The 72,089-nt window shown below is 37.0% G+C and overlaps 1 protein-coding gene across 3 annotated transcripts; it reads left to right on the forward strand.

Annotated features, from left to right (window-relative positions):
- Positions 1 to 18,896: 18,896 nt before the first annotated feature.
- Positions 18,897 to 38,442, forward strand: LOC113701332 (ferrochelatase-2, chloroplastic). 3 transcript variants are annotated; one of them, XM_027221936.2, is made up of 10 exons: positions 18,897 to 19,143; positions 20,052 to 20,379; positions 20,520 to 20,663; positions 22,122 to 22,223; positions 25,938 to 26,041; positions 26,130 to 26,256; positions 30,113 to 30,265; positions 33,890 to 33,990; positions 34,133 to 34,334; positions 37,463 to 38,442. In XM_027221936.2, exons 1-10 carry the CDS (start codon positions 19,097 to 19,099, stop codon positions 37,685 to 37,687), a joined length of 1,533 nt encoding a protein of 510 aa, XP_027077737.1. In that variant the 5' UTR covers positions 18,897 to 19,096; the 3' UTR covers positions 37,688 to 38,442. The 3 variants fall into 3 exon arrangements, with proteins under 3 accessions (XP_027077737.1, XP_071909838.1, XP_071909841.1); XM_072053740.1 differs by having other exon boundaries at positions 18,899 to 19,143; positions 20,153 to 20,379; XM_072053737.1 differs by lacking the exon at positions 20,520 to 20,663 and having other exon boundaries at positions 18,898 to 19,143.
- Positions 38,443 to 72,089: the final 33,647 nt, after the last annotated feature.

Consider the following 72,089-nt stretch of genomic DNA (forward strand, 5'->3'; position numbering starts at 1 on the left):
GTTTTGTATATCAGGATTAATTTACTAGGTGCTAAGAGATAATTAGAGGTTACCTAGATGGATTAGTGTTTGAGAGACAAAAGGATAGCTTTGAACCAAAAAGGTGACAAGTGTCACCTTGTGATTAAAGGTTGGACTTTGACCACTTGACCAACTTTACTAAATAATCAAAAATTGGCCCAAAATTCATCATCATGCATCTCTCTCTTGGCCGACTCTCTCAAGAAGCAAAAGAAAGGAAAACCTCCAACTTTCTTCTTCTCAATCTTGCTCAATCTCACAACTTAACCGTTACAACTTGAAATTACTCCATAAAAATTCCTAGCTAAGTAGTATTAAGGTAGTTAGTGGAGTTGTTTTGGAAGAAAGAGACCTAAGCTACTACCTTTTGGGAGGTATCAAGGTATGGTGTGTAAAGATTCATTGTTTGTTTCCAATAATGGTGAATTCATGACTTGTGGGGGCTAGTTATGTGATTTTGTGGAATATTTCATGACTTTTCATAGAGATTGTGGAATTTTTATTTTTACGCATAATTTTTCTATTTTTATATGTTTAATGTTGGTTGGCCATGGATGATGGCATGGTATGGTTTAAAATGAACTTATGGAGTGTTAATTGTAGCTATTTGCGAAAAATTTCCGCTTTGTACAGAAAATTTCAGATTTAGGGTTTTGAATTGGGGCTTTTCTAGGGTTGCTATAGAACTCTTGAATTGGCTTTGTTTAAAGGGTATTGTGACCCTAATAAGTTGTATTGAGTAGCCTATGACTTACAATGGTAATTGTGGTTGTGTTTGAGAAATATAAGTGACTGATGGTAGGATGAAAATCTGAAATTTTAAGGGGAAATGCTGTCCAAATTGTGGGTTCTTATGTTTTATTGGATTTGGGTTGTTTTAGGGGTAATTAGAGACCTTAGGGTGGTCTAAACCCTTAGCACCGAGTGTTCTTTATTTTGTTTGCAAGTTCTTGTGGTTTTACATTAGTGACTTGTGGCTTGGATTTACGACACGTAATCGAGTCTCATTGCGTTTTATTGAATGTTTTAGGGCGTGCCAGTGACGCTAGGCGCTCGTTGGACCGAAATCTGTGAAATCTTCCTTTGCTTGATTGGTGAGTGTACTACTCACATGATTGTTACTTTATGGCTTTATTATACTTGAAATCTATGATTTGAATGTTTGGGTGTACTGTTGAGATTGATTGAGTCGAGGGTGTACTTTATCACTCTCGCACTCTATGGCTTATGTGACTCTTTACTGTATCGATTGAATGTCTCTTGAATATACTTGAACTGGTGTTGTTTGGACGTGTATCCAACGACTCTTACTGTTGACTCTGAGCTCTACCCCATTGGCGGTCGATTGACTCGAGCCAACAAGGGCTTGGTCGGGGAGATTGACAAGCCATGGGGACTGTTTCTATGGAATCATTGGGTATGGGACTCTTGATTCCGGTATACTCGAGTATTATCATTTTGGACTGGTTGGAGTTCGGGCCCGGTAGGAGTATGTGAGGTGGAAGGAAATTGGGGAAAGTGGAGTCTACGGTATTGGTTCCTCCTTAAGCGTTGACGAAGGGTCAACAGGGCAAGATCAAGTACGGCAAGCGAGGAAAAGGGCTCTTGAGAGCCGACCATATCCTTTTACATATCTGTATTGAAATGGGGTGCTCGTTGACTCACTTATTGAATGTATTTGGATTGAGTACCTTTGTGCTTATATGAACTTTGTTACTTGAGTGATGGTACCTCATTGGGCGAAAGCTCACTCCATTGCCTTTGTTTTCCTTACAGGGATATGAATACCTTTTGGGAAACTGTGATTTTGAAGCCGAATTGAGCTAGTTTAATATTCTTTTGTCTAGCTCCTCGATGGTTGAAAAACCTTAAGTGTATTTTGACTTAATCTTTCCTTCTGGGTTGTAAATTTGAAACCATATGTGTATGAACGTGGTTGGCAATGTTCATGTGTTATTTTGGTTTGTAAATGTCAAATTCCAAGGTTTATATGATTTGATGGTGATTGATTGGGTTTCGGGCACTGTTCCTGTGCGGCTTCGTTTTCCATTTTTTGTTTCGCAAATTTTGAATTGTTTGAGCGCGTTATTACCTTTCGGAACGTTTTAGATTGTTTATAACCGTCATAGTAGTTTTGGCGAGAGTTGGGCAGGCAGTCCGCTAACCCCTTTGATATGCCTTAGGGGAAGGTGTGACTGTCACAAGTGGTATCAGAGCCTAGGTTAGAAATGACCTAGGCAAGTTTGAAATTTTGTTCCTTAGGGCCTGTGAGGGAAGTGTTAAGTTACCGTTAAGTGTGACTATGCTTACATTGTCTAAGTTATGAACCCTTTTGCTATTCTTGTAGGCTATGGCTGGAGCAAGCGGAGAGGGCGGAGGTGAGCCACCTCAGAGGCGGCCACGAGTCATTGATTATCGGGAGAGGCCGGGAGGTCCGATCCGGCTTTTGGTATACTGTGAGCCGGACCCGTCGCTGTAGGCGTTGCCAGCATTACTCTTATGCTAACCATGTGGTCGTGGCGGTACTAGATGAGAGGAGGAGACTTAGGAGTGCCGCCGCCAGGGATCACACTGAGGCGCTTAGATTGAGGGGCGTTATAAGGATGCAGGCTGACCGGATTGGAGAGCTCCAAGGAGACATAGCTATGGGACAAGAGCGAACGAATGTTCTGAGGGAGTAGTTGCATGTGGTGAACACTCGTCTTACTAATGTCGTCCGGGAAGTTAGAGACCATTTCGGCTGCATTATTAATGAGTGCGAGGCGCTAATCCAAGGTGTGATTGGCGCTAACGCGCAAGTGGAGGCCCCGAGTGACGACACACCTAGTGAAGGGAGTACCCCTAGTTCTAGCCAAGGGGGAGAGTCTGTGGCCTCCGTAGGGAACTAGGCTAGAACTCTTTTGGACCACTTTTGATTCCATGAAGGGAATAGTTGGGAAAGGCTTTTACTTAGCTGTTTTGGCCTAACTCTGTATATTGACGTTTGGAGGACCCCTTTTGTTTCCTGGGATGACTTTTGTATGTATTTGACTACCTGTTTTTGTATAACTGCTTGATCCTGTTATGTGTTCTATGTATATGTGTTATGTGTTTAAATGCCCTATGAGGTAGTTGTTTTGGCTAACTGTTCATGTTTATTGTTATGAAAAAGGGGTTATGTGCCTTTAACATTGTACTTATCATTTGACCTTAGATCGACTTAAATCGATGGAGGGCACTCGTAGTGGTCGAGACCGTGGACGCGGGAGTAGGCAACCCACGTCTGAAAGGGGCACTGGGGAAACCTCGTCTGGACCAAACCCTGAACCTAGGGTTGATCCCGCTGTCCAAATAGCTGCTGCCATGCAGCAAATGACTGACTTGCTAGCCCAAGTAGTGCACCAACAGGGTCAAAACCCTAACCCCAACCCTGGGAACCCCGGTAATCATGTGGAGAGCGAGGACTGGGCCCTTGAGAGGTTCCAGAAGTTTGCCCCACCAAAGTTTATTGGACGACCCGATCCAGATGTAGCCGAAAGGTGGCTAGTGAGTTCACATAAGGGTTGTAAAGGCAAGTGAATTTTCGGGGTCTCACATGGTATGTATCTTTAAGTTTGAATTGCATTGTCTTGAATCCTGGCGAGAGCTGGGCAGGCGCCCCGCGGATACCCTTGGGTTCGCCCTTGGGAGAAGTGGGGGCGTCACACTTTTAACTGTTAAAATTCCTAGATTTCAACTCCAAACCAACATATAATCATAGTTTAACATAATACCAAGTCAGTTGAATGAGATTTAGTCAGAAAGAACACAAAAATGTCGAAAATGAAGGTTGAAAATTAACCCTCTTTATTCGACTAGCTCATCCGAAAATTCCTCAAGAATTTCGCCAACAAAACAACCATTGAGCCAACAAAAACTCACTCAAATCCCTAAGGGTTTCATCAATCATTAGCCGTTGGTTATCAATAGAAAATTTCCAAGTGAATCCAACCAACAATTTAAGAGCTATGCTAGTATTTTAACCAATAGAACATCTAGTGGTATAATTTCAAGAAATTTACTAGATCTACCATAGATCTTACTTAAATCAAGAGAATCTAACATTTTCATGGTTAGAAATTAAAGATTAAGGGTGATTTTCGGTTCTTACCTCAAGATCTAACTAGATCTAGTGTGATTCAATCTCAAAACTTCCTTCCAAGTTTCACCCCTTCAAGTTTCCTCAAGAAAGGTCAAAGATTTTCTAGGTTGCTTGGTGATTTCTTCCACAACTCTTCAAGAATCAAGATGGATGGTGTCCCTTCTCTCTTGGTCTCTCTCTCTCTCTCTCTCTCTCTCTCTCTCTCTCTCTTTCGAACTCTCTCTCTCTCTCTCAACAAGAAGAGAAGAAGAAGAAGAAGAAAAATATGGTGGTTGATGGTTTTCCAAGTGATCTTCAAGAGTAAGATGAAGGAGGAAATGGAGAGCTCTCAAGTCTTTCTCTCTCTCTCTCTCAAATTTCGGATGGCTCAAGGGAGGAAGAAAGAGAATCAACTCTCAAGTCTAGTCTAGTTTCTTTCTTTAAAGTATGGTAGGTGGACCACCTCACCTACTCACTTATGTGTCGCATCCTTGTGCGACATCTTATCCTCAACTAGATTTCCCTCAACCAACCTTATCCTATAGTTTTTCTATTTTTTTAAAGTCTCTACATGCTCTAGATTTCATCTTAAGACTAAATTCCACGTCACCATTTCAAAATTTCACACTTAATACTAGCCAAACGATAACCGGGCAATTATTAATAAAAATTTCAACTAAGTTGTAAAATGACATTTTAATAGTGAGAATACCAAAAAATTTGGCAAAATCACATAATATAAATATTTTCATCATTATTATTTATCTTTCAAAAATAGTAAAAATTTTAGAGCTCTCACATCAAATGGGAAAAAATGGAAGGCAACTTGGTAAACTTCATAGAACTCCAACCTCTCATAGACAATTGGGCTGCCATTGTTCAAGTAGTTGAAAAGCAAAAGGTTTAGGTTTCAAGAAATGGAAACGCTACCAAAAGTTGGTTTTTGTTGATAGTCAGATAATATAGCTTATCATTGCATGCTTTTACACTATACAAAACTAATTAATTACCATAGCACTTACTCTATTCAAAATTGTCAGGACAAACTACTCAAGCTCTAACTTATGTTGGAGATATAATGTTCTTCAGGAAGTACTTTGAACCCTATAGAAGATATTATGTATCCAATGCTAGGATTCAAAATATGCTGCCAAGGTATAGTACCTACCCAAATGAGTGCTCATGGACCATTGACAACTCCATGCTTGTCCAAAAAATCGATGAAGTGGACCCTCCTCAGATACCTAGTGCGTTCAACTTTGCTAACTACAATTTAGTTTATGAGCACATTGATACAATTGATGAAATAGGTATTATTCCCAATTTACCTTAACATACAACTTACACAGTAATAGTTACATTTTTCTAATATCAAACTCTCGTTATTAGATCTTATTGGAATAGCAATTCACGTGCATTCGAAAGCAATCAGAGCAGGAACACCAACTAGGGACATCATCCTTACTGATCATACCTCACACCCAATGGTACTAACCCTTTGTAGACACCAAATTTTTGGTTTCGAATTTTATTTTTTAATTAGTTTAATTTTAGATTTATTTGTTTCAATTTTAGGTTTATTTTGGTTGTTTCCTGTTTCGTGCCTCTTATTGTATTTTAATTAGTTTACGAGAATTTATTTTATTTACTAATTTGATTAAAAGAAAAGAGGAAAAAGAAAAGAAAAAAGATGAAAGTGAAAAGTGAAGGAAAAAAGATTGAAAAATGGCAACTTTGTTGTTTTTAGTTTGTATATTTTGATGTGATGTTACTTAAATTGTTGTTTTTTATTACTTAGCTTTATTATTAATTTTGTTAAATTATTATTCCAAAAAAAAAAATAGATTTTTACATGCAAGCTGCGGAAACGCAGCTTGCAAGGACAGTCGCACATGCCCATCGGAGGGCTCTAAGATGCCCAGTAAAAACCCCCACTCTCATCCTCACCTTTCAGGTGAGGGTTTGAGAGCAGGTTTCTGGTATAAATAGAACAAGAAACGCAGAGAGAGGGGTAGAGGAGTGACGGCTGCAAATCTAGGAAAGGGGTAAGGGCTTCGGGCAGGAGAAAAGAAACAAGAGAGCAGACGGCAAGGGGGGCTGAGGGGAATGAAGTGGCGACTAGGTTCTGGGGGGAGCTAAGAGAGAGGTGGTCGGCTGTGAAAAGGAACCAGAAACCATAGGAAAAGGGCAGCTGAAAGAATCTGGGGAGGGAGTGAAACAACGGCAGAGAAAAAGGGAGCTTTGAGGCAGGAGGAACGGCGGTAGAAAGAAACAGAAAGCTGAGGGTTTTGACGGCTAAGAGAGTGAAAGGGAGAGCTTTGAGAGTTTGGGAGAGAGCGGCCAGAAGAGGAAGCCGCAACCAGGAGGGAGACCGAGAGAAACCCAGGCAGCTACTTCATCAGAATCTGCAGATGATCTCTTCATCGCACCCAAGCTGAAGCTTCAAACCAAAAGGTGGTGAACAGGTAGCCTTCAACCCTTTCTCTTGTCTATTTTCATTTCATATGAAATCTGGGCTGCGTAACCAGAGATTCTGGGCTCTTGTGTTGTGGATTTGATTGCTAGACATATGTTGTTTCATGCGTTCTCTTTCATTATACAGCCCAAAGCTGCTGCCTTTTTGTTGTTTTTTTTGTATCCTGGGCTTCTTGCTTACTTAAATGTTGTGGAATCTGGTTTAGCAGGCTGCATGTTCTTGGTTGTCGAATGAGTATGCTTATGTTTCAATCTAGAAATGCACAGTCCGAAGTTTTTTCTGCAAAAAAAAAAAATAAAATCTTGCTTAGATCGATTCATTAAAAACATGTTTGCAAGTTTTCTCCAAGATTTGCTTATTTCCATGCTATGTTCTTTACTGGTTTAGATGTCAAAGTCATGTGTTATGTTACCTCTTTTAAATTTTGGATGTTGGATTGGGAAATGTTGGGACCAAACTTCGTGTATTGGAGTCTGAAATTTGAGTTTGGAAGTAAAAGGCAGCAGGCCTGCACTTTCGGCTGCTAAAGTTTTTCGTGTTGTTTGAAATGTTTGATTTGTCCGTCGTTTGGCTGAGATGTCGTGAGAATGTTTGGGAGCTTAGCAGTAGAGGCCAGCAGTTTGCTTGGTCTGCGGTTGCCAAAAGAAAAATCTTGCTGCAGTTTCCTTTCTTTCTTTTGTTGTCGGTTAAACCAGATTTGCCACCTTAATCCTGCAAACAAAATTTCACATTTTGATTTAGTCAATAATTTCTGGTTTGATAAACTTGTTTGTATGATTAAACGGATGGAGTCGCTGCTGGAAATTGCCGCAGGTTTGGAAACAAAAGGCAGCAGCCTTCATTTTTCAGTTGCAGAAGCTTAAGCTTCTACGTAGCATGCATGTAAATGCTTTTAAAAATTGCACTTTAACCCCCCAAGTCTCCCCTCGTTCTACTATGACCCAACCAATTGAATGATCTCCTCAATTTGGTCCTTGGTAGTTTTAATTTTACAACTTCATTGCTTGTTTGCTTCAATCAATTACTATGCTTTGTTGCAATTGCACTTAAGTCATGACTTTAGGGGCTTTATGATCAAGTGAGCTTTGTTTTGCACATTTCTTTTAATGTTCTTAATTAAATTGGTACCCTGACCATTTTATGGTTTTGAAGGGTAAATTAGTAATTTCACTTCGTTAGGGCATCAACTCAAGGGAGGTATAACTTCTTTTATCCTTTTTTTGTCTCTCTCCTATGTGATCCAACGTGCTAAGTGAGAATTGCATGTCTACTTTGCTTTCCTTGCCTTTCTTTAATTCCTCTCACTTATTTCATTTACTTTTGCTTTTGTTAAGTTATTCTTTTATGGGGTATGTGTACACCTCTTGGCTTGTAATAGATAGGGCTTGGAGAGCAATTTTGTCCATTTTCCCCTTCCCCTTTTGTTTTAGTTAGCAAATGTAATAGGTTCATTAACTTGATTGTTTGCTTTTGTTGCTACGTGTTAATTTGCTTTATTAGGCTCTTGCATCTAGTCGAGCATGCTAAGTGTTATGTGCTATGTGTTTATAGGTGATTGGCATGTCTACTTGCTTTCTATAATCATAGATGAATATGATGGATGAATGTACGTCACCACACTAGTCCAACGCTAGTTGTGGCTCATTGTCCCGTTTTCCACTAGTCCAACTGTGACAGCCCCACCTTACCCTAAGGCGAACCAAAGGGTTCGGCGGACCACCTGCCTAGCTCTCGCTAGGACTACGGAGTCGAAACACACAAATCCGATATTACACGAGACAGGACCCAAAAGAATTGAATGATTGAAAACCGCCAAGCTTAACAGTAACTTACCAAAATCACATGGAAAAAAAACATTTTCATATATACATGTCGCTTGGTTTACAATTGAGATGGAACCAGTGAAACGAAGTACATTTAGAGTTTGTTTCCCCTCGAGGAGCTATACAAAAGAACAATAGATTATCTAACTAGCTCAACTCGCTTTTCAAAATCATGATTTCCAAAAGAGGTTCCTGTAAGGAAAACAAAAGGAACAGAAAGGGGTGAGCTTGCGCTCAATGAGGTACCAAACATATAGCAGAAAATCATGGCATTTCACATTTAACAAATCAGATACACATGCCAGATGTAAAGCAAAGGAACCAATGATTCAAATCAGAAAGATACGGGTGGCTCTCAGGAGCCAAATTTCCAGCGCAGTACTTGATCCAAACCGGTTGACTCTCCGTCAACGTATATAGAACCAAAACGTCCGTAGACCCCTCTTTACACCGAATTCCGTCCACCAAACACCCCTTTACCGGGCCCGCTCACCGTAACCGAACAGAAATGGTAATACTCGAGTATACCGGAATCAAGGGTCTCAATACCCAAAAATCCCCGAACAGACTACCGTGGTTCGTTATCTAATCGTCCAGGCCCTTGCCGGCCCGACTCGAATAACTTAGCCACAGGATTGAGCTCATAGGTCATAGAAATCCGAACAGATGCAGACACAGATAACAGATTCAGATACAGAGACAGAATAGCAGATTCAGATAGCAGATTCAGACGGCAGATTCAGATAGGCACTCAAAATTGGCATATGAACAGATAGAAGAACGAGTGTGATAAAGTACACCCTCGCCTCCATTTTATCAAAACAGTATTTGGCTTCAATAGTCATAAATCAAGTATTCAGATATTCAGATATTTCACATAATGGGTAGCAGGTAGTGGAACACTCACCGGCTCAACTTCAAAAAGTTTTCACTTCAGATTGGCCTTAATCGCCAAGAAATCCTAAAATAATCAAAATAAACCAATTGAAGGTTTTACTTCCAGAATCGAGTAAACAGAATGCACATGTGAGGCTCGACTACTAGTCGTATGCCTCGCCAAATAGTTACTAATGCAAGGGTGCAGAACATGATTTTCTTAGAAACGAAAAGGTAACATGAAGACTTAGGCGCAAACAACCCAAAAGCCTTTCATTTCCACAAAAAGGCAAATCCAACTTAAAGGAACCAAACGGCCTATAAAATCGGGCAGCACCTCCCCTAAATTTCTTACTTTTCCAGCCATTAAGGCTTCATTATATCCTCAAATCAGTCCCAACATTTCACACAAAAGTCATCTCATTTACCAAAAGCCGTTCACTAGGCTCAAAGCAGTACAAGTACAAAAGTTAGCTAGGAAATGACCGGAATAAGAGTAAGTCTTAAAACATGTAAGCAAGTACAATGAGACTCGATAACGAGTCAAAAAGCCATGCCAATCATAACCCCCAATAGGGTTTATATGCATGAATAAGCATCATAGGTAACCAGAAATTAAGAAATGGCTTTACTTAGGCCTTAACAAAAAAAAACGTATTTGACCTCATAATGCGGTAATGACACCACTTTCACTACGGTTATCGGATGGGGGTGCAAGACCCACCGTTTCGAAGCTATGAAACAGGGCTACAACAATGTAGAAGGCCACTCAGTCCAAATCCTAGTACAACTAGGTCGAAAATGCAGAATACCACAACCTGAACCGTAATTGCAGGTTTACAAATCACACAAAACTGTAATCAGTACAACTCGGTCTATACAGGTCCAAATGCATTGATTCCAAAGGCATATGGTAGCTAAGACATTCAGCTACATTTCATCAGAAGACACCAACATCCAAAATCCAAAGCAATTCCAGTCAAAATGGCCAATTACAAGTGCAGTTCGCACATTCTGATCACCCAGAACAGCAACAGTAAAAACGACATAACTCACTCTAAACTACTCCAAATGACCTGAAATTTTGTAGGCACCTTTAAAATGTCATTCCCTACAACTTTAATGTTTTGAGCTAAGGCCAATTCGGCCTCCATCTATGACCTAAAATTTCGGACAGAATGTAGCTTCAAGAACCCTAATTTTCCAGAATTTCTTCCAAACCCAAAATTGGTTGCAATTGTCCACTTTTTCCACCTTCTAGCTTCATTACATAACATTTCCAATCATCATACAAGGCCACAACATCATGATCACATTAAACCAGAAAATTCACCAATAAATTGTAAACTTCACCATAACTCTTCAAATCAAGAAATAATGCACATAATCCATCACTTTAGCTCATATTAGGCACAAATGAACCATCATTAAGTGTAGGAGGGAGTTCATATACCACTTACCAAGTAAACAAGAGAGAGGGAGATGTTGGACACCTTAGCTCTTCAAACAAACTTCACTAAACTACTTACTAGCACCCAAGGGAGGAATTTTATGGAGTGGAATCTAATTTAGGTGGTTGGTTTTGGAAGATTGAGTGAAATGGAAGCTAGAAAGTTGAAGAATTTCTTTCTTCTTTGCTCAAGGAAGAACCGGCCATGGAGGAGAAGAAAATGGTGATTTTTGAGCAATTTTTCAAGATATTTACTCAATTTGGTCAAAAGTCAAAAGTGTGAATAGTTGCCAACAAAGTCCAACCAATGGTTGTGTGACACTTGTCACTCCATTAATGCAATCTTATCACTTCTTTTCTCTCTCACATCAATCATCTCACACTCCTCTACTTATCTCTTAACACCCGATAAATTTTTTCCGAACTTTTTGCACTAGTGGGTCCCACGTCCGATATACGTTCTTAATTTCTCAAAATCTATTCGATACTAGAAAATCATCTAAAAACTATATTTACTCGTAAAATAATCTAGAAAATTTTCCGGATACAGAAAGTGTAGAAAACAAGCCATTGAAAATAAGAAAGCCTAGAAAGATTATAAAACCTAACAAATGGAAAAGTTACGGGTTCTCACACCAACGCTAGTAGGAATTCATAGATATGGGCTAGTCCAATGCTAGACCCTTAGGGATTTCCCTCGCTAGTACATACTTGCATGTCTCACTACATTTCATGCATTTTTCTTAGTTTTCTGGCATTTGGCATGCCCCTCCAATCCTTTCCCTTTCATTTTAGGTTTTTGCATCTCCATGCTAGTTATATGGTACATTTGCTTGAGAGTTACCCCTTAAATATGGGATATAGACGAGTGTGGCTTTTATAAGCCTTAGCACGCTTGTATTCCCTCTATCAAAGGGAAAATTAAAATCACAAAGTTAGGAGTCATTCCCGCACCCGACTTGATGCACTCCTCTAGGTTCACGCACCTCCATTTTACCATATCACTTTTTCATTTTTATCTACATTTTCTCACTACTTATATTTTTCTCACTCTACATGCCATGTTCACACACATCTCTTCTTTCCCTATCACTTATTTATTTTCTACCTCACAAATTGCACCCAATTGTACTTAGATGCATTTACTACCATTATACCATATTTTGATCCACTTGCACACATACACCTTCATTTTCTCAATTGGCACACATGCACTTTTCTTACATTTGCACACATGAACTTTTCTTACATTTGCACACATGCACTTTTATTACATTTGCACACTTGCACTTACATTTGTATTTTTGTTTTATTTTATTTTATTTTTGCATTCCTCTTACATTTTCACACTTGCACTCATATTTGGGTCTTCATTTGCATTACCCGTGACCTCTAGAGAGTTTTCCTTATTGGCCATCACAACTCGTGTGATTGGGACCAAAAAGCCTCATAAGAGACATTTTAGATTTAGGATTGCATTTTTTTTATATTCATTAGTCACATCCAACATGCAACACATATTTTGGGTAGAAGAATTAAGAAAAGAATGGCTAAGTCACGCAACTAGCTTTGGCTAGGGTAAGGGAGTGCCTTAGGCTTTGCCTTTGCCTTCTCCCTTATCAAATGTGACCCCCGATCCCTTTCTTTGGTTACGTAGACCTAAGAGTTCTTTAAAAAGGGTTTATTTACTTTTCTTTCCAAAAAATCACTTTTTGGGTGACTTGGTACACCCTAACTCTATATCAAGTGGCGACTCCATTTTCCATTCAAAAACCCTTTTTGAACTTTGTTTGGCCAAACCGTCGCATTTTACAATCCCACGGCCTTTTATTTTCATTTTCACACACGTTCACATACATATCCCACACACTACTTTCACATACTCAAAAAGTGGGGCGCGACACCCTTTGGAGAGAAAATGAATCTCAAGAGGGACAAGACATTGCTGATATGATCCACACCAAACTGCGGTCATAGTGCTTTGAGTCCGAGTGACATTTTATCATAGTAAGCACTCTTTAAAAAATCATTTACAAAAGTGCAAATTTGATGAAACCAAAAAAGGAAAAAACTAATGTTACTATTGCCAACTTTCTAGCTAAGCATCTGTCCACCAATTCTCAAGCAGCATTCTAATCAACCCTCCAATTTAGCAAGCCAATGACCTGCGTAACTGGTAGCTTTACTTTAAAATAGTTAGATTATCAACTATTAAAAATTGATTACAAAAAATCTTACTATCCTTTACATTGCAACAAATAAAATATTAGGTGTAGCCAAAATCAAGAGCAAATCATGCACTTCATTGCTGAGCGAACTTATGTTGATCGACGCAAACTCCTACCTATACCAGATGATGATAGACTTATAACTATTAGGGGCCTCATAGCTGTGATTGAGGTACATATATTACTCACTCACAATCCTTTATTTTTTTGTGCATGCCAACAGTCAAAAAGCTTGTAGTATTTTCAACTTGTGTTTCTCACATATTAGTATCTTCTAAATCCATTTTTACTTGACACTTGTTTATCTTCAAATCTGATAACAACTAAATGAAGTCATGATATTATGTTCAACATGTGGCTTTTTTACCATTACTTAATATATGGTTTTCTCAATTGTTATTAGATTTGAATTAAATTACTTAGTGCCGTCAATTTGTCTAAAATAATCAGCAAAATCACTGTAACTTTTTCATGTTTCTTTTCTTTTCCATTTAAACAAATGCTGTCATTTGTTGTGTATCTTTAGCACTCATTACTTCAACTTCCACTACATGTAACATTACTATTAACACAATTGGTATGCTTTTTCTAGCCTTTGTACTAATAGAATGCTCATTAATTGCAGACAAGGCCCTATTGGATTAGAGGCATACCAAAACTTATGGATAGAAGTCAAAAGCTATGGTACCATGCATGCCCACACTGCTACAAATACATCAGGACAAGGCCAGATTTTGAGATCACCTGTGCTTCATGCCACTAGTGCATACGTCACACTCCATGGTAAAAATATACCTTTATCTAATATTAACAACCACTACTGGCAGAAGCCTTCGATTAACACAAACCCAAATACAGTTGTAGACTAAACAGTGCAAATTAGTGAGATGAGTGGTGCTATAACTCTTGACTTGAGTGGTACTAATGCTGAACAACTCCTACCATTCCACATAAGTGACATCCAAGAGCAAGAGAAGCAAGTACATTGGAACTAAAAACTAATTTGTAACATTCTACGTAATCCAAATAAATACTTATAGGCTCTGTTATTCATATCGGGAAACGTCCAGTACGACACTATAGCAAATTTCATCAACCAAAAAACTTAGTTTGCTTGGTCAAGAAATCAAATGCAGGCCACAGTTCTAGGAGCTCAGAAAAGTACATTGCCATAGTTGCCCATATCAACAACTCTACTACAGAAGAAAACTATGTCATCAGCAAGTATATCACCAACTACAAAGCTATAGCATCCACTTGGGGAGCAGAACAAGAAGAACATTCTAAAAAGAATGTTAGCGACATGGCTAAAGATATGGCAAAAGAAAAAGTTGACAGCATAATGGAAGGGATAGGTGTCGCACAAAGCAAAGGAGTGGATCAACCAGGCTCTTCTAACACAAAAGATAAAAAGAATAAGGCAGTAGTTGCAGTAGCCCTAATGAAACTCAAAGTCAACCACCCCCCCCCCCCAAAAAAAAACACCGCACCTAAATTGCCAAAGACCATTCTTGAATTTATATCCATTGAGAATAGATCTTCACTATTCTTAAGTACTACTACTTCAAGAGACAATTTTGGCTGAACTTTTCCTATATCTATTCTATGTAAATAGAAGTATCTAAAATAAGACTATTTCAGACTAGTTTACATGCAAGGTGGTCTATTATACCTTTTTATAAAAGGAGCCATTGAGCATTTAATCTAAATCTGAAACTATCACTGGGCCTATATTGCTTTAAGTATGGTCATGAACTCAGACATTCTGGTCTAAGCTATGATTGTTGTAAGGACCTGAAAATTATTTTAAATTTTCCCTGTTTTTGAAAACTAATTTATATTTCCTTTTAATTTTACTTTACTTGCTTATTTGCTAGCCTTAATTTGACAATGATTTTTAAAGGTTAGGTTAAGATTTTTATCATTTCCCTTTTTATATTTTGGTACGTATTAAGTTTCGTAGAGTATTATGGTATTTTGATCGATTTGTGAGATGCGCGTATTATATTTGATGGACGAGAATAGGTGTGGTACTAGAGGATTATGTGATTAGAAGTGTTAAGAGTGTATTAGAGGAGCACAAGATAGATTGGTTATTAGAAAGACACAAGAGAGACAAAGGGATAGACACGAAACCAAGCCTTGACAAATGTCACTCATCTAAGCAAGATTTGACCAAGGCTTTTCTTTCCTTTTATCTTACAATTGACCAAAAATATCCTCCATTTGTTCTTCCTCTTGGCCAAAATTAGGGAGCAAGAAAATAGAGAAAACTTCCAACTTTCATCTTGATTTGTGAAGAAACCAAGGACCAACCTTAATCCACTCCATAAAACCTTGAGTTACGCTTGGAAGGAAGCTTTTGGTGGAGTTACTTGAGAAAGAAATCCCTTGTTTTTGTATTTTTCCTTGGAGGTTTGAAGGTATGAAGCTAAGGAACTTGCTTCTCTTTCAATTCTTGCAATTTATTGGACATATGACTTGAATATGGAAGTTTTGTGGCTAGTTTCATGGATTTGTGATGTTGTTGGAATTTTCAATTTTTATTTATATTTTCCAGCCATGAATTGGGAGTTTCTAGCTTTGATTTGGATATGAAAGTTTGGATATGAAGATTTCTAGCTTTGTTATGAAATTTTAGCATCAAAATAGGATTTTCCAGCTTTAGTTGTGAATTTTCAGTCTAGGGTTTAACTTTTCCAACTTGAGTATGTTATGGTTATATGCTATGTATATGCTTGATGAGTTAGTTGGTGGCCTGGTATGTATATGCTTGATTGGAGGTTATCTTGTGGTGAGAATGAAGCCTTGAAAATGGCTAGAAATTAGGGAAAAATAAGAGGAAATGCTGCTGAAATTTTGTTTCTCTTTTCTTGTGATATGAGTGATGGTTGAGATGTGAATTTAGAGCAATTTTTTTTTCCTCTTGTATATGATTTTACTCAAAACACTTGTTACAATCTATTTCTTTGCATGTGTGTTAGTTTTGAGCCAAAACAAAGAGGTTTAAGAAGGAAGAAAAACCTAGTTTTCCAAAGTCATTGCTTGCTGGAAAATTTTCGCAGGAAACCCTGCGCAGTTTTGGAAACTTTGCTATAGCTTTGTGTAGAAAAGTCAGAATTGAGTTCCGTTTGTTGCGTTTGAAACTAGACTCATAGTTTTTTTAACCATGTAAATGTCATTGTTTGGTTCACTTTCTGTAAATACCAGCAAAATTTCAAAGTGGGCAGAAAATCCAAGACTGTCCTGTTTTTGCACTTAGTTGAGCAGTGAATTGAGATTGAGATTTGACTAATTTATGGGATGAATTTTATGAAGGTGTCTTCTAGAGAGTTCCAGACTTTTGAGTCTATTTTCTAACGGTATAAGATTTATGATTTTTTTATTTACAGAACTCAAGTTATACTTTTTCAAAGAATGTCACCAAAGTTGGAAATTTTATCAAACGGATTGAGTGGGACTTGGAAAATTTTGGAAAACATTTTCTAGGTTTTAAACCTTATTTTGGTGAGATTTTGGATGCTTAAATTGCTCTCCTCACTTTTAGAATGCATTTAGATTTTTTCTTGATTTGCACCTTTAAATTTGCCCTTGAATCCTACGTGTGAGAAGCCATCTTGTATAGGCTTGTGGCTCATAGTTGAGCCTAATATGCGAGCTTTGTTCACTTAAGTTTTCGATGGTTGGACCATAATATCTTTATCTTGGTTGTTCTTAGGGTTTGTTGGTGAGCACGAGCATAACCCGGGGACGAACTTTTGACATTTACTCTACTGATATTGGTGAGTGTTCCTTGCATGTGTGTGCTTTAAATGACTATGTGAAATGTTGTGAATGTTGCCAGAATGTTAAATGCTTTCCAATGATTGCTAAATGGATTTTCGATGGGTGAGTGTGTACTTTATTGCACTCGACCCAAGCAAAAGTGAATTTTCAATGATTGAATACTAGTTGCGCATGAATGTAAACCTTTTAGCTGAATTAGACCCTTGCCCTTCGCTGCCAGTTGACTCGAGCCAGAAGCGGACTCGGTCGGGCAGCTGGTGACCCTGGAACAATATTTGGTATATTCGAGTATTACTATGAAATTTGGTGAAGAATTGACAAGTGAATTCAATGCAATGAAATCAATGAATGAATGACAAGAACACTGAAGGAGTTTTCACTTACAAACGTTTTCTAATGTCGGAGGGATAAGGAAAATGGTTGGCTAATGAATGAATGACTTGAATGAATGGCTCCAAGTGAGCACGTATCCTTTCAATGAATGAATGATTGATTCTTGAATGACTGCTTATTACTGTGCTAAGTGTGCAAAGTACTAAATATAAATGTTTTCGTGTTTTGCCTACTTATGCTTGTTTGGGAACCTCATTGGACTTTTAGCTCATTCCATTAGTTTGTTTTTCTTACAAGAGTGGAGGCTGGAGCAAGTAAGCGTGAACTAGTGTGTACAAGTTTCTTGTACTTGTACTTTTATGGATTGAATGTATTTGAGATATTTGGCAATGTAAAGCTACGTTTCATTTTTGGCTTGTAAATGAAGTTGAATTATGGTTGATTTGAGGACCTTCTATGTTAATCTAGAGACGTGAAAGACTATTTTTAGAATGTAAGTGAGTGAGTCCTGACGAGAGTTGGCAGGCGGTCCGCCGAACCCTTGGGGAATGTGGGGTCGTCACAGTTGTTTATAATACTATGATGTGCTTATCTACTATATTCGTGTTGTTTCTCAGTTACTACCTCTGTCTTTTCTCTCTTGACTGTTCTTCATTGCACACTGCTAATTTTTGGTCTGCGCTACTGTATTTATATCTCTACTTTGTGGATGTTGAGCCTTGTGGTTTCTGTTATGGAAGATAATTTGTCTAGACTAAAGGCAATAGACAAAGCTAGTGAGTTCATGAAAGGTCAAAGATTGCAAGGTTGTGCTCTAATGACACTTACAATGTTTGCGAGTGTTGCAATCTATCTGACCTTCTTTATCTTACCTGCTAACCAAGTGAAATTCGTTGGATTGACAATGAAACTTGCAAAGATTTACACATTTTGCTTGATGAAGTTGTCTTCGTTTGTGGTGTCACCCTATTCTACCATAAATACAAAAGGAGCCAGCTAGAAAATTAAATCTTAAAGAGTGCACCTATAGGCATTCACTCTCGCGCATTGCGCCGAGCTCTTCCTCTAGTCTAACATTAAAAGCTCTACTTCTAATTTTATGGGATGATTTTTACCAAATATTTTAAAAGTACTATTAACACCTAAAAACACTTTTTTACCAAAAGCATTACAATCCAAAACGGGGCCAAAATGTCTTTGCAGACTTTTTTATAGGGATTTTCAGAATGGATACCTTACACATTTAATTTAATCCATTTTTATTTCATTTGAAAAATTTAAATATGATTATTTGAAACATAAGAGATTATATTGATAAAAACTTCATAATTCTTTAAAGTCTAATTTTGAGTTTTTGCTAAAAGTGTATTTGAAAAGATTTCCTCATGAAATCAAGAAATGGTGCAGTTGAGCAGTCACCATGGACGTACGTTCTTAGTTGTTCTCAGTATGCCTAAAATAAATACTTTGATTATATTTATTTTGGTCGAAACATTTGGGATAATTTGGGATAGCAGATTTATTTGGAAAAAATATTATAGTATTTTTTGATATGATGCATGTGAGTTAAAAATATAGTTAAAAAATATATTGATGATGCAAGCAAATGAATGTGTGTAAATAAGGTGCAAACCAAACAAACTCGTTACATTAGGATTAATTTAGCACAAAAGTCAAACATTAACGAAACTAACATCATTTCTCCTGGGAACCAGGAAAGCGGATTTGTAGCTCTGTAGGAATAGGATAAGTCAAAGAAAACGTGGCTCATTTCTTAGACCCACAAATATGCAGCGGGAGATGTAACAGTCAACATCCACGCTAACGATGCTTGTCTGGATATATTAATAAACTAATAAACTAATTTGTAAAAACAAAGAAAAATCGAAAAGAGAAAATCCTGCTGCCGGAAACTTCATATAACAATTATCGCAAACCCAACAAATTCCCACCGCGCTAAGCTCGCTCCGGCACACGGAGTCTAAACGGAAGCGATTTGCAGTGATGAACCAAACTATGCATATTCGAGTTCAACCTCCCTCTCCTTCTCTGTAAGTTCTGGAAATTTACCTTTACATTTTTTTTCTTCCTTTTTTTTTTAAACTTTCCTTCAATTATCTCTGCTTTTGCTTGTTTCTTTATATATATATATATATAGCAATAGTTATAGCAATTATTATTTCCGTATCATGAAATTTTTTTCTGATGCTTGAAGAAGTAGTTGATATTAATTAAGGGTTAAAATGTGCGGATCCCAGTGGAACTTTCAAGTAATACAGTATCCAAGCTTGGTTTATTTTTTATTATATTTCAATTTTAAAATTGAGTTTGAGGTTAGTTTGATTTTTTTTTTTTTTTTTCATAATTTGAGCTCGAATGAGTTTTACTGAGTCGAGTTCAAGCAGCTTGACATATTTATGCGGAAATGTTTGGTTTTATGCTGCTCTAGTCATACATTAGTAAAATTTTGGAAGGTTAATGAATAGTAAATGTTGTTCGTGCTTAGTTTGATTAGTTGATGAAATAATCTCGAATGATTAGTTGATGAAATAATCTCGAATGAGATCTTATGCAGCTGAGCTGGTTTCGGAGCAACATATTGTCCTAGCTTGATTTTAAAAAAGCAAGCTTTATGTTCTATTGGAAGTTCTGCTTGATTATTGTGTGAGCTGAGTTTGATTGAGCTTGCAACGAGTTCTCTAGTTGAAATTGAGTACCTTAATTTACTTATATGTAATATACAAGTTTATTGAGCTGGAGCTGAATTTGGAAAATTGATAAATGTTAGGTTTTTGTCCAGGATTGGTTTGATTAGTTGACAAATAGAATTCATGCTCTTACTAACCTGAGCTTGATAAAGTACTAATAGCTTGGTGCTCTTACTTTGAACTAGGAAAAAACCAACGAATTTTCAAGTATTTTTAAGCTTACCCATCAACTCTTTTTATGGTAATTACAGGCTATTGCCACGGGCTAGCTTCTGTGCTCAAAGGATATGTCCTTGTTACAGAGTTCAAATGGAATCGACTTGTAATTCTAATCAGTTAAAAACATCTCCAGTGACAAGATTATCATCAGGATGGTCCAAGACACATTCCATATGTCCTGAGCTGCAACCCCGTAAATGTTCATCACAGATGGGAGCATTAGTTACTTCAAGAGCTGAAGAAGTACCTACTCTGCCAGTTATTGGTGATGAGAGAATAGGTGTATTGCTACTCAATCTTGGAGGGCCAGAGACTCTTGAAGATGTGCAACCATTTCTCTTTAACCTCTTCGCTGATCCAGTAAGTTAGTGACGTTTTAAACTATATAACTTGAGCAGAAGAAATCTTCGGAAAAGTATTTGCACTTACTAAAACCAAGATTACTTTACCTTTCTTGGAGGTATGAAATGATTTCTTGGGATTGTCTTGCCATTGGCTAGGACATTATCCGGCTGCCAAGATTGTTTCGCTTTCTTCAGAAGCCTTTAGCACAGTTCATATCTGTTGTCAGAGCACCGAAGAGTAAAGAAGGCTACGCTTCAATTGGTGGTGGATCTCCTCTTCGACAGATAACGGATGCTCAGGCATGATGAATAGAAAGCACTTTCACATAAAAAGAGGAGTTCTGCAAATTGATTGATAGAACTATATATTTGAGAATACATGTGGTTTTAGGTTATTGAGTTAGTTTGCTTTAGTTTAGTATTCCTTGAAACTGAAATGTCAACGGCAAAACCATTAGAAGCACATTACCATTGGCATGCATAATCTGTATGGATATGTGCATGTGATTTTCCGTGCTGTCAGACATTACCAGTCTTGCATGATTGTACTGTTAATTGTCAGAAAAGAAGCTTGCCTAATTGCTTTAAAGTCGTGTCCTGTGTGGTAAACAATACCTGCAGTTAAAGGGGGAGATGGAGCTTTAACATGTCCAGTCAGTAAATTTTTCTTGTTTGAAGCTATTGAAGGAGCACACCTTATGCTTGTTACTTGTGATACTAGTCCAGACATGGAATAAGCAAAGTACAGATAGAAACCTTGAAACATCCTTTCAAATTCACGTAAAAGAGAAACCGAACAAGCAAGGCTTAATCATTTGCTTACTTTTTTTGTTTTTTAAATTCCAGTTAGCTTTGAATCTTTGGTAAAGTTTTAGGTGTAAACTAGTGAATGCACCAAGAAGTCTAATCTTGATATTAATGTCAAGTGTGAAAGCAATGGGCGAAAAAGTTCATTTTATGTTGACATTTTTTTTGCTTCAAATAGGGGGGCACAGGGGGGAGAGCAGGGGGTGGGGTGTCTTCTGTGAAGCCACATGTGTGCTGCTTTTCACCTATTCTGTAAGTGATAGAAAGCTTATGTCTAGTTGCATTGGCTTGCACTCAAGGTCTGTCTCTTTCTGTCAAAAGGTGGTTCTGTGTGCCTTGGTTTTTAGAAATTCTCCCCTTGAGCCAAAATTGTGTCTATTTTGCTCTCAAATTGATGTTACTTGTTTACAATGTTATAAGCATCAATTAGCCTTTTATTCCCAAAGGATGCAATTAAAATGGAAAATTTGTTTGTTGTTCAACCTATAGGTGGGTGACAATATCAATCGCTTAAAACAGGATTGTTGGGTGCCCTGGTTAAGCTTCTTCCTACAGTTCTAGGTTTCAGTTGAATGGCCAGGTGGCTGGTAATTGGTGGGAAGAATGTTATAATTTTTTTTTTCCCGATGCTTCACATGCTGATACTGCGACTTGGTAGTCATCAATTGACTAGTGTCAACATCTGCCTTGTGTTTTAGTATAAAGACGGAGTCCCAATGTCAGAGTTGCATTTGTGTTGTTCATCATCATAAGATTTACTCGTCAGCTGCCCATGAAGATCTTTAGTTCCAGCTGCCTATTTAAATCTTTGTTCATCGAAATTTGGTTCTAGATCATTGTGCATCTGGATTTTGGTTCATTTGTTAATATATTTACATGAGCACATATATGCTCTACATTTTTGAGGTGATAAACTTACGTTTTTAATTGGAAATTGCTTTGGATTTATAGGCTGAAGAACTAAGAAAAGCACTTTGGGCTAAAAATGTCCCTGCAAAAGTGTATGTTGGTATGCGGTATTGGCATCCATTTACCGAAGAAGCTATTTTGCAGGTACCTGTAATTTTTTTTTCAGTCTCAAACTTTTGTGCCTTGAATACAGGTCGTGCAATATCTTTCAATGATGGTTGTACCCCGTGTTTTTACCTTTTTGGAACTATTATTACAAACTGCCGGCCTTTTAGCATATGGGATCAAATCTAGAGTATGTTGTTCATGACAGAGATGCAGTTCACTTTGTCTATGAAATGTAGCATTTTTGGGTACTTGTTAAGAAAAGAATGAACATTTATTAGGAGGAGACAATTTGGACAGAAACTTTAATGTATGGTTTAGGAATTTTAGAAGGCAAATTGCTGTAAGGTGGATTATTGAGTAGAGTTATTGCACATGCCTTACAGGTTGCCAAAATTATCATGGAAACTCTTCGTGAGAGCGGAGAATCTAGTGGTCAAACTCAAAGACTTTTATTGATGCGTATCTGAGTGATGCAATCCGTTCACAACCAAATTCACTTTCTATATGCATATTTGGGAGCTTAACAACCATAGATAGAGAGAGATGAGTGGAGGGTATTTATTCACAGCTATATTGTGTTAATGTCAATCTTCAACTGCTAAATTGGTTATCAATTATTTTTGAAAAGGTATGAGGTTCCTCTCCTTCGAGAGAACCACAAAGTGCAAATGCCAGTGGCAAGATTTTACAAAGAAATCAGAAAGTTCTATTCTTTTTTTTTTTTCCCCTCCAGGACTGGCTGAAATCAAGCATGATAGATGTGCTTCAGAGACTATTAATGTGGTCATTTGTTCTAAGAGTGAGTGGTAAACAGGACACGTGTGTGTGTGTGTGTGTAGATATGTTAGATAGATGCATATATGTAGAGAGAGAGAGAGAGATAGACTGTAAAGCATGTCCCATGTTATCAGGAGAGATTAATGACTGAAATCATTTGATGTCTGCCGGTTTGGACTTATCTGGTTTTGTTGAATGACTTGGTTTGCTTGCACCAAACTGCTGATTGTCTTTCCTATTTGGTATATCTATATACATGTATTGATACCTATATAGATGTCCATGGTTGCATATACATATATTTGTCTGGGTGCTTGTGTCTGTATATAGAAAACCAAATCTCATTTAGAAAAAAAGTTCAATCTTAAAAGTGCCTTTTTGGTAGAATAGCAAGATGTTTCGAGTTAGTGAAGTGCTGTAGTAGCACCAAAGCCCTCTATGCTGCTATAATACTGAGCCAAGGGCACTCCGCCTTATCTATAGAAAGCGCGAGAAAACTCACAAGTTTTTGTAGACTCTGGCCAGCTATCAAGGAAACTATGTGAATTAAAAGAAGAAAAGGTCACTGGTTGCTACTAATAACCTAACAGAACTTTACAAAATGTGGCTTAAAGGTACTTTTGAACGATTAATTTATTGGTGGAGTCCGTACCATCTCTAAAGACGAATGAAAGGTATGAAGATTAACCGTTGAATGAAGCGTGGGATACAAGGGTAGGGCAGTGCCCAAGCATCAGGAGATGTGAAAGGCCTCCCAAGTTAAGTACTGGATCTCCTCATATCTTTCGAATTAAAATAAATACTGATGTTTGATGATCCAATATTGTGTTTTATTCTGGCAAAAATTTTTATCTTGACAAGAAATGACATTTGTAGACAATAACCACCAAGTACCAGTACCAAATGCGTGTCCTCCTTACTAGATTGAACAGCAGCCAGGAATACCGCAGAGCGCTGCACCCAAAATCAGCCAGCTATGAATACAGCCCAAACATAACAATTTGCTGTGTGAAACCAAACTAAAATATGAGAAACAACTATGGAAAGTCCTATCTCAGATGGAATTGGACTCTGAAGAAGGTGACTCAAACCAATTTGGCTAGGAATGTAAGATTTAAACTTATTTTTAAATGATTTTCATATACCTAATCATTGACATACCTTACTCAAATTATTTTAAAAAGGACAAGGGAGGTATATTCCATTAATGGTGTGGTGGAGGTGTGGAGCTATCAATAATAGTTTTCTATTCCCTCTTGTTGCAATGACAATAGCTACCTTAAAGTTGTAATAGTATAGTAAAATTGGTAAAGATTCTGTTGAAGTTTTGATTTCATGTTGTTAAGTTTGTAAGGATTTATTCTATCCTGTGAACACTGGAGAGTTCCTATAAAACTAAAGGAGTCTAAGAATGGGGGGCATCCTTGGAAATCCTATCTCATTGGTATAAACTCTTTATTGCATTGTCTGCTTCAGTGCTTTCAATGAATTGTGTTTCAACAACCATCTTTAGCAATCATTCTCTTATTTATGCAACATATTAACTTAATCTTGTAGCTTGGTTACTTGTATTGTTTTATTTACATTAACTATATTGTATTTCTTTCGAACTATATGGACCTCTAGTTCATTAATTGGTTTCCAAACAGACAAAGTTGCATCTTGACTAGATATTGGATCAGAATCATATCTCAATAAATCAACTTAACCAACTGATCGTGATATTATTTTATAGTGCACTATCCATTCTCATTAAGTCATAGCATCACCTCTGGGTCTACCACAACTTAAACACCTACCGAATTACAAAATTTTAGTTTTGCTCTGAATATACCTATAATAAAGAGTGAAGATTAAAAAAAGGAAGGACTTTGAGAATGAGAGGCAATGAGAGGCATCCTTGGGTACCTCTCCCAATTATAACTCATATATTAGCACATGTAATTTGAATATACAATATAGACAAAGGAATTGTTGTTAAAGATAGTTGTTGAAGCACTCACAATTGAAAGCACTAAAGCAGAAAATATTACGCAGAAGAGTTGACTTTGAGGAGATATTATTTCCAAGACATCCACTAATCCTCAGAGTCCTTTACTAGGATGTCTGCATTTTTTGTACTTGGAAACTGAAGCATTACAAACTTGACTGTACATTTCACCTTTAAGCAAAGTAGATTACAGTATTGCAGAAAAGGTCGTCTTGATAGATGATGAGGACAGCACCATTGCTAGCTCCACAAGAAGCACTACCTCGGATAGAATTCTACTTGGAAGAAATTCAAATTCAACACTGAAGTTTTGATGTCCTTGCGCCTCCTTTATAAAGCTACAAAAAAATTGATAATTTATGTCCACATTGCAATCATGAAAATCAAATTCTTTGTGTCATTTCTGAGTTTAACAATTCAACTAAAAGTGCATCTTCATATCTTATCAATCTCCATATAATATAGTTTATGCAGATGATGTACTTTTTTTTTTTGAATTTATAATCAACATTTCAGATGTCGTCACATTTTCTTGGATATTAAGAAAAATTGTTATTACTATCTGTATAAAATATGAAACTATTTCAAAATAAGATTAGCCTTAGGACATGATTTGCATTGTATTATCCGGATGTAAAACATATTGACGTTCCTTGATGACATTTCAATCAATTCAAAGATAAACCCCATTTACAGTTGTTTTTAGGACATAAATGTATACTAATTTTTTTTTTGGGGGGGGGGGGGGGAGTGTGTCTGTGTTCATGGTGCGCATCTGTGTGTTCGTGTTGGCAAGCATATGTATGTTTGTCTGTTAGGCTAACTATAAGTTTTGAATTGGGGTTAAATAGGTGACCTTTTTCTCCTTTTTTTGTTGCAATTCTTGTGAATAAATGATGTCTCTGTCACATAACTAGTCTTATAATTGACTAATACTATTAAATGTACGACTTAGATTGATATCTTGTGCTTTTTCTTGCTAGATTAAAAGAGACAAAATAACGAAGCTCGTTGTGCTTCCTCTCTATCCTCAATTTTCAATATCAACAAGTGGTTCAAGTCTTCGACTATTAGAGAGTTTATTCAGGTTATGATGTACTTGGTTATGTTTTAGACTATTTTCTACTGATTGTCATTAAGAAATCACTGCCTATGACATGTCCGTTCTCTTCTAGGGAGGATGAATATCTGATGAATATGCAACACACTGTGATTCCTTCCTGGTACCAGCGTGGAGGATATATAAAAGCCATGGCAGATTTGATTGAAAAAGAGTTACAAAAATTTGACTGCCCTGAGGAGGTAATATTTGTTTTGCAGATGTACAGTTTGATTTGAATAAAACTAGATATCCCTTTGTTGTGCAGTAGCTTTTCTGTGCATCTTTTTTCTAATTGATTATGATGCAATGAGATTAATTAGCAAATATGGAAATTAATACATGATGTTTCACATTCCAGATTTAATTCTTCTTTTTAGTTTTTTCCTTATTCCTTTACTTTACTTCTGCCTTACTGCATGGTTATAAAATCTCCCAAGTTCATCCTTCAGTCATTATACTAACGGTGAGGCAGGAGGGCGCTTCCTTGGTTGCAGTGCCACTATTAAAGCTATTTAATGTACTTTTACCATATTGGTACTCTGAGCTTATAGAAATATGGAGGGGGGCTTAAGAAGTGAATTGCCATCAAGCTCAAAGAGGATATAGGTAATAGTGCTGCCTGGGTGGGATAGTTTCTTCTAGACTATGTAGAACTTTTTTTTTTTTGGGTCAAAATAGGCTATGTAGAACTCACCTAGTACCCACGGAAGCTAAGAGGTCATTTACCTGAAAATTAGAAGATGCATGCTTTGATGTTTAATGACATACTGTTTTTAGCTTTATAGACGTTTTTCAATGCTCAATCTTTGTGAGACCTTTCATGGCTAGAATTTGCCACATCAATGAATTGCTCACCTGCCTTATTGGTCAACAGTTGCACATGAACTCAAGGATGAATAGGCATATTCATGTAATCTGCTTCTGCATTGAGATTACAAGATATTACGTGAAGAAAGCTCATGTTGCAGCTGAATGTTTGCTCCTCATATGGTACTTCATCGTAGGAAATGACAACTGATGTGCTACCTTCTTCCTTTGAGCAATTTGGTCCTCATTCCTAATTTCAGGCTTTTGTAGGAAAAAATTGTTTTGGGCATGGAATTTGTCTTTGGGTGATTATCTTGAATTTCTGGAGAGTAGAGTTTGGGAAGTCTTCAGGTGGTTCTGGGATATGTTGGCTTTCCTTGGCCTTCTCTGGTTTCTTTTTGCTCTGTGGATGAATGGAGATATCCTGCATATCTGTTGCATCTTCTGCCAAATTCCATTTTTGTACTCAGTGATCATGGGGATGAGTTGAGGCATCTCCTTCCAGTCGATTATCTTTTGATAATGCTTATGTCGTTTAACAGCTGAGTTGTGTGAATTATGTTGATTATGGTCTTCAACTGTTATAATGAGTTCCTATCCACTTTATGCAACTTGATTGAATGAAATATGGATTGTGACGGGTTGAAAGGATTCTACATATCGAGTCCCTTATCATGTTCGTAAATGAATACAGAGAGGAGAGAGAGAGAGAGGAGATACAATGGAGTGAGACAGAACTTGATGAACTTAATGAGTACTATCATTACCCATCCAGTCATGACTTGGTGCCTAGAACTATTAAGTCGGTTGTAATTAACGATTTTGTGCTTCTGAGCCCACATTCAAGCTCTACTAAGATGGACAATTGTCTCATTAACTCATACAATCCAATGCATGGATAATAAAAGTATAGTAGCATGAGGTCGAGTATGATGCTTAATTCCCATTGATTAGTTACCTGATACCTGGAAGGAATAAGTTGCTCAATATGAACTTTTCTGTGCCTCTGCACTCGCATTTGAACTCTACTAATTATAGATGCTTAGCTATGAACTCATACAACTTAAAAAATTCCTCCAGATAATACACTTAGTTCAAAAATAACTAGCATACATTTATAAAAGCCACATGAAATTGGAAAAACACTTGTGTCGACATTTTGTACTTCAAATTGTCCTCTAAAATATCACCATGGTCTTTAGATAAGAAGCAAGGTTAAAGTTACAACCTAGATAGGATGCATGCTTCTAAACTTTGATTCAGGAAAGCTATTGTTGGAAGCAGCATAACAGAAGAATCTGAAGTTTAGCTTAGAAGAACATTATGACAAGTAGCTAATCTGAATTATAGTTAGGTACAATTTTTTTAAAAAAAATTTTAAGTAGTTTGTAGCCTAGAAGCGATTTTTGTAATTTAGCCTACGCTGAAAGTGGTTGCAGCTATGGGATAGCAGTTGTTTTGGCTGGGTAGGGTAAAGCGTTCAAGTCAAACTGGACAGTTGTCTATACAAAACTAGCCAAATCCAACTTGACTTCCTACATGATTTTAGGCTTTGAACTTTTGTGTATTTAAGCTTATGAGCTTGGCTTAATCCCCCAGAATTCTTAGCTTCCAAGTCTTGTTTAACAAAATATATCACATGTAATAGCTTTAGGACTGATTGCAAATGCAAGAAGAAATTTTCAGAAATGGCTCCCTTGGACTATCCATCTTTGATGAGCAGTGTAAACTGCAGTAGTTGGTGGTGTACATAAACTTCAGAGAATTGTTGCTGCTGGTAAAGTGTCTTTGTTGACTGGAATGTGCTTATTTTGTTTGCAGAACTTGGTGCTTTAGTGCAATACTTTAGGTATCTCTAGATCGCTAAGTTTGTTTGTAGGGCTCAGATTTTAAGAATAAAATGACTACTACTAGACTTACAGGAGCAATTGGTGAGACAGTCGTTTAAGAAAATTTCTTCATGTCATTCCCATCTTCCTAAAGCTATTACAACTGATAATTATACTTTTACAGGAAAGAAGACTTTAACATTTGGACTTTGACTCCCAAAAAAAAATGTTTTAACTTCTGATGTTATGTAGCTGGAAAATAGAACTTTAGTTATTATATAGGCTGGGCCAGTTTCATCATGTGCTGGTATTACACATTTTCCCTAGCCTTCTACTGACTTAGAAGCACAAAATAGATGTAAATACAAAATCTTGATCAGCTCCAAATTGGATTCTTCCCAAATGACCACATTTCCCTTAGAAGTCAGCTATCCTTTCTTTGTGATTTTTGACATATATTCTCAAATCCATATTTGCACAGCCCTGTCTCTTGCCATGATGCCTGAGTTCTCTGTTTCTTCCTTTTCCCTTCTTCCTTCGTTTCTACTATTTTTCTAATTCTGAAGCCACACTTACTCAGCAACCTAGAGCTATGTAAAGCCCCCTTAACCACCTGGCAGAGCAATGTCTGTACATTTGTGTACTTACCAACGGGAACTCCTTGTTTGTTGTTCTGGTTACAGATCCTCCAGCAAGACTCCAAGTAGTTGACCAGCACATTTTCAGCCTTGGGAGACATCCTTTGTTTTGGTTAATCAAGATTGTGAATTTTGACTGAGTAATAAAAAGTTGTGAACTTGTTTCTTTTGATGAAAATGCAATTTCACTTCTGTTGCCTAAACTTTCTGGTTCTTGCTTGTATATGTTATTTTTACTTGTTTTCTGTGTCAATAGTAAACCATACTTAGAGTCAAGTTCAATGGGCATCTTCTCTACTCTGTTCTGGCCTAGAGCACAAGTGCTATCCTATATGTAGCCTACTAGGGGAAGCTGAAAAGGAAAGAAGACTAATATCCTTCTTAGTGAAGTTAAACACAAAGTCCTATTTGGCCAATGGCTCATTACTATACGTTTAGCCTTTTCCTCCTGAAATTCCATAAAGTAGTTGTTTCCAGCTGAGGAATATTGTCTAAGATGTTTAAATAATGTTGTGTACACATGACCATTTATAAACTTTTCTTATTCATAAAATGTTTAAATGGCCTAATTTTCTGACCCTATATTGCTGAAGTTTCCAACTTCGTGAATGGAATCAGTAGAACAGTTCTATCCATCTGCAAACTGGTTGTAATATCTGCCGTTCATGTCTGTCCTGTACCTTTCTGGTTTTCATCGTTGTATTATTATTGGCCTAATTTTATATGCTGTGGATGTTGTGTTACGATGTCATAATAGGATTAAGGCCTATCTTGATTTTCAGGTCATGATTTTCTTCAGTGCTCATGGTGTACCACTTGCATATGTTGAGGAAGCTGGTGATCCATACAAGGCTGAGATGGAGGAATGCATTGACCTAATTATGGAAGAACTTGAGAATAGACGGATAACTAATGCATATACACTTGCCTATCAGGTACTTGGGCTTGTGAACTCTATTTAATGCTTTGACACACTGTTTTTGTTATATGCTTTTCCCTCAAATTGCAGTTTTGTGTTAGAATGGGGTCAAAGCTTCAGTCACATGAATTTAAGAAAGAACAGCTTTTGAATTGTCATTGACTTTGTAGAGTTAATTTTACTTGTTGAGATAATTGGATTCATGAAAAAAAATCTCTTTCTACATATTGATCAATATTGGAAGAGCTGGGAGTCAGGTTTTATATTCAATAATTTCAGTCCACATGTTGAGAACTTGGAGTCACTAAATTTTGAAAACCAGTAATGATTAATAAACTTAACTGTTGATGTAACAAAACTGTTAAATAATATGAGGTGAGCAATTAGTAGATTGACTTCCTGAAATCTTTATAGTGGCAGCAGAAATTGATGCATTACTTTACTTACTGTACGAAGTGTACGGTTTTTTATGGTCTGCTACCTTGATTCATTATGTTTTTTTGATTTATGTTATCCAATAAAATGTCAGTTAAAAAGATAATAGCATATCTGGTGGTTATCAATGTTCTAACATCATTGAATGCGTTAGTTATGATAAAGAATATGTGGTATTTGTGATGCATATACGATTACTCTGTTCATGACCCAGTATCATGTCTTGCCATTTTCCAGTTCGTCATGTAAGTCAGTGGGTTCAACTTTTTCCTTTCCAAAGATGTGCCTTAGGTTTTGCATCTACATCTTACCACTGGGTTTGTCTTGGAATGATTAATGGCACTTAAGTTTTGATTTTGTCACATATACTGTGGCATCACATTTGAATATTACAACCTACCCAGAACCACCAACACTAGAGCCCATCATTACCATAATCTTTTGATACCTCCATCTCCATTTCAAAGAATGTCATGGCTATCAATACTGATTGCATCACAGCCATTGTCCACTACCTGAGGGTGTTGCTCGAATTCAGAGGCAGAGCTACATGATCCTGGGGGTGGGCAAATGCCCCCCTCAAATTTGTGAAACCTATTTTTATACTTTATAACTATTGCTAATTGTATTTTATATTCTAATAGGTTGCATGGCCTCAAACAATAAAAATTGGATATCGCACCCCCTGAAAGAAAAAAATTAGGGTTACTTACTAAAAATTAAATCAATCAGCAGCTATATAATGAGAAACAAGATGAAGAAAAACCAACAAATTAGTATATGAACAATTGATGCATAAAAAGTAAAAAAAATTACTGTTTTAGATTGAGAATAATATGGAAGGTGTAACCAAATACAAAATTACTGTTTTAGATTGGGAATAATATGGAAGGCGTAACCAAATACAATTAATCTATTTAAGGAAGAAAGCAACTAATTATGGGGAAAGAAGAAATGTATAAATAGAAGAGTGCAAAAATGAAAGAGATAAATCTGATGGTGTATTACAAAATATGTTTGGAATATTTCTTTCTTTGTTGAATTTGAATTCCCTTTTATTGTTAGTCCTTTATTTGGTTGATAATCAAATCACTTGACACTTGGATAATTTATATTTGTGTAACTCATTTTAGTATTCAATTCTCTGCAATTTAATACTTGACTAAATTAAACATATCATTTTGTCAAATACTAGTATTAATTATTCAACTAATTAGTAAAATGAGTGAAAATGCTAAATTCTAATTTCTTTTTTCATGGAAACAGATATATGGAAATTTCACTAAATTGTTTTGGGTGCTTGAAAAATTATTGATTACACCAGAAGGATTGGGATTAGCCGGTCAATCAAACTACCTGTTAATAATGTAGTATATATTATGTAAGCTACTAGGTGTTTTTGCATTTGTAGTTGCCCCATACTACCAAGGTAGTTGTTTTGAACCCTCATCCAACTGCACCTATCACTAAAGTAGTTGTTTGTAAGTCCTACCCTTAAATTACTCAATAATCGACAGTTGCACCCCCTGATCCTAGGTCTTGGCTCAGTCACTGCTCAAATTGTCATGAGAGAATAAGCATGGCAATTAAATAAGAATATGATGAACTGCTTTGTTCTATTATTGTTGGTGTAAAACTGATTGGTGACTCATGTTCTCGTTTCCTTCGGCATGGATCATGAAAGTCCTAAAAATTTTGGGAGGGGGGTGGGTGTGCGTGCATTATATATATATATATATATATATATATATATATTTTGGGTTCTCTCTGGCACTTTGACAATCAGAATTGATGATCCCATGCTAATATAACATGAAAACAGTTTCTTCTAAGAGCCTAATATAAATTGAAGAGATAGTAACTTGTAAATTCTCTTCTCCCTTAGTTTTCTTTTTGTGCATGGTTATGGGGATTAAATCGAATGTTGTCCAACAAATTAGAGAGGAGTTTTAGGAGTGCATACAGATTAGAAAATATGGTGATACAAACTGATGTGCTGGCAGTGAATATAGGTAAATGGTTCTTTGGTTTGGTTGGTATTCATATAGCCATGATAGTTGGAGTATATGGTGGTGGCAAATTCTTTTCTTTTTTTGGTGGTCCTTGGTGTACTTTGGGGGGTGGGGTTGGGAGAAAGAGGGAGAGAGGGAGATGATCATACAAACGGAGTGAAGAATGGTGCAGCTTCATAGTTAACTTTCTTCAGTAAAGATTGTAGTGATGTAGATGTTATTCACATGAACAAAATTTTTTATCAAGAGCAATGGGATTGGGTCACTGAAAGTAAGAAGCTTAGAGTTTTAAATGCCTCAGTGGAGCATCACATGCAATCAATGCAGTGGTCTACCCTCTGGAGAGGATTCTAGGGAGCAGGTTATGCACCAAACTGGGTTCAATGGTGGCTGTCACTGTGGATTGCGAGACTCCAGCCCTTCATCTCACTGGACAATGATCCAACTTTTAGCTCGCAACAACCATATTGTACTGTTTTTTCAAACTCAATGTTGACTGGAAACAGACAACATGGTGGGACCTTGTCCCTTTTCCAAGTCTGCCTATCTAACTCCTTCAGCACTCACCTTGTTACTTGTTTTCGAGAATAAAGCAAGCATCTTTTTACATAGATAAAAAATATGCTATTAACATATATCCACTAATAGGTTGTTCATTTGTTCCTGCAGTTGGCTGGAAGTCACATTCCACTTGTATTAATAGTCCAAATAAGTTTAGGTGCTGCTTAAAAGGACTTCCAACAATTTACTCCTAATTTGTCTGTCAACGACTAAAGGTCTTTTTGTTCAATTATAGCAAGCTAATTTTAGATTCTGATTTTGAAAAATCAGTTTCTTTGATGTACTTCTTTGCTAGCTTTTGCTGATTCTGATTAATCTACTTTTTAAAATTCTACTGCAATCTAGAACAGCCCCTAAGATCTGTGCTCAATTCTGTCCTGAATATAGTCACAAGTATTTGTACATATATGCAGTTTTGAATTTTGTTTTTAACAAATATATATATGTTTTTGTGTGTGTGTGGAGACATATCTAATTATATCCACTGGTTAAACATCTATATTTTTACTTATGTGGTGTAAATAATTTTATAGCGGTGTCTTTATTCTGGGTTATAAATTTGCTGTGTACTTTTATATGATTGTTGTGTTACTTTTTTAGCAACTTATTATGTGGGCCTTTTTTTTTCACAGAGTAGGGTTGGTCCTGTTGAGTGGTTAAAACCCTATACAGACGAGACTATCATTGAGCTCGGTCAGAAAGGTTTTAAGAGTCTTTTAGCTGTTCCCATAAGGTATAACATTTTTCAACTCAATGTTTAAATAACTCTTCATGTTACACCTGTTTTATTGTGAAAATGCCCTGCAATTTTTTTAATATTTAATGCTTTTGAGATAAACTTTGTGTGTAACTCCTGCTTTGGTAATTCATCGCAGTTTTGTCAGTGAACATATTGAAACTTTGGAGGAAATTGATGTAGAGTATAAGGAGTTGGCTCTAAAATCTGGCATACAGAAATGGGGACGTGTTCCTGCACTTGGTTGTGAACCAACATTCATTGCAGATTTAGCAGATGCTGTGATTGAAAGCCTTCCTTATGTTGGAGCAATGGCAGTCTCAAATCTTGAAGCTCGACAGGTATATTTTCCCCATGAAACTTTTGAAGTAGAATTGGTTGATGTTGCATGACAATTGCTAAAGTGAACTGCAAAGCACAAAAGAGCTTTGTGAATATCCATTGTTCGGAGAACACAAAAGAGCGATGTCTGCACATAATGCAGATATTTTCAGATATCCATTTTGCAAAAGTATAAGACATAGTGAATATTGATATTGAAGCTAACCAGAAAAATGTAAACGCATTTCATATATTTTATGACAGTCAATACCTATAAGTGACTAATTAATTTGTTCAGTAGAAGAATAAATCCTATATATAAAGCAAAAGCACTCTTTGGTGTGTGGTGTTTCTCCCTTTAACTCTCTTTTCTAGAATAACAGCCACAGCCTTACCTGCAACTACCTGGATATGGTGTCACAAAAACTACCCATGTATAATAACTGAATCAGTTCCACTTCAATGACAAAGCGCATCAAGTAAAACTTGCTTCTTTCATGATGCAAACTTAATTCTTTATGAATTTAGTGTATACAGAAGTTGCATTTAAAAGGAGTAGTTTATTGAAAAATTAACAATTTATTAATTACCCACATCAGGTAGCTCTTATTACTTGTGTCGTGCTGTTAGGTAATAGTTCGTTAATTTAACAGTAAAAAATTGTTAACCGGTTGTATCAAGTTGCCGCGCCTTTGGACTGCCAAATGCATGAATTTGCACCTTGAAATTATTTGATGGGATCAGTTCAGGTCATGCATTTACTGTCAATACTATCACGAAATTGGGAATCAATTACTTTGCTGAAAGGAATGCAACATATATGAAACATGAACCATTACTTAGTCCAACATACATTGGGATTTTTGGTTTGATGAATATTTTGGTAATTTCAACGGTTGTTGAATCAGTAACGCTTATAGGCCATTGGAGTGGTTTCTTTGAGCTTGTGAGGCGGTGAGCTTATTTGGTCCTTAAGTTGGTAATGAGTAAATACATGCAATGTAATTTTTCTCTGTTGTTCTGGATTTGATAGATTTATTGACAGGTTCAAAAAGTATTTTGTTCTGTTGCTTGTGCATCTTCTACTGTATGGATGGATAAAGTTGACTTTGCTTGAATATCTATGGTTGATTTCATAGCTTTCCCTGTTATTGTTGCACTTCTGCAATAATTTTGATTGCCATCCCAGTGAGCTTGCTGCTGCATCAGCCACTAGCTTTTCCTGTTACTGTGATTTCATAACTTTGCATGAGAGAAGGAACAGACTAAAAGCACAAGTAAGAAAGCACTTCTATAGGGGGGAGTATAAATTAATTAAAAATCTATTTGCAGCCAACAAATGGAAGGTGCTTTGAACTGTTTCCTGGACAAAGGATTGGTTGGTTTGTTTCTTTTACTTGCCAGAATATTGTTAAATAAGCAGGTTGAAGATGTGCTTTACAAAGTTCATAATTGAACTAAAAAACTGAAGAAGTGAAATGAATGTAACCTTCAAATTACATTTGCGTTGTTATTTATTGCTCTGAGAGGAAGCATTGAGATTATTTTCTTAATTTGGAGGTTTGATCTAAAATGCAGCCAAGCCTATGTGCCCGACAAATCTTCTTTGGATGAAATGTTAAACAGATTGAATGCAGTTTATATTCATTTAAGAAAATAAGTTGGTAATTTGGATTACTTAAATGTTATGGCCTTCAAAGCATACAAAATATACTTGCAAGACGATTTACTTACAATGCAAGAAACCACTTGAAAGACTCGCATCTTAGGCTATTCAAAATGATGCATAACTTTTTTCTTTTAATTGATATCAATTTTTAGTCTTGCTGACTTTCAGATGAGAAAAGGTTGTAGCTGTTTTGGGTGTGTAGCTATTCTCTATCCTATGGCTTAACTTCTTTTTTGCTGGTTTTTATGTATCTTACTTCTTTTGTTTGCAAGTCATAAGAGTAATGACCTGGAATACACAGTGGGCACTGGTTGGGAAGAATTATTGCTTTTGTTGAGCAATATTAATGTGCTAATCTTCTGTTCTCTCTCTGTCTATCTCTCAAATCCTTCTATCACCTATATGGAACTTCTATTAACAACGCACTTGGAATCATGTTAGAGAGGATACTTAATGCTAGATATATCCATCTCTAGCCATTCGGTGATGGAAATGGGCAGATTACTGGACACTTTTACTTGGTTTGTCTTATTTATATGTGAAAGTTAAGCAGATTAGTAAGGGTGCTTTTGGTTTAGGGGAATCAGCACTCAGAGATTGGCTATCAAAGTAATGAAACTCATTTCTTTAACTAGGAATGAGGATGACTGTATGTATTGAAGGAGCAGTCTATGGGGTTTGTCATGTACTACATGTGTCTTGCTTATCCCACTGACTACCAAGTCTAAGATGCAATCCCTCCTCCCTCCATCCCTCTTCCTCTCTCTCTCTCTGTAACCATTCTGGTCTTCCTCCTCTGCCCTCTGTCTTGTCATTCACCTATATTTTATCTTTCTTCTTTGAATGGCACAGGAGTGTTTATTTAGCCAATCTTAGGGAATTTGATCAAGATAGGGATGGATATAGATCCTCTTGCCTTGTGTTTTTTAGTGGTTGTTGATTGTGATTCACTCCAATATGGTTGGATGTCCAAGTTGCTGTTTTAGACTGAAATTCTATTGGTCAGTCTGCTTGTTTTGGACAAATGTATTTTGTTGGCACCATTGTGATGCTGTTGCCAGTTGATTAACCCCATCTTGGATGATCTCATTGGTTGAGGATATATTTGAAATATATGCAAAAGACAGGCAATCACCATTTAGTTGTTGACTTCTGAGCTTTTAATTGACGGTGGTCAGTTGGAGAAAGTAAGGAGGACATAAGAAGAAAAGAAAAGGAATAAAGGAAAATGGAGAAGGATAAAATGAGAAAAAATGAAAATTGATTGTAAACTCATTTCCATTGTTTTAACCAAACTCTTACCAGGGCAATAATACATTTTCGTATGTAACAGGATTATGGTTTTCAGTGTGTTTCAGACTCCTAAATATTAACCAAATAGTCCCTATGGTTTCACATAAATGTTGATATCTTGTTGGTTGAAGCTTGTTCTGTCAGTCATTGGATTAAAGTCTGACTAGTCTGGCATTTGGTTTGCAGTCTTTAGTTCCATTAGGCAGTGTTGAAGAACTATTGGCAGCATATGATTCACAGCGAAGGGAGCTGCCACCACCTGTGATAGTTTGGGAATGGGGTTGGACAAAAAGTGCTGAAACATGGAACGGAAGAGCAGCTATGTTGGCAGTACTTGTTCTATTGGTACTTGAAGTGACCACCGGGGAAGGATTTTTGCATCAATGGGGTATATTACCCTTGTTTCGATGAGAAAATATATCCTCTTGCCAGTGAGTCATTCAGTCTCCTTTTCTCTCAGAAATACCATACCATGAATTCTGGATTTGCCCAAGGAATGAACCTGAAGCAACAGAAAAAAGAAATAGAGTTGCTTTTTGCCAATCCTCTTACTTTTGGTTGATCTTCCACAGAAGTAATAGTGATCAATCCTTGGCTTTTTAACCAAGCTGGATCTTCACGCCTTTGTGGGATTTTGGATGTTCTGATTTTCATTTAATCTATTTTAGTATATTTTTTTATTTTGTTTCTTGTTAATTTTCTTTTGGATTGGTTACCCTGAGGCAGGGAGGGGGTGGGGCTATGGAGAAGGTTTTGGGCAACCAAAGATACGGGAAAGCTCATCATCCAAAGGACTACTTTGCTTGTGATGTTTAGAATGTGATTTGGTGATGGTGACTTCACAAAGTGCTTGATGCACAATATATGCTTTTCCCTCTAAAAGTTCTCCCATTCCTAGGTTCTTAGGGGTTAATTTGTAGAAAGTCAACTAATACTTTTCAGTTCCTTTGTATATTGTTGTAACAGATCTTAAGGTATTGCATGGATTCTTACATGAAGCTGCTGTAAATGGAAAAGAGAACAGCAGCATGCCCTTTAATACACATCTTTTGATCTCTAGATCTGATGTTTGTTGTTTTATACCATCATAGGTGGTTTGGTGGTTTTGCTGTACCTACACTCAGTCGCCAATGTACAATATTATATTGGATTGATTAATTCTGTCATATTTGCTTCTTTGTTCTATACAATTGGCTGTTTCTTTCTTCATTAGATCTTTTTGTGTATAACTTTTATATATTTGTTTAGTTTTTGTTACATGTTGCTGAAACTCTTTCGGAATTCAATTGATGAATGTTGTCGGTTTCATTCCCTGCAAACGCTATTTACCATTTTCTTGATCCCTCAAGTGGTGAACATTTAAAGAATCATTGCCTGGTTCCTTATATATAAATCTGCAAGTATTATTCTCTGTACAAATGGTGAAAACAATTTGGTTAAATTTCTGGCTCTGCATGGCTTATTTTTGTTTGTTCCGGGGACCTGGTGCTTGTATGTGGATTGTTTTCTCTTTTTGTGTAAATTAAATGAGTAATTTGCTTAATTGTGTAACCTAGAGGATCATCGCTTGAATGTTGCCTTACTGTCGTGCCCCATTTTTGAAAATAAAAGAGAAATGGAAATGGTGTTTAAAAATGAGTTTTTGATTTTTAGAAAATAAAGAATAAGGGCCTAGAATGAGACTTTAAATATGCGACGGTTTGGATTCTAAATATTAGTCAAAAAGGTTTTAGAAAAATATTAGAAAAATATTAGTCAAAATATTAAAAAAAAGTAGAGTCGTCACTTGGTATTGAATTTAGTTGTACCAAATCACCTAAACGTTTGCAAAATGAAATCATGTAAATAAAACTCTTTTGGACAATTCCATATTTTTGAAAATAAGAGAAAAGAGTTTGAGAATCACAGTTGAAAAAAGAAAAGGTAAAGACTTGATCGATTCAAATTTAAGATACCTTTTTCAATCTAATCAAGGTTAGTTGCAAGATTTAATCAAAAATTTTCATAATCTAACTCTTGACTTATAACACTTGGACGTTTCTATATGGATGTAAACCTAGACCTAGGGAGTATTGAAAGGAACGAGATGCCTCTTCAAAATTTAATTGGTGCAAATCACATTAATTGTGAAGTTCAAAAATGATTCCTTGAAGAGGTCACGAATATGTAAAAGATATGGTTTGAAAAAAAAATTATGATATATATAAATATACGTGTTCTAGAAGGGAGGTATGCAACATAATGGATGCGGGGAGATAAAATTCATGACACAATTTTCCTCTTTACAGAGGGGGATAAGAGCATGCCAAGGATAAGGAATCATACTTACTCATTCCCCAATTCGAGGAGTGACTCTTCTAATCTAAACAAGCAAATTGACTAAATAATCTAAATAAAGTGCAAGTCTAAATGATATAATTTGCTCGTGTAGGGATAAGGGAATAAGAACACATATCACGCAAATGAAAAGAATCCTAAAATGTAAAAAAAAAATGTATAAAATGCAATAAATGTTACACAAAGCATGAATCTAACGCGTGAGTGTCCTAAGGGTCTAGTATTAGATTAGTTCATTTCTAAAAGTTCTCATTAGCATTAGACTAGTGAAAATTTGGGGAATAAAACCACAACTAGCGTTGGACTAGTATGGTGACGTCATGCAATTATTATAAATAATTAAAGCACATAAATATAATTAAAACAAATAAATACATAAGGCATATAAAGCACATAACGCATGTCGCGCCCCACTTTTTGATGATGTGTGTGGTGTGTGAGTAGTGGAATGTGAATGTGTGTAAAGGAAAATAAAAAGCCATGGGACTTTGGAAAGCGACGATTTGGCCAAATGAAATTTAAAAAGGGTTTTTTAAATATAAAAACGGAGTCGCCACTTGGTATAGATTTAGGGTGTACCAAGTCACCCAAAAAGTGTTTTTTAGAGACAAGTAGTAAAAAACCCTTTTTAAAACGACTCCTAGTCCACGTAAACCAACGAAAAAAAGGTTCGGGAGTCACATTTGACGAAGGGGAAGGCAAGGATAAAAATCCAAGGCACCCCTCCGACCTACCCAAGGCTAGTTGCGTGATTTAGCCCCACCTTTCCCAATTTTTCTACCAAAAATATGTATTGCATGTTTTGGATTTGACTAGATGAATGCGAAAAGAAAGAAAAAAATGCAAACCTAGATCCTAAAATGTCTCTTGTAAGGTTTTTGGTCCCAACCACATGAGTTGTGGCGGCCAATAAAGGAAAACCTTATAGAGGTCGATTAATGCAAATGATGGCTAAAGTGCAAGTGTGCAGGTGTATAAAAAGGTGCACGTGTGAAATTGTATGAAAAATCCAAGTGTTTGTGTGCAAGTGTATGAAAAGGTGCATGTGTGAAATTGTATAAAAAAAATCCAAGTGTCTGTGTGCAAGTGTATGAAATATAGTGATAAGTGCATATAGGTGTAATTAAGTGCAATTTTGTGAAGTAGAAATCAAAATGAACAATAAGGAAAGGAAAAGTGATGAGGAAATGTGAATTGGAAAAAAAAGAGTAAGTGATAAATGAGAATGAATGAACCTAAAGGAATGCATCAGGTCGGGTATGGGAATGACTCCTAACTTTTTCGACTTCGATTTTCCCTTTGATTAGAAAGCAAAACTAGCGTGCTAAGGCTATCGAGTAGCCACACTCGCTCGTTTCCCTTATCAGAAGGGGACTCTTCAGGCAAATGTACCCTAACTAGCATGAGATGCAAGACCTAAAGTGAGGGGAAAGGGGAATCGAGGAGCATGCCAGATGATAAAACTAAGGAAAAATGCATGATATGTAGTGAACAGGCAAATAATGAAAGGTCTAGCGTTGGACTAGCCCTTCTTATGAATTCCTAATGAAATAATGAGCCACAACTAGCGTTGGACTAGTGTGGTGACGTACATTCATCCATCACACTCATTCATGGCTATGGAAAGCGAGTAGACATACCAAATACTCATAAACACGTAGCACGTAACATTTAGCATGCTCGACTAGATGCAAGAGCCTAATAAAACGAGTAACACTTAACACGTAGGCATGCAACCAAGCTAATGAACCTATTACATTCACTAACTAAAACAAAAGGGGAAGGGGAAATGGACCAAATGCTCTCCGAGCCCTATCTATTACAAGCCAAGAGGTGTACACATACCCCATAAAAACATAAAGGGGAAGGGGTAAATGGACCAAATTGCTCGCCAAGCCCTATCTATTACAAGCCAAGAGGTGTACACATACCCCATAAAAACATAAAGGGGAAGGGGTAAATGGACCAAATTGCTCGCCAAGCCCTATCTATTACAAGCCAAGAGGTGTACACATACCCCTTAAAAACTTAAATAAAAGTAAAAGTAAGTAAATGCATGCAAGGAGGTAAGGAAAGCGAAGTAAACAGGCATATGCACATAACACATAAGATCACATAGGAGAGACAAAAAGGGATAAAAGAAGTTGTACCTCCCTCCGTGTGTAATGCTAGTAAGGTGAACAAGACTCAACTTGGGCTATGGTCACTAAAGAAGGAGCTAATTTGGGCTAAAACCATTCAAAGGAAAGGATTAATGCACCAATGTAATGATAAAATACAAATATGACAATCGGAATCCTTCCTCACTTTACAACTTAGAAATGATCAAATAAAACAAATTGGACCAATCGATCATCTAAATCATCTCAAAATGCAATCAAATAATGCACGGTTACCAAGGAGGAGAGATTATCAACTAGGTCCTAAAGTAAACACTCCTAATGATTCACTTGCTAACATTAACAACCCCTTAAGTCCGATTAATCATTATGGAATTTCGAGGGTCCAAGATCAAATAAGGGTCAATGAGTGGTTTCACTTGCATTTTAGGATCCAAAAGCAACCATCAATCAATCAAACTGAAACCAATTAAAACGTTTTAAGAACTTTAAAGGTCCAAAAGCAAGAAAAAGGTTAAGCAACAAATTTATTTAGGAAAATTAAAGAAAATAGGCAAACATAAGCTCATTTAAACACAAGGTTCACAAATTCATGCCCTAAGTACCACCGAAACAAATGAAAGCAAACAAGCAATCGAGTTGGAAAATTGAGGCTACCAAGGACTCAAATGCGAACACTAACCAAACACTCAAGCTTATCAAACACTTCTAGGAACTTCAAAAATCCAAAGGCAAAGAAAAAGTCAAGTAATGGCTTAAAATTCAGCTATTCTAAGACCTATTTGCAAAAATTAGGACTTAATTGAGTCTTTGTAATATTACTGCAAAATTTCAGGGACCCAATTGATTGATTTTCAAAGCTTATGGGCCTTAGAAGGATTAGATGGAAGTCAAAGGGTTGGAGTGCAATTTTTGGAACTTATTTCTTCATGCAAAGCATGCATACACGTAAGAATGCTTCTGCAACTTAAAATCTGCTACAACTAGAATGCTTGCTGCATTTTCATCTTCAACCACAAATTTCAGAAAACTAACTCAAGCTTTGCACAAACTTTCTCAACCAATGGCCAAGCTTTGAATTAAACCACACAACATACAACTTGGACGTTCAAATCAGGAAAACACAGCAAGAAATGATGCAAAAATCAAACTGCAACAAGGTTTCAGCAAGCCTATGAAGCTTTCGGCAAACCGAAGTTTCCATTGCTTCTATAATTTTCGGATGAAACTTTTCTGCAATTCGGCACCTTGTCAAGCCAGCTTTCAAACATAATCAAGTCCAAACACAAGGCTTCCAACTAAGCAGCAAGCCATCATTCAATTCAACAAAAAAAACTTAGCAACAACCAGTGCAAGCAAGAAATGAAATTCATTTGGCAAGTTAAAAAAATCTGGAATGCTGCAAAGCAGCCGAAATAGAATGCAGCAAGGATTCTTGGTGTTTGAACATGATCCAAACATATCAAACATGCAAACTCAACAACCCACCTTCCACTGCTTCCCTCAACACAAGATCAAACATGAAACGAAAGTGCCAAACTCAGCTAGTAATTAAGGAAAGGGAAACGCGGCAGCAAAAAGAAAGGAAAATGCAGCAGCCTTTGCTTGCTGTGTTTTTTGAAAGGAACAACTTTGGCAACTTCAGCAGCATCATAGTATGAATTTTCGGACTCAAAAATACATCAAAAATGGTCTACATACATGCTAAAATTTGACCCAAGCAATCCAACACAAGTTGCGAAGATCAAAAACATTTCTGCAGCAAAGAGAAACTCTCGACAGCTGACTAAAACCTGAGGCAATCCAGCCACCTTATGCGGCCCAAAAATTCGGATTGTTTGTTCAAAAAAAATGCCGCAACAAGTCAGAGACTTTTGAGTTGCAGCGAAACACAAGCCAGCCTACAGCTTGCTTCCCAAATTAGTTCCTGCAACAAAGCTGAACACTTTCAGCATTGTTGCAGCAACTTTATATGCAAACTAACTCGAATAAGCAATCTAATTCAGACAACGAAACCCTCGAACAAACCTTCTCATTTTTTACTAGCATGAAACCTTGGGATTTCAGTATATAACAAGAAGATAAAAATAAAAGCACGAACATGGGGATATCCTGCTACGGGTGAACCCAGATACTTCCTCAAATGAGCTAGTCATGAAAATGTCATTTTTCTGTTTAAAGCTAACATCTTGCCACTAATCACCATCTAATGATAAAACCTAATAACAACACCAAACCAAACCCAAGCATTAACGTAGTGAATCATGCATGTAAGCAGCAAAAGGTTCCAACTTTGGACAGTAAACAGCCATCGTGATTCTCAACAGAGGTTCCCACCAAACGGTAGCTCACACACATGACCATTCAACACCAATCAGACCCATAATTCATCATAATTTTACGCTTTATTAACAGAAGTTGTCTACAGGAGAAAGGCTAAAAGAAATCTTACAATGAGCTCTCTGATTTCGTTAAGCAGTGGGCTTGCTCGGAGGACAAACACAGGTGGCGACGGTGGAATCAGCTTCGTTTCTTGTCTAGGTTCTCCAAAGCCCGTAGCTTTTCCTTTGTTCCTTCGTTGCCCAAATATCTCAGCTTTCTACTCAATCCTCCCCCCCCCCCCCCCTTTTCAATCTCTCTGGTTTTCCTTTCTTATTGTTTTTCAAATGCGAGCCGTCAACCTCTCTTTTCTTTTCCCAAATTTTTCTGCAGTCGTTACTCTCCTCCTCTTACACTAGCTCTCTATGCTTTGTTTTTGCCCTGAAAACCCCTTCTCTCCAAAACCCTCGCTCAGTTTTTCTTTTAGCCCGTCTGACTCTCCAAAAAACCTCTCTCTCTCTCCCCTTTTGCGGCTGCGGTTTCTTTGGCTTTTATATATGGGACACTCTACCCTAAACCCTCAACCATTTTCCAAAAATTGCAGCTAAAGGAGCTGCCCAATCCTTTCTTGCAAGCTGCGACAATACGCAGCTGCAAATAGCGTATCTTTTTTTTTTTTTTTTTTTTTGAAATTAATTAAAACAAAATTGATAATAAACTAAGTAATAAAAAAACATCAATTTTACATCAAAATAAACAAACTAAAACAACAAAATTTCCATTTTCAATCTTTTTCTTTCATTTTTCATTTTTCATCATTTTTCACATTTTTCTTTTTTTTTTCACTTTCAAGAAAGCATTGAATTTAAATTACAAATGACTAAATCATATTTTTTGAATGCTTTTTTCTTTTTCTCTTTCCCCTTTTTCAAGAAATTCTATGATAAAAACTTTAAAATAAAAATAAAACTAGAAACTAAAACTAAAAAACAAACATGACAAATAAAAAACTAAAAATGAAATTACACCAAAATTTGGTGTCTACAACGCATAGGCATACTATCTATATGCAAAAACCCTAAGAAAGCGAAGTAGCACACAAGCATGCAAGCAAATAAAACCTAATTATTACATTCAAGGACCCTAACTACAATCTAAGAGAGGAATTTTTGGAAATAATAAACTTATCTATTATATTTGTCTATCTAAATACATTTTCTTGGGCAAAAGGGGAAAACCTAAGCTATTATAATTTGGCATTAAAATGCCTCTCAAATAAACAACAAAATTAAATAAATGAAAGTTTAAAATGAATAAAAAAATTAGATAAAAGAAAAAGTATTTAAAACATACAATCACACATAAAACACTTAGGAGCACATAAAAAAGATTAAAAAAATAATAGAGGATACCTCCCTTGAAGTAATGGCTAAATGAGCTAGAATTTGTCCTATTTATATTTCAAAACTAACAAAATGTTTAAGACACCAATTTAATTGATAACACTTTAAAAGAAAATGTAAACATATAGCAAATTCCCCTTATTATTGTGAAAAATGTAAATGAACATAAAACAATCAAAATTTACAAATTCAATGCATTTAGATAAAGCACAATTAGCAATTAAAGAAGAAAAAAAATTGTAATTAACAATAAATAAATAAAAAAAGAAGGACAGGGACTCAATTGCAAAAATTAGAAAGGTTTTGAGATCAAATTATAATTTTTAAAAAAATAGGGGTCAAAATTGAATTAAAAAGTAAAGTTTAGGGATCAAAATGTAATTAAAATAAAGACCTAAATGAAAGAAATTCAACATTTTAGGGCCATAGTAAAATTACTCTAAACATTAGGGACCATATTGCAAAACTAGTTTCTGATTTGTGAGAATTATGTAAGAAAACAGCATGGGCCTTTTCTTTGTTTTCTTTTTTATTTGGATTGGTTTGGGCCAAACCACTTCGACCCAACGAAAAATAAAACAGACTACCCATATAGAAAAATCTAACCCACATCATTTTTTTTAGGGTTAATCACATTTAATTCCCTTAAGGTATAACCCATTTCTCAGTTTACCTCTTAACCTTTAATTTTGCTCACTTAATCCCCTATAGGACAAAATTGCCCTTGCATTATTTTGACTTTTTATTTACCTTGTTTTCCTTTCTTTTATGTCTTTTTCTCTTTCTTCTTTATTTAATTCTTCCTCTTTTCCACAAAAAATTTCACCTTAATGATTGAAATTAAAAAAGAGGAATTACAGAGATCTATCTTCTCCTTAAATGATTAAAAAAAATATTCAAATCACTTTCCTAAAATATAATTTTTTTAGCCTTTCAATTCTTTCAATTTTGGGTTTTCCTCTGTCCTTTCTAGTTTCTTATTTTATTCCCAAGAAAATATCTTAAGATGAAATTGTGACCTGATTAGTAATTATCAATTGAAATTTGTGACACGTGACATCATACAAAAAATCAAAATTAGTTTTTGATGCCTTTTAAACCTTCACCCAGAAATATGCAATTACAAACTGAAAACAAAAATTTTTATTGAAATGAAATTTTCTATTGGGAAGGATGAAAGAGAGAAGAAAGAGAAAAAAAATAAAAGAAAGGAAAACAATTTCATTTTATGATATTTTCTTGAGAATAAAATGAGAAACTAGAAAGGAAAGAGGAAAACCCAAAATTAAAAGAATTGAAATGCTAAAAAAATTGTATTTTAGGAAAGTGATGTGAATATTTTTTTTAATCATTTAAGGAGAAGATAGATCTCTGCAATTCCTCTTTTTTAATTTTAATCATTAAGGTGAAAATTTTTGTGCGAAAGAGAAAGAATTAAATAAAGAAGAAAGAGAAAAAGAAATAAAAAAAAGGAAAACAAGGTAAATAAAAAGTCAAATAAATGCAAGGGCAATTTTGTCCTATAGGGGATTAAGTGAGCAAAATTAAAGGTTAGGGGGTAAACTGAAAAATGGGGTATACTTTAAGGGGATTAAATGTGATTAACCCTTTTTTTTCAGTTCTCAAACCAACAAAGAAGTTGGGATTGAGTCTCCAATTTTATTCCACAAACCCAAAGAAAATAAGCACTAGCCTACTTAAAAAATATATATATCAAAGCTCATTGATTTATTAACTAAAACCCAGCACAAAACATCAGCCCATTTCCTTAACAAAAACCAATAACAATCACCAACACATTAAGAATGAAACAGAGAAAGACAAACAAAAATATAGAAACAAGAATTACGAGATTTTCTGTGAGGACTCATGTTTTTATTCTTAAAATAGTTATTTTTATAATTATTTACCCTAGTATTGGTTAATTATATTATCGTTACATTAATCGCTTTTAAATTTCGCTTTATCGCGCGCGAATCAGAAGTTCGCGTATTTCGCGTCAAAACGGCTAAGTGAAAATTTAAGAAAATTATACTAGACTACTAAGAGTGAATAATTATAGTATTAAAGGATTACATTTGAGGATTAGTGCACAAGTGAATCAAACAAGAGAGAAAAGTGGTAGTACGGGACACTATTTGCGCACTATTGCGAGTTGACTTTTTCACTTTTAACTTGGCTTCCTTAACACACTTCATCCACCAACCATCAACACACAAAACCCTCTCTCTTCTCTCTCCTTGGAGTCGGCCGAAACTAGAAGAAAAAGAAGGGAAGAAAGTTCCATTTCACTTGCTCAATCCTTGCTTCCATTTCACTTCCAAATTTGCACCCAACTTCAAGACTACTTGGAGATTAACTTTAGCTTGGAGGAAGATACCATCTAGTGGAAATTTCTTGGAAGTTTTGTGGTGAAAATTTCTGGTTTTTTCAAGGGTTAGAGGTAAACCCATCAACTCTTCTAATCTTTCCATTTAATCGAAGTTTAGTGGTTGAATTTGCATGGGTTTGAAACCCCAAAGAAAGAACTAGGCTAGTGGACTTGAGGTGTTTCATTTCTTGCTTTAATCACTAGGTTAGCGGCCTTGAAGTGGATTATAGGTAGCTGACTTGAGGTGTAATTAGTTGTTTGTGGTTGTTTATGTGTTATTTGAGGAGAATACGGTTAGAAAGTGAAGGAAAAATCGAAGGAAAGTTGGAAGTGTAAGCTGGCCGAATTTCTGGTTGTGATGAAATTGGGTGATATATGTTGTATATTATGTGTACAAAGTGCCTTGCGAAAATCGTTTCAATTGGTTGCTCAAAACTAGAGTTTTCGAAAAAGAACCAAATCTGGAAAACGTGTTGTAGATGTCCGGATAGTACCTCTTTGTTTGAACGTATCTCTCTGTACAAAAGTCAAAATTGAGTGCCGTTAGCGGCATTCAAAACTAGACATCCGTAGCTTTCTAACGGTATAAAAATCACCCGCTAGTTCATTTTGAGTCATCCGTAGTGATTCGTCAAAGTTTGCTGCCCTGTTATGAATATCTGTCCGAGAAGAAATGAGAAGCTGCAACTTGTCGCTTGAATTTGAACTACTTGTGAACTGATTTTGGAAATGCTTTCTCCTGATGAAATGTAACATGTTGAACCTAGTTTCCAACGCCACCAACCATTCCTAATTTGAACTTGTATTGAGTGAGATGTGGTCTGATTTCCAAAGTGCAATAAAGCTAGAAATCTGGACGGCTTTTCCTTCTTGCTGGCCGACTGGTCTAGTTTGTTGTGGGATGTTTTATTTTCAAAAATTTTGATGTCAATCAACCATCAAGTGTTTATTAAAGGTCTCTAGGACCTTGGTTTCAGAAATGGATCGAATTTGGACTGATTTCATTGTGCAAAATGTTTGGAAAGGAAATAAAAGCAAGAAGGCAGATTAGCCTAGAAACATTTTACGAATTTTAGTCGTTTTGTTAACTGCCTTCCCATGAATTTTTTGCGTGAAATTTGATACAGGGGTAGTCCACATATAGAAGTTTAAGTGTAGCAAATTTGGTGTTATTTCAACAACCTTTCGATACCCAAATGATGCTACAAAGATAGCTTTTTAAATCTGGAAATTCACTGTTCTAGTAGTGAAAATTTATCGACTTTGAACTGCTATATTTAGATACTCAAGACTCCGAATTTAGTTCCATTTATCTTGTTCAAAACCTTGTTTGGAACTCTTATTGTGTTACGAATTTCAAGGGCTGATTCACATTCTGTGAATTATGCCGAATTTTCAAAGATTGCTGAAAAATAAGACTAGTTCAAACCTGTTTTCTAGGAAATGAAACTTTGAGCTGAAAAATGAATGCTTTCCGTATAGAATCTTGGAAAAGTGTCTTCTAGGAAATTTTAGTACTCCGAACCAATATTCCAATGGTATAAAGTGTTCCATTTTTGGTTCTGCCGAGTGCAAGATCTGATTTTTCAAAATGTGATGCGTAAAACTGAAATTTTCCGACTTGATGAGAAGTGAGTTTTTGGAAACTTTCCCCTATCCTTTGATATTGATTGATCGTTTTAAATTCAATTTCATGAAGGAAATCAGTTTCTTTTGTGTTAATAAATCCTCACTTTTGAACCTCGATTTTTGAATGATTAAGGTTCTCTTTTGAGACATGGACTTAGTCTAAATAAGTGTACCTTCATTATTGGTTAATACATGGTTGTGAGTGAAAGTACTTGTTATTTGTTCAGGCGCTCAAGGAGATCTTCAAGAGAATCTCGAAGTGGACGCCTAAAGACTTAATTGCTCGCTCACTCACTTTTGTTTTGACTTGGTGAGTGTCAAGTGTATGAATCGTTGTGTCTACTTGATTTACCTTGCTTAAATACGTGAATATCATTTGATGAGACGAGTGCGTACTTTACCGCACTCGCTCTCCTGTGCTCAACTTGCTACTTGACTTATTACGTGATTACTTAAACTTAACTTGTATTAAACTTGGTTTTAAAGTCAATTGGGGAAATCTCATCGACTATTATACTTGTAATCATTGTGCATGTTGTGTTGTCGAGGGGAGTGAACCTCCTCGACTTATATTCGTACTCGGCAGACGCCCAAACTCGTTGGCTAACTTTGCGAATCGAGCCAGCATGGGCTTGGTCGAGGAGCTTAGTAAACCATGAGCAAACACGAAACTTGATCTATTGGAGAGATTTTGCTTGGCATACTCGCGTAGTATTGCCATGATATACTCGATTAATATCAAAACCTTGACGAGCGGGCCAGGTAAGGGGATGTAACGGTGACGGGATTCGAAGAAAGTGGTGTATCTATAGGATTTGATACTTCTGTGGTTGACGAAGTTTCAACATGGAATTTGATCAAGGCATTGACTCGACTACGTGGAATTTAGCTCCTGAGAGTTACAGTATCCTTGAATTGTTTCTGTTTACTTTTCCTACTTGAAATGTTAATTACTTGAACTTTATAGCTTTACTTAATGTATAAATGTTGTTGCTACTTGGACTACGTGTTTGCATATGTGTTTCTTGGCCTCACGAGTATTCACTCACCCCATTAGATTTGTTTTCCTTAACAGGAGGCGAAATGGAAGGAATTGTAGAGAAGCCGACTTGATGCACTTTTGATTAGTTTTAAATGACTTTTGAAAGTTGCATATTTGGGGAAAGTGATGTACTTGGTATCTTGAAATGTAAGAATTGGATACTTATTAAGGAAGCGACTTTTCTTTATACTTTTGACTTTCATTATTCGGTTATTTATCCTTAAGGTTCAATTGAAATTGTATCCAGTCCTGGCAAGAGTTGGGCAGGCGTCCCGCCGATACCCTTGGGAGAAGTGGGGGCATCACAGTTGGTATCAGATCACTAGGTTAGAGATCTATTTGGGAGATGTTAGAAACTTTACCCTCGAGAATAGGAATGAGATAACTTAGTTAGACTTTAAGCGATATTTGAGCGAATTCGTGACTTTAAGTTTCTAACCTAAAAATTGTGGTTGTTTTGCAGGGATGGAGAATGGTAATGGGGGACATGCTGCTAATGGTAATGGTCATGCTAATAGCCACGTGGAATCTCTTAGGCCTATTTACTACCGAGCACTTGGTGGAGGGGCTCTTGTGCATTACTCGCCTTCTACTAGGTTTCCCCGATGTCCCTGTAGGGTGACATATGTGTACCCTAATGACCAGTACTATCCCTTGACGACGAGCGTCGTCAGTTGGTGAATACCAACCGAGGTTTACTTCAGGAGGTTGAGGAGCTGAGCATTATGGTGAACGCTCAGAGTGCTAGGATTGTAGAGCTAGAGGGGACTGTAGTGGATGAGATAGTTTGGGCTGAGGCCGCTCGTGATGAGCTTCAGAGAGCTAGAGCTCGACTTACTAGGATAAGCGAGGAGGTTCGGGATCGGGCTTCTGGGATCTTGGTAGACGCTACTATGTAGATTGATGAGGTCATGAGGTTGTTCAGAGTCCGGTTCAGGAGGGCGCTGAGGATGAGCCTTTCGAGGAGGATCCTGAGAAGGAGGTCTCCCCTGATAGTCCTGCTGAGGATTAGACTTAGAGTGATAGATCTTTTTACTTGTGTAGTTAGAAATAGGTGGGGTGGTGCTAGTTCAAAGGCCATTGTATTTTGCTTGACTATGTGGCCTACTTTTGAGGCACTTGAACTTACTTTTGTCGTGCCTGACTAATTGCACTTTTGTGGCACTTGTGTGCTATATTTTTGTAAATGCCCCATGACTTGCTAATTGTATGAACTTCAGACTTGGGCTGAGGCCGCTCGTGATGAGCTTCAGAGAGCTAGAGCTCGACTTACTAGGATAAGCGAGGAGGTTCGGGATCGGGCTTCTGGGATCTTGGTAGACGCTACTATGTAGATTGATGAGGTCATGAGGTTGTTCAGAGTCCGGTTCAGGAGGGCGCTGAGGAGGAGCCTTTCGAGGAGGATCCTGAGGGGGACCCTGAGAAGGAGGTCTCCCCTGATAGTCCTGCTGAGGATTAGACTTAGAGTGATAGATCTTTTTACTTGTGTAGTTAGAAATAGGTGGGGTGGTGCTAGTTCAAAGGCCATTGTATTTTGCTTGACTATGTGGCCTACTTTTGAGGCACTTGAACTTACTTTTGTCGTGCCTGACTAATTGCACTTTTGTGGCACTTGTGTGCTATATTTTTGTAAATGCCCCATGACTTGCTAATTGTATGAACTTTAAAGTGTTAATATATGTTAATTATTGTTATTTCCAATGTTTTCATGTTGGCTCTTATTTTAAATATTTTCTCGCGTAATTATTATATTTCTTGCATTAGGCATAACTAGGCTTATGGACGGACGAAGGAGTGGTAGAGGTTGTGGGCGTGGGACTAGACAAACCCAACCTCAAGGGGATGATCAGGGATTGGCAACTAGGCCGACCCAGGGACAAGAAAATGTAGAGGGTAACCAAGTGGTAACTACCATTAATCGGATGACTGATATCCTAGAATGATTAGCAGAGCGACAGGGTCCAGGGCCATTTAACCAACCCGGGGGCCAGGATAGAGGTGATGATAGGGCTTTGGAGAGGTTTCTGAAATTTAATTCGCCTAAATTCATTGGAGGACCTGATCCTGAATTATTGGAGAACTGGCTAGAGTGGATGACTAATATTTTCGCCGCTTTAGATTATACTGAAGAGAGAAGAGTGAACTTTGCTGCCTTCCAGTTTGAGGGCCTTGCACGTGCTTGATGGGACGTGATAAGGGGAAAGTGGGAAAGAGCGCAGACCCCTTGGATTTGGGAAAACTTCACGAGTGAGTTTAATGAGAAATTTCTTTCGCCTCTGATCCAAAAGAAGAGGGAGGATGAATTTATAAAGTTGAGACAGGGAACTCTTAGTGTCGCTGAGTATGAAAGGAAGTTCATTAAGCTTTCTAAGTATGCTCCAGAATTTGTGGTTAATGAGCGAAAAAGGATTATACGTTTTGTACAAGGGATTAATGTGGAGATTCAGGAGGGGTTGGCAACAGCCCAAATCTCTACGTTCACTGAAGCCCTGGAGAAAGCGTAGAGGGTTGAAAGTGTAAGGTTGCAAGTTAGGGATTTTCATATTAAGAAAAGGAACATTCCTAGTTACTCTTCTGGACAGGCTAGTAAAAGTGTCCCACCTTCCAAGTTGGGAAGGGGAACAGGAGGAGTAAGGACCGCTGGAGCTCCAATAGGGGCTTTATCAAGAGGAGGTCGTAGTGGGCAAGGTCGAGCGAGAGGAACACCTTCTGGTGGTCTGACCGTAACTCCTCAAGTTAGTTGTGGCTACTGTGGCAAGTCAAATCTGTGACGGCCACACTTTCCCCTAAGGCGAACCAAAGGGTTTAGCGGACTGCCTGCCCAACTCTCGCCAGGACTAACGGTTCAGTTTAGAGCGATCTAATACGTTTCGGAACATACAACCGCGCGTAAACAAGTCAAAATGTCAAAATAAAAAAAAAAGAAATCGGAGTCGGTCGTGAATAGTAACCGACACGTCAAAACCCAACCAAACATCAAGCAAATATTTACATGTTGAAATTTAGCAGATACAATCCAAAGTGGCATACCAAAGTGATTCAACAGTGGATACAAGTATGGTTTGCCAAATCAAAAGGGAAATGGTCTCAAAAGTACATTCAGGGTTTCAATCAATGAGCTATACAAAAGATATGTCCATCTAGCTCAATTCGACAACCAACTATCAAATCCAATCCAAAAGGATTTATTTTCCTGTAAGGAAAACAAAAGGAACAGAAAGGGGTGAGCTTGCGCTCAATGAGGTACCAGACAGATAGCAGTAAAATCATGGCATACAAATTTTTAACAAATCAGGTACACATGCCAGATGTAAAGTAAAGGAACCAATGATTCAAATAGGGAGGATACGGGTGGCTCTCAGGAGCCAAATTCTCAGTTGCTTCACTGAAACTTGATCGAAATAACAGTTGACACTCCGTCAACGTTACAGAAGTAACCAATACCGTAGACTCCACTTTGTTCGACTCCTTCCACCTCACATACCCCCACCGGGCCCGAAATCCAATCAGATCAGAAATGGTAATACTCGAGTATACCGGAATCAAGGGGTCTCAATACCCAAAGATCCCAAAACAGACTACCGTGGTTCGTTATCTAATCGACCAGGCCCTTGCCGGCCCGACTCGAGTAACTGGCCACAGGTGTTGAGCTCAGAGGTCACAGAAAGGTCGTTGGATACAAGCTTCCAAACGACGTCAGAACAGATACAGATCCAGATACAGATAACAGATACAGATACAGATAGCAGATTCAGATACGCGCTCAAAATTGGCATATGATCAGACAAGAGAACGAGTGTGATAAAGTACACCATCGCCTCCCTTTTATCAAAACAGTATTTGGCTCCAACAGTCATAAATCAAGTATTTCAGATATTCAGATATTTCACATAACGGGTAGCAGGTAGTGGAACACTCACCGGGGACAGTACAGATGCCTCCCAAAAGAGAGCTTTAATCACCAAGAAACCCTAAAATAATCCAAGGAAAACAATTGAAGGTTCCACTTTCAAAAATCGAGTATACAGAATGCACATGTGAGGCTCGACTACCAGTCGTATGCCTCGCCAAATAATTACTAATGCAAGGGTGCCAAACATGTATTTTTTTGAAAACGAAAAGGTAACATGAAGACCTAGGCTCAAACAACCCAAAAGCCCTTCATTTCTACCAAAAGGCAATTCAAACTTAAAGGAACCAAACGGCCTAGAAAATTGGACAGCATTTCCCCTAAATTTGCTTACTTTTCCAGCCGTCATGGCTTCATTATTTTTCCTCAGCCAGTCCCAAAGTCACACACAAAACAAGTTCATTCAATAGCCGCTCAGTAAGCTCCAAGTAGTACAAGTACAATTCAAGTTAGGGAAAAGTCCGGAAATGAAAGTCAAGTCCTAAAATATGCAAACAAGTACAATGAGACTCGATAACGAGTCATAAACCAATGCCAAATATTCCCAAAATAGGGTTCCATAAGCATATACAAGCATTAGGGGAAATGGAATTAGCTTTAGCCCTGAAAAAAATAATTTTTGACCTCATTTTCCGGCAATGGTGCCAAAGGCACTACGATTATCGGATGAAGGTCCAAGACCCACCGTTTCGAAGCTAAGAGATAGGGTTACAATATTGCAGAGGGTCACTCAGCCCATTTTCGAGTGTAACCAGGTCAAAAATGCAAGATACTACACCAGAACCGGAAAAACAGATTCACAAAACGTATTCCGGTGTAAACATCATAAATCAGCCTACCTAAGTCCAAATCCAGAAATTCCAAAACCAGATGAAAGCTAAGAAATAGGGCTACATTTCATCAGAAGGCCTCAACAACCAATTCGGAAGCATTCCTAACCAAAACAACCCATGACAGAAGCAATTCTCAAATTCGGGTAAAACCAGGACAGCAAGGGTAATTTCGACTTTTCTCAAGCTACGCTACTGCGATTGACCTGAAATTTTGGAGAAACCTCTAAAATATCATTCCCTACAAACTTTCATGTTTTAAGCCAAGGCCAATTCGGGCTCTAACTATGAGCTACAAAACCGGGCAGAATGTAATTTCATAAACCCTAACTTTCCAAAATTTCTTCCAAAACAGAAATTGCTTGCAATTATCCACTTTTTCCACCTCCTAGGTCCCTTACACACCATTTCCAATCATCATACATAGTCACATAATCATATTCATATGAAAACAGAAAAATCCCCAATAATTATAAAACTTCATCAATTCAACCAAAATCAAGATATAATCCATAAAAGTGCATCTTATACTACCACCAATCATGATTTAAGCATCATTAGAGGGAGGAGAGGGGTCCTTCACAACTTACCTTAGCAACACAAGAGAGAGAGCAACTAGTCACCTTAGCTTTCCAAACAACTCCACAAAACACCTCAAGACCACTTAGCAAAGAGATTTTATGGAATGATTTGGAGTTTTATTGGTTGGATTTGAAGATTGGAGCAAGATTATGAAGTAGGAAGTTGGAAGATTTTTTTCCTTCTTTGAGCAAGAGAATTCAGCCAAGTGAAGCTTGAAATGAAGAGATTTTTGGCCAATTTTAATTAAATGGTAAAGTTATGAATAGTAGTCCAAAGGTCAAAAGGTAAGAATGAATCTTCAAGTGACACTTGTCACTTCATTTAATGCTAATCTATCCTTTTGTCTCTCCAACTCTTATCCATTTAGGTAACTTCTAATTATCTCTTAACACCTGATAACTTAAACTCGGTATACACAACTTAACCTAATTGGCCGAATTTTACCGAACTTTCCGAACTAACGGGTCCCACATCCGGTATACGCTCTTAATTTTTCAAAACCTATTCGATACTAGAAAAATCATCTAAAAACTCTATTGACTCATTAAAATTATCTAGCAATTTTTCCTAAGCAAGAAAATGCAGAAAACATGCCATTAAAGATAATAAAACCTAGAAAATGGAAAAGTTACGGGTTCTCACAAAATCACTCAGAGAATGATTACTGGAGGAAAACGGGAAAGTGCCTATACTATGGTAGTGCCGACCACCAACTCGCAAGTTGTCCGATTACGCCAAAAGTAGGAAGTAGTACTCAACGGCCAGAAAAGTCAACCTCTAAGCAGACTAGTGCTGGAGGGAGTCAACCAAAGGTACCCACTAGGGTTTACGCATTGGACTATCAGCAGATTTTCGATACTACTGAGGTGGTCGAAGGTACGATCCCTATTTTCCATCGTTTAGCTAAGGTTTTAATTGATCCCGGTGCAGCACACTCTTTTGTGAACCCTAACTTTATGAGTGGAATAGATGTGAGACCAATTAAGTTACCTTATGATTTAGAGGTTAGAACACCTATTGGGGATCAAAGTTTAATCGCTAACTTGGTGTATAAGGATTGTGAGATCTGGTTTGGGAACAGAAATTACTGGCCGACTTGATGGGCTTAGCGATTAAGGAGTATGATGTTATCTTAGGAATGGACTGGTTAGCTCGTTACAATGCACAGTTGCACTGTAAGACGAAAATGGTAGAGTTGTGCATTCCAGGAGAGACAACTCTAAGACTGGATGTAAGGGGTAGATTAGTCTCATCTGCTCTTATCTCAGGAATTCGATTTAGAAAAATGTTGAGTAAGGGAGCTCAAGGATATTTGTCCTTTCTTATAAATACTCCTAATGATAAGGTGAGATTGGAAGATATACCCGTAGTAAAGAAGTATCCGGATGTTTTTCCTGAAAAATTAGAATCTTTACCTCCAGAAAGGGAGATAACTTTTAAGATTGATGTGACTCCGGAGGTAGCACCTATCTCTAAGATGCCATATAGAATGGCTCCAGCTGAATTGAAAGAGTTGAAATTGCAATTGCAGGATTTGCTAGAGCGAGGTTTTATAAAGAAAAGTGATTCACTGTGGGGAGCCCCGGTCTTGTTTGTTAAAAAGAAAGATGGGAGTTTAAGGTTGTGTATAGACTACCGAGGCTTAAACGATATTACAATTTAGAATAAGTACCCTTTGCCCCACATTGATGAGCTGTTTGACTAATTGCAAGGGGCAGTAGTATTTTCGAAGTTAGACTTCAGGCAAGGTTATTATCAGTTAAGGATTTTGGGAAATGATATACCTAAAACTGCATTTAACTCGAGGTACGGACACTTTGAGTTCGCAGTGATGCCATTTTGATTGACTAATGCACTTGCAACTTTTATGGATTTAATGCATAGAATTTTTAAGCTTTATCTAGATCAGTTTGTGGTGGTATTCATCGATGATGTACTGGTGTACTCTAAAACTTTGGAGGATCATGAGAAACATCTGAGAATTGTTTTACAAACCCTGAGGGAACATCAGTTGTATGCCAAGTTTAGCAAATGTGAGTTTTGGTTGAAAGAAGTGACATTCTTAGGTCACATAATTTCCAAGGACGGGATTAAGGTGGATCCAGCCAAAGTGGAAGCGGTCTCTAAGTGGAAGCAATCGGAAAACCCTATTGAAATTCGAAGTTTTATAGGGTTAGTAGGGTATTACCGGAGATTCATCAAGAATTTTTCTAAGATTGTTGGACCCATGACCGAATTGACTAAGAAAAGTGGAAAATTTATATGGAACCCTAAGTGTGAAGATAGTTTTCAGGAGTTAAAGAGACGGTTGACGAGAGCACCTGTATTTGTGACGCCCCCACTTCTCCCAAGGGTATCAGCGGGATGCCTGCCCAACTTTCGCCAGGATTCGGTACAAATTCAATTCAAACTTTCGAATAAACAATCGATACTAAAAGTCGAAGATATAAAGGAAGGTCAATTCCTTAATAAACGTTCAAGTCTTACATCATAATCTACCCAATTACTTTAAATTCCCAAAATATACAGCTTCCAAAATTAAATTCTAAACAAATACATTCACAATTCTAACCAAGTGAAGCATCAAGTAAGCTTCTCTAGAATTCATCCCATTTCAGCTCCTGTTAAGGAAAAACAAATCTAACGGGGTGAGTGGACGCTCGTGAGGCCAAGAAAACATGCAAGGCAAGTAATTTAATAGCAATAGCACTTACACAATAGTGACAACTATAACATTCAAGAAATTCACAATTTATAATAAACACCCTTGAGTAGGATGTAGGAGCTCTCAGGAGCTAAATCTTTGTTTACTTTGCTCCAAGTTCAATTCAATACCTTCTCGTGACGACACCCCGTCACCCAGGTGTCGCGCCCCATTTTTTACAAGAAAAATGAATTAGTTTAAAAAGTGAATTTTTGATTTTAAAAAAAAAATGGATTTTGATTTAATGAAAAATATATAAAAAAAACATGGGTCTAAATGGGACATGAAAATGCGACGATTTGACCCAAAATATAGTTTAAAAGGGTTTTGAATAAAAAATTAGAGTCGCCACTTGGTATTGAGTTAAGGTGTACCAAGTCACCTAAAAAATAATTTTTTGAGTGAAATTATAGAAAACCCTTTTAAACGACTCCTAAGTCTACAAAAAATCAGAGAAAGTGTTCGGGAGTCACATTTGATGAGAGGGAAGGCAAGGACGAGGTCCAAGGCACCCTCTCAACCTAGCCGAGGCTAGTTACGCGATTTAGTCAAAAATTTTCTTATTTTAATCTAAAAATTTATTGCATTTGGATGTACTATATGAATGCAAACCCTAGATCTAATGATGAATCGAGTGGGACAAATATCTCTTAGAGGTTCGATTGGACTAAATCACATAAGTTGTGATAGCCAAGGATGAGCTCTCCAAGAGGTCACGAATAATGCTAATGACGTAAGAATGAGTGGAATGAATGTATGTAATGTAAAAATATGAGCTTGTGTGAAGTGAAAAAAAAAAGGGTAATAAAAGATAATGGTGTATAAGTGGGAGTGTGCAAATGAGTGTGCAATGTGAGGTATGTAAAGTGATAGTGTGAAGTGCATGTGATAGCATAAAGTGCATGTGTGCAAGTGATAGTATATAAAGTGCGAGTGGTAGAGTGAAAATGTTCAAAATAAAAGTTGTGTGAAGTGAAAATGTGGAAAAAGGGATAGAATATGAAGTAAAAGTGCATGTGATAGTGGATAAATGAAATGCATGAACCCTAGAGGAATGCAAGCAAGACGGGTATGGGAGACTAATGTTCGTGACTTAATTTTCCTTTTGGTTAGAAAAAGAATGAGCGTGCTAAGGCTATGTATAGCCAAACTCGTCCATCCCCCTAACCAAAAGAGTGACTCCCTAACCTATACAAGCAAATGAGCTAATCTAAATGAAAATGTAATCCTAAATATGTAAGGGAAAGGGGGTAAAGGGTCATGCAAAAATGTAAAACTAAAAGGAAAGAATGAATGAAGATGTAATGAAGGCATGCAAGTATGTGCTAGCGCGGGGACGGCCCTAATGGGTCTAGAATTGGACTAGTCCTTCACTAACGCTTTTTCGCAAGCATTGGACTTGCGAGAGTTCGAGGGGGAAGACCATGACTAGCATTGGACTAGCCACGGTGACGTCATTCATCTATATAAGCAAATATAAATAAAAGCAAGTAGACATGCAAGGCACGTATTTTCACATAACACATAGCACATAAGCATGCTTGTCTAGATGCCAAAACCTAGGGAAAGCGATTAAACACATAGTACCTAAGCATGCAAAACACATAAGACAATTAAGGCCCTAACTATTACATTTTTAGGGGGAAGCCTACTACAATCTAAGAGGGAGAAATAAAATAAATAGTTGCAAGAAATACCTAACTATTACAAATTGGCATTCAAGTGCCTTTCAAATGATCAAAAATTGAACTAAAATAAAATAAAAATACTAAATTAAAACAAATAAAATGAATAAATAAATAAATAAAAGCATTCAAATGGCATGCAATTGAGCACATAAAGTCACATAAGACACATAAGGTCAAATAAAATCAAGAATAAAGGATAGAGTGTACCTCCCTTGAGTTGATGCCCTAATAGGGTGAAATCACTTATTTACCCTCCAAAATAAAAGAAAAGGTCAAGGCACCACTTTAATTAATAAGTAATCACAAAAGATAGAAATAAACATGAAATTGAATCAATTAAATCATGTAGACAACCCACATTTAAGAAGTCAAAAGAATAAAGGACTTGATTGCAAATTTTAACAAAGTTCTGGGGTTAAAATTAAAGAACAAGAAGTTTAGGGACTTATTTACAATTAAATTAGGGACCCAATTGAAAGAAGTTAAAAGTATTTAGGGCCTTAGTGAAAATATCCAAAAATTAGGGGACTGGAGTGAAATTTCGTCATCAGGCTACTTGACTTAACAGGCCATTGGGCCCTTTTCTTTATTTGTTGGGCCAGAGCATCCTAACTCACTCAAAAAACCAAGGCAAATGGAATGGGCCAGCCTATTATTTATGACCCCAAAACTTCCAACAAACCTGGTGGGCTTTTACTTCCTAAGCCCAAGCCAGAAACCCAAACAAAATAAATTGAATCCACTTTTATAAATCCCAAGCAAAAATTATTGCCCAACCAAAACCAAAACTAAACCCAACAATATAAACAAATCAACTAAAATTATTAAGCCACAATTATGACCTAAAATCAAGAATTAATCTATCCAAAAAGTCGCATAAAATATGCAAATAGAAGATTAACCTTAAAAGGATAAAATTAGCTCAATTTTCCCAGATTTTGGGCCATATCAGAATAAGGGGGGAACTTGGGAGGTTCAAACACAACAAAAGTAGGGACCTAATTGAAGGACTTAGGAAGGTTCTGGGGGTCACAATTTGAAACTCTGGAGCTCTGGGGCTAAATTACAAAATAAAATAAATAAAAAAAATGGATGGACTGAGAATGCAATTTTAGAAAATTGATTGTCTTCTCCAGCGAGCCTGACATCAGTTTAGCATTTTGGCTCCTTTTTCGGTCAGCAATACCAGAAAATCTGATTTCAATTCCAATCATTTCTAGCAATCAATGAAACTCACAACAACACTCCCTCTAATAACATCAATTTGAATTCAAGCACAGAGATATAAGAATAAAACAGAAAAAAGTACAACGAACCAACACAGTTTTCTACCATGAAAAAATTGTTTATTATGTTCGAACAAGCAGAAAAGCCATCCCAATGTTCTTTTTTTTTTTTCACACGTAAAGCGCGGGCGAAATCATCTTCAAGTAGAATGTTCATTCGGGTATTTTAACAAACAGCAAATGGGCATGAAAAATTTCAACAAATCTTTGCTCAATTTATGTGATAACCGGGTCCAAAATCAACAGAAAAGCAAGGAATTCAGCCCAATCATCGTATGCATAATGTGTATTCAGAAATTAAGGCCAATTAACAGGAAAATTGCACTAAATAATGCCACGGCAGACCCATTTTAATTGCTTGAAAAGGACTGAAACTTAAAAAGAAAAACCTACAGTGCTCAATTTCTGAAGTTGAAGTGAACCTGGATGGTGGCGGCGCTGGTGGTGGTCGACGGACAGCAGCAGCAGCATCGTGGGTACTCGTTTGCCCTGATCTTGATCATCAGAAATGGAATTTGAGTCCGCTGTTTTTTGGCCCAAACCCTTCACCTTTGTTGCCCTCTTTTGCTCTGTTTTCGTCTCGTCCGCCGCCTCTGTTTTTTCTTTGCTTCTCTTTTTTTTTACCAAGCTCCCCTCTGTTTTCCCTTTTCTGTTGTTTTTTCTCGAAGCTCTCATGCCCACCTTTTCTTGTTCCGGTCCCCCCTTTTTCTTGGCTTTTCCCGTTCCATTTTTGTTTCTTTTTCCTTTGCTCCGTCGCCCGCTTCCTCTCTCTCTCTCTTCTTACCCTCTGTCTTTTTCTTCCCCGATCTCCTTTTTTTTCAATCTCCTTTGATTTCTTCTTGCCCCCCCAGACGAAGCCCTCTCTGTTACATCCCTTGCTCTTCCCTCTCCCTAGCCGGCCATCCCTTTTTTTGTCCTTTTTCTTTTTTTGTTTTCAAATCCTCAATTCTACAAGTGTCTCCGTCTCCCCCCTCCTAAGTGATGTGTTGTTCAAATATAAAAGGGACACTTGTCCTAATGCATGTTCTCCATTTGTCTAGCATGCAAACTTCCACTAATTTCACACATTATTTTGTATTTTTGTATTTTTCATTTTTCCCTTTTTTTAAAATTTAGTATGAAGACAAAAATAATAAAATAAAATGAATTAGAACAAAATAAAATAAAAATAAAATAAAAACACTAGAATTGAAACAAATAAAGTAAAATTAAATTAATTAAACCAATAAAGTTAAAAAATCAAAAATTTGGTGTCTACACCAGGTAGATAATTAAATTCATAGCACATTACGTATTCCATTTATATTTCTGAGACGACTCGAGAGGCATCTCCTACCCAAATCGGTGTGATACTTACTATTGCTCAGCTTATGGTCTAAGACGATTCGAGAGGTACCTCCCACCAAATCGGTGTGGTACTTGCTATCGTTCAGAGGTCGATGAGACACCGCTCCAATCGACTTAGAATGCTTAATGGTTCTGAGACGATTCGAGAGGTACCTCCCACCCGAATTGGTGTGGTACTTGCTATCGTTAAGAGGTTTAGGGTACTGAGACGACTCGAGAGGTACCTCCCACCAAATCGGTATGGTACTTACAATCGTTCAGTGGTCGATGAGGCATCGCTCCAATCGACTTAGCATAGTTTAGGATACTGAGACGACTCGAGAGGTACCTCCCACCCGAATTGGTGTGGTACTTACAATCGTTCAGTGGTCGATGAGCAACGCTCAAATCGACGATTCCAAATAGGAATCACAAATACGAATCACATATACGAATCACATCCACATTACTATGTACAAGTCGAATATGAATTCACATAGTAAAATACGAATATAATTTCGTTTGAAAGAGAACGAGTGCAGTAATGTACACGCTCATCTCAAAATTTCCAATTCACATAACGGATAAGAAACAGTTAACCACTTAGCAACAAATTCATGCACTTGACACTCACCAATCGAAACAAGGGAATGAGTGCGTAAACAAGCCTTTAGGTGTTCCCCTCGAGATCCTTTTGAAGGTCTCCTTGAGCACCTGAGCAAATAGTAATTGACTATCACACACCGTTATTTATAAACCCCCTTGTTACAAGAAAGATTGTACTCTTGTACAATATTAAGAAAATGTCGTAAAAGAGAGCCTTAATTATTCGTAAATCGAGGCTCAAAAATGGGATTTTAAAACACAAGCGAAATCTGATTTTCATCTTTGAAATCAAGTGTAAAACGGTCTAGCAATATCGAAGAAAATAGAGAGTTCGCAACCTTCAATTTCTTTTAAATTCGGAAATTTCAGATTTGTCGAGCAATTTTTGAAAAATCGTATCTCACTCCCTGTAAGTCCAAAATTGGAAAACTTGTTTCCGTTGGAAACTACTTCTAGAGTACTAAAAGTTCTTAGAAGGCACTTTTCCATGATTCTAAATGGAAGACATTCAAATTTTGGGTTCAAAATGCTGTTTTGAAATACCAAGACAGATTTGGGTTGATTTGTGGCAAAGTTTGGAAATTCGGCAAAATTCACACAATGCGAATTAACCTCTGAAATTTGCAAATCAATTAGAGTTACAATAAAATTTTAAAACAAAACAAGTGTAACAAGAATCGGAGTTTTGAGCACCAAGATATGGCGGCTCAAATTTACTGAAATTTCCTCCTTAAACAAGGATTTTCCGGATTTAAAAGGTGAACTTTGAGACTTTGGTTGAGTATCGAAATGGACTCGGAATGGCATAAAATTTGGTATAATTACACTACCATATAAGTACTATTCCTCTGTCAAATTTCATGCAAAAATTCGTTCGGGAAGTTGGTTAACAAAACCATTAAAGTTCCACAATTTACTAAGGCAAATCTGCCTTGCACTTTCGTTCTTCTTTTCTCATTTGGCCAATGAAAATTCCTCGAACATGATTCATTTATGAAGACAAAGTCTAGGAAACATCCAAAATACATTTGTTAGGTGATTAACACCAAGGATTTCGAATAACAAGTCCCAAATCAAGATTAGCTATAAATCAGTCCAGAATTAGGGTTTTCTTTCACGAAGACAGCTCTGAAATCCGGTCACAACTCACTCAATTCAACTCAGAATTGAGCGTGGTTAGTTGCGTTGAAAACTAAATTCATAAGGTTACAATTTCATAGAAGGAATCATTTTAAAATTCTGTCCCCAACTAGCTCATATTTGAGCATCAAGTCGCAGCTCAAAACAGGGCTTCCAGTATAGATGAGAAACAGAACAGGCAACTTTACAAGGTTGGTACGGCTCACTCAGGTGGAATCAGGGCATACATTTCATGCCGTTAGAAAACTGGAAATGTCTAGGTTCTAGTTCCTCAAACGGCACTTGATTTCGACGTCGCAACAAAGAGTTATGGCTGAAACAAAATCACTGCCAGAGCAATATGGACACAATTCCAGTTTTGGTAAAATTTCGAAATCTCAACATTTGCTCATCCAAATCATGTAATTTTTTGTGGAAACTTTCCACAAAACCTATATTACACATCTACATAAAAAAAAGTCAATTGGACCACAAAAAAGTGCACTAAAGTGCACGGCAATAGCAGGGGCAGAAACGGTAAAATTTCCTTTTCACTTCCTTTGAGTTTTCTTCCACAATACAACTTATTTTCACTAGATTAAGCACTAATCCAACATAAATAACATCAAATCTCATCAAATCAGTTCATCAATCCATTGTGGGATTTCATAGAGCCCACTCACAAGATTTCCAACAATATAAAGCTACCCATGTGAATCTATAAGTTCACAAGTGCAAGATAACTTCCATAAACCAAGTTTTAAGAGGTTGATCATTGTTTACCTTTGTAGATGACTAAGGCAAAAAATTTCGGTCCTTGGAAGCTAAAGAAAACCATGAGATGCAAGCCCTTTTCCTAGCTTAGGTTGATCTCCAAGTGATTCTCAAGTTGTGTGTAAATTTTGGAGAGAAAAGGTGCAAGATTTGAAGTGGAATGATGATGGGTTTTGTTTTTCTTCTTCTTGGTGAAGCTCGGCTGCTATAAGGAAGAAAGGAAGTGACGTTTCTAATGAAGAAGCTTCCTTGTGAAGCTTATAAGTTTGTGGACAAGAATGTTTCAAAAGTCAACTAGGAATAGTGCGCGTTCGCGCGCGTTTTGTACCCGATTCCTCTCCGGTTCGTTTCACTTGTGCACTAAACCTCCAATGCACTTTCTTAAACATTATAATTATTCACTCTTAATAGTCTGGAATAAATTTCTTAAATCTCCAATTAACCACTCCATCTCGATTCACGCGCGGTACGGCGAAACTGCCAAGAAATTCTTATAACGATAGTATAACTATGTGACAACCCCACCTCACCTTAAGGCGAACCAAAGGGTTCGGCGGACCGCCTGCCCAGCTCTCGCCAGGACTACGAAGTCGAATCATACAAACCCGATATAGTGCACAAACGAATCCCCAAAAGAATAATAAGACGGTTATACGCAACTCAGAACGTTTCGAAATACATTGGCGCGCTTACACAAAGTAAAATCGTGAAACAGAAAACAAATCGAAACGGAAAGTGTATAATGCCTGTCCGATCATCCAATGGTTACAGTAGAATCTCAACAAACGCAAAGGTAGCAGCTCAAAGGACTACACTTAATGTACATGATAAAACACTCATATACATTTATTGAAACTTTTACAATTAAAAGCGTGACACTTAATTAAAAGACAATTAGGGTTTTGATTATACAAGAGCTAACAAAAGAACGTTTATACTAGCTCCACCCTTTCTCAAAATCACGGTTGGAAATGTGGTTCCCTGTAAGGAAAACAAAGGTAACGGGAAGGGGGTGAGCTTACGCTCAATGAGGTACCAAAACAAAAGCAAGTAAGAATCAGGGAACTCCATATTCAATTAGTTACATACGCAAATCAAATAAAGAAATGAACAACACCATAGATATAAAAGGATACGGGTGGCTCTCAGGAGCCAAATTCCCATTTGCTTCACCGAAGCTTGATCAAATAATAGTTGACACTCCGTCAACTTCCAAATAAAGTAACCAATCCAATCCAGTAGAGCACCACTTTACACCAAAATCCCGATCACCACACATACCCCTTACCGGGCCCGAACACCTCAACAGAACAAAAGTGGTAATACTCGAGTATACCGGAATCAAGGGTCTCAATACCCAAAGATTCCTGAAACAGACTACTGTGGTTCGTTATCTAATCGACCAGGCCCTTGCCGGCTCGACTCGAATAACTTGCCACAGGTGTTGAGCTCAGAGGTCACAGAAAGGTCGTTGGATACCAGCCTCCAAACGACGTCAGAACAGACTCAGATACAGATAACAAATTACACATAGTCAAGAGGCATACAGACAGACAAGAGAACGAGTGTGATAAAGTACACCCTCGTCTCAAGCAGAATAAACATATAGTACAGTCATTCAAATCACAGATTGCAAGTGCAGAAATCAAGTTAAGCAACAAATGAGGGGAGTGGTACACTCACCAGTTCCAGTTTAGATACTTCAAAAGTTTTCACTTCAAACTGGCTTTAATCGCCAAGAAACCCTGAAGTCATCAAAGTAAAACAATTGAAGGTTTCACATCCAAAATCGAGTAAACGGAATGCACAAGTGAGGCTCGACTACATGTTGTACGCCTTTCCAGGTTAAGTACTAGTACAAAAGAATAACATATGACTTTTGAGCAAAAAGGTAACAGTTGGTCCTAGGGTTACAAACAACCCCCAAAACCCTTCATTCACTAAGATAAACTCAATTGAAGGAATCGCGCAACCCTAAAATTTTGGCCAGCATACCCTATGTATTTACCTATTTTCCCAACCACTTATGGCTTCATTATTTTCCTCAATCAATCCCAAAGTCATACGCAATATAAATTCATCACAACAGCCGTTCAATAGGCTCAAAGTCATCCAAGTACAAGATTTAGCTAGGAAAATGATCGGAAATGAGCTTTAAGCTAAGGAACCAAAAAGGCAGATTCACCGCTACTTAGCGTATTGGACATAACCGAAACTACGCTTATAGGATTGAAGTGTACCGTTTCGAAGATAAGACAGAGGACTATAAATTTGATGAAGACTACTTAGTCCAGTTCTCATCCTAACTAGGTGCCGCGCCCCATTTTTTGATAAATAAATAAATGGTTTAAAAATGTATTTTTTGTGATTGGAAAATGAATTGTGATTTAAAAGAAAAGTGGGTCTAAATCGGGGTTTGAGAATGCGACGATTTGACCCAAAATTATAGTTTAAAAAGGGTTTTTGAAAATAAAAAATTGGAGTCGCCACTTGATAATGAGTTAAGGTGTACCAAATCACCTAAAAAATAAATTTTTAAAGAAAAAATAGGAAAAAGTAGTAAGAAACCCCTTTTAAACGACTCTTAGTCCACGTAAACCAACGAAAAAGGTTCGGGAGTCACATTTGACGAAGGGGAAGGCAAGGATAAAAATCCAAGGCACCCCTTCGACCTAGCCAAGGCTAGTTGCGTGATTTAATCAAAAGATTTTCTTGTTTTAACCAAAGAATTTATTTGCATTTGGATGTGCTACATGAATGCAAACCCTAGACCTAGGGGGAGATGGGGGAAATTTCTCTTCAAAGGTTGAGTGGTGCCAATCACATTATTTGTGAAGCCCAATAATGATCCTTTGGAGAGGTCACACATAATCCTAAATGACGTAAAAATGAGTGGAATGCATGCCATGTGAAAATGTGAGTTTGTGTGAAGTGAAAAAGTGATAAAAACAATAATGTGTAAGTGAAAGTGTGCAAATGGATGTACAAGATAAGTTGAGTAAAGTAATAATGTGAAAATGTATATGAGATAACATAAAGTGCATGTGTGCGAGTGATATTATGAAGTGTATGTGTGCAAGTGATGATAAAAGTGTTCGTGTGCAAGTGAAGAAACATAAAGGTGCACGTGTGCAAAATGGGAGGAAAAATGAAAGTGTGATGAGGGTATAAAATGGTAGAGTGGATTTAAAAATGCATGAGCTTAGGGAATTCATGCATATTGGGTACGGGGAGACCTAAATCGTGACTCAATTTGCCCTTTTATAGAGGGAATACAAGCGTGCTAAGGCTTAGAAAAAGCCACACTCGTCTATATCCCATATTTAAGGGGACTCTCAAGCAAATGAACCCTATAACTAGCATGAAATGCAAAAATCCTAAAATGGAGGGAAAAGGGGTTCGGGGGGCATGCAAAAATGATAAAACTAAAAAGAATGCATGACATGTAATGAACATGCAAACATGTACTAATGAGGGGAAATCCCTAAGGGTCTAGCGTTGGATTAGCCCATTCTATGAATTCCGACTAGCGTTGGACTAGTGGAAACGCACATTCATCCATCACATTCATTCATGGCTATGGAAAGCGAGTAGACATGCCAAACACTCATAAACACATAGCACATAACATTTAGCATGCTCGACTAGATGCAAGGCCCTAACAAAGCAAATTAACACATAGCAACTAAGCATGCAAGACACATAAGACGATTAAAGCCCTAACTATTATATTTGCTAGCTAGGCACATGACTTCGATAGGTCTTCATTGAATGCTCCTCCAAGCCCTATCTATTACATTAGGGAGACCCTACTACAATCTAAAGAGGGGAAAGGAATAATTAAATCCCTAACTATTACAAGCCAAGAGATGTACACATACCCCATAAAGAATAACTTAAATAAAAAGCAAAAGTAAATGACATAAATAAAAGAAATTAAAGAAAGGCTAGGAAAGCAAAGTAGACATGAATTTCTCACGTAGCACGTTGGTTCACATAGGAGAGACACAAAAAGGGATAAAAGAAATTATACCGCCCCCTTTGAATGATGTCCAAATGAAAGAAAATGGCTTCAAAACAATAAAAATGTCACGGTACCTCAAATAGTAAAGTATAACAAGGTCACCAAATCTCTCCTAATTGCAATTTAAATGAAATCAAACAATACATAGTTTCCAATAAAGGGATCCACCAAGGACCCAAATGCAAGCATTAATCAACCATTCAAAGTCAATTGAAACATTTTAGAAATTTTGAAAGTCCAAGAGCAAGAAAAAGGCCAAAGCCAATTTATTTCAGAAAATTTAAGAAGATAGGTGAACACAAGCTCATTTGGACACAAAGCTCTTAAACTCTTGCATTAAGTATCACTTTAGCAAAACATGGTAACCAATGAAGGCAAACAAGCAATTGAATTGAAACATTAATGCTACCAAAGACTCAAATGTGAACACTAGCCAAGCATTCAAGCTTAATCAAACACTTTTAGGAACTTCAAAGGTCCAAAGGCAAAGAAAAAATGGAGGAATGGTTCAAATGCAAATATCTTAGGACCTAATTGCAAGAACATGGAATGTGATTGGGCCCTAATGCATTGCTGCAAAAATCACAGGGACCCAATTGATTAGTTTTCTCAATTTTGTAGGTCAAAATAGCATAAGGTGAAACTTGAGGAGGTTAAGAGGCAATTTTGAAGAATTTTTCCATGCATGCACGAAGAAGATTTCTGCAACAAATAAAGATGAAACTTGCTGCATTTCCGTTTCCTTTTGCATCATTGCAACATTCCATTTCCAACCGAAAACAGCAGGCATCAACAAACATCAAGCTATCATAAGATCTAAGCCTCCCAACTCAAATACTAGCTCTTAACCCATGTAGTTAACAAACAACCTAAACAAAAAAAATGACTGGATAGAAATGCAGCAAAAGATAGGATGACACTAGCAGCAATTTTCCAGCCACGGCTTTCATTCCATTTTTATCATGCAAACCAGATTCATCTAATACTAAGATCTCACCTATTAGCTATTGACTACATGAGACATGAATCCATTTTTTGCAGAAATGTGGCAAAACATTTGAATTGACTGATATCAAAGAAAGAGGAGAAATGCAACCTGAAACACTAAAGAAGAAACATGCATCAAGATGATGTTACGGATGTTCGACACTTCATGATGAAACTAAATGCAAAATCACAACAGTAAAAACAAATATAACTCGCAGCCAACATTGTCCAGGATGCACTTTTCCAAAGATCAAAGACATCATGAACTTCAAGCTTAAACCAGCGAAAGACAAAGACCACAGAAATTGACCCATGCAGCTGCAACAAACCAAAGGCTTTTAGCTTGTTGCAGCCAGCTTCAAGTAAGTTATGGAAGAGGTAAACTTTCTGCAATCAAATCTATCGACAAACTACAGAAATTCCTACAATTTCCGACTTTCAACCATGCAGGAAGACGCCGTGAAACATGAATTCAAATGAAAAACGCAATCATACCCATTACTACTGCAGGAATCCAACCCAAACAAATCATGCAATAAACACATTCGGCAAGCTAAAAACACATTCTTTAGCCACTATTTCCCTTTTCTAATCTAACAATGGAATTCAGAGCCTAGCCAGCCCACAAACTCAGATTGTACATAAAGACCACCAAAAGAAACAGCCATGAACATTAAGAACAAACACAACTAAACACAAATCCCTTTTTCTCCAAACTCAAACCAGATTCACGGATAGAAACTCGCATGGAAGACGCAATCAAGTGTAAAGACCAAGACTTTCAGCATTCAAACATGATTGAGCAACTTATAAACCAGTCCAAAGTAAAAAATGTTACCTTTAATCCTTGACCGAAGCTTGATGTATTCCAAAAGATGAAATCTTTGTCTCTCTGACTCTCTTGCAGGTGCCCCTGCTGATTCTTTTTCTTTGCTCCAACGAACCAGAAACCTTTTCTTTCTTCCTTGATATTCAGATTCTTCCTGGAGCCCTCAGCCGTCAGCTCCCTCCCCCTCGGTTGTTCCTTTCCTTTTCCTCACCACTCAGCTACCCCTTTGGTTCCCTTACTTTCGCTTTCTCTCTAGCCCTTCCACGCTACCCCAGTCCTCTCTCCAATATCTCAGCCCTTTTTCCTTTTTTTTTTTGAATTTTTTTCAATCTCTCTGTAGCTTTTCTGGTTTTCTCCTGCTCTCTCGCTTCTCAGTTTTTCCTTGGCCGTCCACTCCAAAGAACTCCCCTTGTGCGGCTGTTGTTTGTCTTCCTTTTATATGGAACTCAAGGCTCCTAAACCCTCACCCCAATGGTGAGGATGAAGGGCCTGTCCTTCCTTCACATCCAACCATCCAACGGGGCCTCTGTGATTGTGCTTTGCACGCTGCAAAAAATTGCAGCGTGCATGCCGCAATACTTTTTTTTTTTTTTTGAAAATGAACCAAACAAAAATAAAAGATAAAAATAAGTAGAAATGACTAAAATAGATAAATAAAGCCAAATAAAATAAAATTTCTATTTTTTCTTTTCCCTTCTTTTTTCATGATTTTTCTTTTTGAATCCATAAATGAAATAAATGTTCGTAAACTAATTAAAACAATAGACGTGAAACAGGAAACCCCTAAGATAAATCTAAAATTGAAACAACAAATCTAAAATTAAACTAATTAAACAAGTAAAATTCGAAACCAAAAATTTGGTGTCTACACTAGGTCAAAGTTACCAAAACAACCCCAGATTTTCCAGTTCGAAGCTCACTGTGAAA

Source organism: Coffea arabica, chromosome 1e, assembly GCF_036785885.1.
Source record: "Coffea arabica cultivar ET-39 chromosome 1e, Coffea Arabica ET-39 HiFi, whole genome shotgun sequence".
NCBI classification, from domain to species: domain Eukaryota; kingdom Viridiplantae; phylum Streptophyta; class Magnoliopsida; order Gentianales; family Rubiaceae; genus Coffea; species Coffea arabica.

Bases quoted from the DNA above. Each gene is read 5' to 3' on its own strand.
- LOC113701332 (XM_027221936.2), top strand. From the start codon at position 19,097: ATGAACCAAACTATGCATATTCGAGTTCAACCTCCCTCTCCTTCTCT. The intron at 20,380-20,519 runs GTAAGTTAGTGA...GCCATTGGCTAG, and splicing joins TTAACCTCTTCGCTGATCCA to GACATTATCCGGCTGCCAAG. The intron at 26,257-30,112 runs GTAATATTTGTT...CTTGATTTTCAG, and splicing joins AATTTGACTGCCCTGAGGAG to GTCATGATTTTCTTCAGTGC.